Here is a 72,089-nt window from a genome sequence, read left to right as displayed (position 1 = left end):
TCGTTTCACTGAAGTTTTCGCTCGATGGCCATTTGAAAACTACGAAGACTTCAAAATAGAAAATTGACTCTAAAAATCAAATGAAATGTTCGATAACCGAACGTCAATTCCAGAAAGTCATAAAGAACTTAGGGCAGCTATGAAGAAGCTCAAATGACGAAAATAAGTATAAATATGAAAAATGACCTGAAGGGTCATTACAGTATGTAGGTAAAATGAATGGGGTGCTTTTTGTATAAAATAAAAATTAGGTAATGCTAAAATTAAAATAGTAGTAAAGAAAAATTTTACTATGGTTGAAGTCCAACCAACACAAGTTGTGAGAGGAACCATTCATTTATTGACACCTGAAAAATGGGATCCACCATAATTTTTTAAAGCTAATAAAGAGAGAGAGTGAATATGTGTCCAAAACACAAATATTAAATCAAATAAAATAAAATTGAAAAGATAGTGGATTGAGGGGTCCATATTTATTTATTGTTATCTCTTGAAAGAAAATTTCTAGAGAAATCAATGAAGCCAAGAACTCTCTAAAAACTCACGCCTCCTTCCTTTTTGTTTTACTCAAAAGCATCATTAAAATTAAAATTATAGATCAAGTAACAAAATTTTTAAAAATATATTAATAGTTAATTGAGTTTTTGATGATTCAAAGGAAAAAAAGCTGACATTTGAAGGTGAAGAGAATCAAAATAATATGGGAGAAAATCTCCCTCAATCTAATGCTAAAAAGGATAAAAAAAATTGGGTGAAAATCTCTCTGAATCTTTTTTGCTTATTTAATTACCTATGATTCCAGGTATAAATTTTTTTCATCTTTTTATGTGATTTTTATGTTATCCACAAAATTAAACAAAAAAATATAAATATCTGATAATTTAAATTTTCATAGATTTTCTTTGCATGTTAATTATAATATCAAAATATAAAAATAGTATTTGTTTGCACTGATTTTGCTACTAATTAAGAGTATACTATACGAAAAATCAAGTTCATACTATAATCTCCTTAAAAAATTAAAATGAATTTCTTTCAAAATTTATTTGTTTGATCCTTGGCTCTGCATACAAGCTTCATATTGCAGATTCATGTTTTGAGTTAAAAATTGAGTGAAAATACTAGGTGAATCTCCATGTAATTGCATATTTGATTTTTAAAAAATAAATTAATAGTCTTAAAAAATATATTAAAGTAACTATAGTTATTTTTAAAAACAGATTCGAAGAGAAATCAAACCTCAGAAATCAACTCCACGGACTGATGTTATATTTGCTGCATTAGGATTGAGTGTCAAAAGTTAGTGTTTTGTACAAAGATGGATGGTTCTGTGCTAGTATTGCTCTATTTTTGAATGTCATCTATGTTGTTTTTTTCTTTTTTTCTTTCCTAATCTTTTGATTTCATTCTTCCATATTCATTTTTTTTAATTGAATTCAAAATTCGATCAGTACACCCTGTTAAAGGATCAACAGAACTGAATTTGTGTTTAGCTTTACCACAATCTCCATTGTATATTTCACTTTGATGTTTACTAATCTCAATTCTTTCTTGATACAAATATTTTTTTTTAGCAAATTTTTCAAAATCCACATTATTTGCGGTTAAAGTCATACCATCAAACGACTCTTTGATTAACCCATTCAAATGAATTGTCATAGAAGATTTCACTGATTTCTTCTTTATGGTGTGTTCCTCAAATCCATTTCCATGCGTAGCATTCTTAGACCATCTTTTCAAAATGTATTTCTCTAAGGAAAATTCAAGTCAAAGAACAAAACTTTTAGTGCGTGACAACATAGCCAATTCATGGACTCAAACATATGACAACTACAAATAATTGAATTTTTAAGGGAATTAAACTGGACAACTTCAGTTTGTCCATTTTCACCCTTTAAAATTGTGTATTTGGTAGTATCGCCATTAGTTTCAGTACTGAGTGTTCTTTTGGTTGTCCCTTGCAAAAATTCATATTGAAATTTTTTTTAAATTCCTCTTGTGTATATACTAGTAGCATTTTTAACATCCCACATTCTTCTATGTATAGTTTAAGTATTCCTCGAGAATTATAATTCTCGGTTGCTTTAATATCTTACATTTCAGTTGTTCCCTGCTCATAATGCTTTATAAACTCAGTTATACTTATTGCCCTGCATGTTATTTTTATGAAGACCTTGTTTGTTCTCTCACTTCTTTGAGTTGATTTGATGTTTATTGAGAAAATTAAACGGTTAATGCATCACACCATTTTCTCTTAACATATACTTTTGAAGCCAAGTATTACTCACACAATTCTATTCACTAATCATTTTTTTGTCATACTAACTCAAATTCTTATTTCAAATTGCACCTCCACAAGTGTGTGTCAAAACAATATCGAAATCCTGACTTAAAGTGAAGATGAGATATTTTTTTGAGTATTTCTATCGATATGCCATTCTCATAGTTGCTGACACATGTCAGAAAAGACTTCTTTAATGTCCAAGGCTATGACAGGAGCTTGATCGATAAAAATTATTTTGGGTGTTTTTCTCCTCACTGCCTTCAAAAAATTTGAAATAGCCAAACAAATGAACCACTGATTTCATTTAATAAGAATGCACAATCAAAAAAATATATTTTTCTAGTGGTTATTTACATCAACAAATGGAGCACAAATCATGTCGTATCTATTTGTACGATAAGTAGTATAAAAAATCATCATGTTTTTAAAACACTCATAGTGCTATTTAAATATACTATCTCTCCAAAAGAGATTGCACAACCTACCATCTTCATCAACTTGAAAAGAATAAAAGAACTTTGAGTCCTCTGATTGCAAATGCATAAAATGATTTATCAAAGTTTGAACATCTCCACTACTAATCATATTTCTCTTATGGGCTTGAACAAAGTTATGACCATCTTGTTCAATGAATCCTACATTTTTAATTTTACCAGTTTCATTCTAAAGATATCGAATAACTTTTTTTTGTATGAATACCGACATCAATAAAGAACCAAGAATATTTTTAGTGGGATTTTTAAGCCTACGATCAGAATGTATGAAATGTATCAAATTATCTTCTATCATGGGATGACTATGCACCTCATTGAGTTCACATGCTTTTCATATTTCATTTGAAATTTTGAATTTTATACGAGCTATACAACCACATCTATATTCTAATCTTTGCCCATTCCTTTCTTGAAAAGGAGTAAATTTATCCAATTGTCCTTCACAAGAACGAAGAAATAAACTTCTTGTTGTCTCTCCTTTTATGTTATTAGTGTTTCCTCCCTTTCGAACACCAAAATCTCTTGCCATGGCATATGAATTATATGCCTTGTATGATTCCTTTTCAAAATTAAATTTTTTATTCATCTCAAAGATAAAGTTCTTGCTAGTATTACAAATATTATGCTTGTTAACGTTGAAATCTACATCAATAATTTTTAATTGTAAGTATCAAAATTCAATAGGTAAATAAACTACAGTTAGTATTTATTTAATAGAGATCTCTACATTTAGATTACCTTTTTGGGCAGAAAAGCCTTTGCCTTTGTCAACATGTGCATCTTTCATTTTTTTTTATTTCAAGCACAATATGCATAAGACAAAATTTACTTCATTAAAAATTCAATCTTTTCAAAAAATTATCTTAATATTTAAAAATATTTTTTGATGTTATATAGTGTCTAATTAAAATATAATATTGATTATGTGACCAAACATTTTGAATATAGTGATGAACTTATTATTTAGAACAAAATACGTATTATCAAAATTTTATAATATTTTTATTTTTATATTTAATAACAAAAATTATTTTTTATATTGATAGGATCAATTGGCCATGAAGATCATTCATGAAAATAATAACAATGAATGATACACAAGATATGGACACAGTAAAAATATTGAGAAGTGGACTATATATGTTATATATAATAAGGTGATTGTACAAGTATACATAACAATGAAAAAAAGAAATGAAAGAAATAAGGTCATAGATGTATACATCTAAAATATTTCTTGAGTAAATTTTGAATCTTCTCCAGAGAATGCCGTGAGAGCAATAAATGTAAAACAACTTTAAAAATTTTTCTTTAGTTGGTTTGGATGTCATGTACAAAGAAACTAATTAAGGAGAAAAAAAGGTACTCTTTTTTCCTCCATTTTTATTGTACTATATATGTAGTTTTATTATTTTTATGTTTAATGTTTTATTTGATTTCTTTTGCAAAGTATATGGTTGGGGCCCATTTTCAAGTGTCAATAAATGAATGAATCCTCTTACAACTTGTGTTGGTTGGACCTCAACCATAATAAAATTTTTCTAGTAGTGAAAACTGAAATGAGCAAAGTGAAAACACCTGTTCAGGTGTACTTTTATGGTTAACCAAGAATTTTAGAATAAAGTGAATAATAGTCATGGTCAACAAGTTCCTCTATCTTAGTTACTTAAATTGCTATTTGCTTCATCCAACAATACTTGTTCAATATTAACTTGATACACATGTTAAGAAATAATAAATTATAAGGATAATTTTACTATATCACACTTTTAATATAGTAAATTTAATGCTTTAAGAAATCTATTGAGTAGTGAATAATATTTAATTGCAAGGGTAAAATAATTAAATACTAATTAAATTTTCAAACTAAATTAGTATTATTGGACATCTGTTTTTAGTAATATGAACAAATATTGTTGGACAGAGGAAGTAATTTTCCTATGAAATATTTACATAAATAAATTCTTTTAGATCACTTATTACCTTTTATGGGGTACTTTCATTTTTATTTCAATTCATTGCATATTTTTACCTTTAGTAACTAAAATTGAGGAATAAGGAATTTCCTGAAAAGATTAATTAAGGCTGAAAAAAAGGTTTCAAAACTTAAAAAGAGTGACACAAGTCTTAATTATTGAGTAGATGTAACAATTTTAAAATCAGCTTTAATGACTCTAATTTTAAAATCCTCAAATTTTATTATTTACACAAACACCCTATTTTTGTACCCCCACCCACCCCCTCTACAACCCTCTTATCGCCGCCACCACCGCCACCAATTTCTCTCCGCTACCATCAACACTTCCTCCTCTTCCTCCATAACCATCAATTTCTCCTCTTACAAACCACCTATTCCTCTTCCTCCACCAACACCATTATTTTCCCCTCTTACACTAACAACACTATCACCTATTCCTTCGCCATAACTATTATCTTCTTCTTCGCCGACTTCTCCATCACACCTTTTTTCAGAAAAGCAAGCAACTATTCAAGTTATTGCAATAATTATCGTAATTATTATAGCAACTATCATTGTTCTTATAGCAACTACAATAATTATTGCAACAATTGTTGTAGATTTCACAATAACTAAATAATTCCTGCAACACAATAATTATAGTAATTGTTGCAACAACTACTGAGTTGATGCCCGCAGTTACTGAAGGAACTGGACCGGTTGTTTTAGCAACTCCCCTAAATGTTGTAGCAATTATCGTGGTGGCTGAAGCAACTAACGCATGTAGTTGCTTGATTTTCAACATAATTTCTTTAATTATTTTAAAAAGTTATTCTTTTGAAGTACAAAATTAGAAGAAAAAAATTCATAAAAATAAAAATAAAAAATAAAAAAAGAATATCAAGAAGAGTAACGCAATAAAAAGGGTGAATGTCTAAGACACTACGATTGTGAAAAAAATGGGGAAGAGAAAGAAGAAAAAAGATGAAGGAAGAGGAAAATCTGGAGAGATAAAAAGGAGGAAAGAAAAAGAAAGGAACATGATAAGATAGGGTAGGGGAAAACTTTTAAATTTTAAAAATTGAAGCGGGAGATAATTCTTTTTAAAGAGAAAAAAAATTTATAATTACACTTCACATCTAAATTAACTTAACCAAAAATTAATTAAAGTTTTGACCTTAGCTGATGAAAGTTGTCACCTTTTTAAATTTTAAGACATATTTGTCACCTACCACTCAACTCTCTCAAATTTCCTTTCATTTCTCTCTTTCCATGTTCTCTCTCTTCTCTGCCATTTTCCCTCCTCTTCCTCTTCATCTTCTTCTTAATTTTCATTCAAAGAACTTCATCAACTGCGTCTCAAGTTGGTGCTGTATTCTTCAACTATATTTTTAAATTCTCAATTGAGAAAAATTTCCCTACTAAGAGATTTTTGTTTCTCTTATTTCCATTTAAATCAATGGCCTCATAAATATTTCAATTGAAAAAATAAAAGGGAGAGATGGATTGGAGAAGAGGAGGATGGTGATAGTGTGGTTGTTGTGGTGTTGTTAGTTTTGCTGGAGCAATAATTGATTTAGTTGCTCTGGTAATTAACTTCACCGAAGGTGGTGTAGTTCTCATCTTCTTATTTCTTCTCAAGATCCCTAATTTCTTATCCTCTATTGCGAATTCATGAAAATTTTTCTAATTGCGTAGTTGATTTGGTTGCTCCATTACGTCCGAGTTTGGTGGCGTTGGATAATTTCGATCGGTTCTATCCATTTCATTACGTTACAATAAATAGGTAGAAATGAGGATAAGGTAGTTTAGTTGGTTTTTGTTGGAGGAAGATGTTTTATAAGTTACACTGGAAAAGGGGTCTGTTTGGATAGAGAAGAGAAATAGGTGTTGTGGTTTGGTTTGGTTAGAGCTACTGGTATTCAAGTGGTGGTGATTCATCGGGGAGAAAGTGATGAAGTTTTTAAAAGCAATACATGTATTAAATGTAAAGGATCGTTCTAATACAGTTCAAATTCAATATTATATATTTTTATGAATTTTATAGTCGTTATTTTATAAGAAATATAATATATTTCTAACAATGTAAATTAATTTAAATTGTAACAGAATGTTTGAAATTCACATATAATACTTATAAAATATTTGTATTAAGAATATTTTAGTTATATATATTCACTACGTATAATTAAATAAGTTTCTTTTTTCTTATTATTTAGAGTGTATTCTCATGTATCAATACTGATACAAGCATAAAGAGCACAAGGAGTACAAGGGCTTGTAGAAACTTCAAGTTTAAGATGGTGCAAGTGATTGAAAATCTTTTGGAGTCTTTTCAAAGCCTTGTCCAAGTGAATAAAGGAGGAGGGATCTTACACTCCACAGGTGCCTCTCATTAAGGGCATGATAGTGCCTCTCATTAAGGGCATGATAGACTTTTTACACTACAAAATAACACTTAAGAGGCGCCTTTCTTAAATCCCTCATTAAGGGCATTTTAGTCATTGTCTTGTAATATTATAAATAGACACTTTACCTTTTATTTTCCTTAGACTTTGATGAATTATTGAGAGATACTCTTTTATAGCTATTGTTCTTCCTCCTTAAGAGGTGAACCCGAAATTAGGACCAACATTAGTATGGATTTCACTTTTGTTGACTCTTTGGCAAGAAAGGTTAGTGCTTGGGGAAGGTGACTCCCTTTGTGTCTACCTAAGAGTGGAGTGTTATCTTCATTGGTGGTGTTGTCTAGGTGTTTGAAACACACCTTTGTACTATCTATTGTTGAAGGTCTATGTATCATTACTATCCTTTTACTTTCATGTATTGTTCTTCCTTTTAGTGTGAAATCCAAATGTGTGTTAGTGTTCTATACTTTATCTCATCTTCTTCTCTTTAGATTGTGTTGCTGTGTTTGGATTTTAGTGTTTGTTGTTCCTTTTAGTAGCTGGTTTTTGCATTCCTAGGTTAGATCCTTATCATTTGGTATCAAGAGCCTTGCTTAAGGTTGTTCCCACAACTCTAATCCTTGGTTTTAGTGCCTTATTAAGAAAATCTCAACAAAAAAGAGTCATATCCAAAGAAAAATCACAAAAAAATATAGATCTCAGAGTGTTTGTTGTAGATCCAAAAATTCTAAGCTAGATCTATATGTTTTTGTTTTGTTTTGAAGGTTTCTAGTGCAATATCCTTGCTCACTAGCACCTAGGGAGTCTAATCTAAGTTTGAAGCAAGGTTTGGTTGATTTTGAGCTAGATCCACCATGGCTATGGCATTTTGAAGCTTAGTGAAGCTAGATCCAAATTGGCTTTGTGTTTGAAACGTGATTTGTAGTTGGTTTGTTATTATTTGAGCTTCCCTTGGCCTAAGGAACTTAGATCCAAAAGAAAAACTAAAATTAAGGTTCATTTGCTTGTTGGTCAAACTTGGTCAACTCTTGAAATATTCATCTTTTTCTTCCATCATCTCAAATCTTGGTGAAGAAGAATATTGAAAGAGCTTGTTTGATCTTGAAAAGAAGGAAAGAGAGTGTACTTGTTGTTTGTACAAGAATGTTTCTAAGCATATTCTTATTCATCTAAAAGAAAGAGGGGACCAAAGGAATAATCAAGTACAAGGGGCGAGAGGGGGGGACCATTTTATTTCAAATTCAATTTGAAGCTTGAAAGGGCTCCAAATTGCATTCTTTCCCCCTCAAAACCGATACTCTCCTTCCCTAAGGTGGTAATTGTCCGAGACAACAATTTGGAAGTTGAAAAAATTTGAAAAGTAATATCCAACCATATTGTGCCACGTCATCACTAGTTGATCAACCTAATTAAGCTCTAAACTAGATTTATTAGTTTCTAATTTTTTATTCTAGTTTCTTGTGTGTTAACTTCTATTACTAATTAGCAAACTAGTAAGTACCTACTAGATTGATAATTAGTCTTGAGTCCTTTTGTTCGTGTCTTCTCTTTTTGTGTGCCTTTTTCATTTATAATTCATAGTAACTTGTTGGTTCAAGTCTGTACTTCATTTTTATTTGAGTCATATCAAATAAAAATCAATTCTGGGCCAAAGTAGAATCATCCCCCATTCACTTGCCAAATACATGCTAAATAATCAACACTTGTGAAACCAAGTGTGAGGTGAGAATCAAGTGAGAGAGTTGGTGAGGATATTTGAACTAAATTGTTTGTTCGTTTTGTAGGTTTTTTTCTTGAGTTTGATAGGTACATTGATCATGGAACTCGATGTTTCAAGTGCTGAGCCATTTGGTAATGATGTTAGTAGGATCATGATGGCTCGGCTTGAGGCCATATCTCGTGATTTGGCAAGGGTGGGTACGGACTTGGGTGATTTGAAAGGTGATGTCGGATCTTTGAAGGGTGATGTTGGATCCATTAAGGGAGAATTGGGATCATTGAAAGGTTAGGTGTCCACTATTAGTGGGAGGCTTGATTGTGTTAAAAGTAGGAGGAACTCACGACCTTCTACACCTAATCCCTACCATGTGTCTTCAAGTGTTCAAGCCAACAACTCCTCCATGACCATGACACCCGAAACCCTTCACCAAATGCTATATCCTTCGTAACCTCCACAAAACTCATCCCAAACTCCTCCAAACCGAAACTTACCAAGATCCCTACATCCCCAAATGAGCCAAGTCCAACAAGAAGGACTTGGAACACAAACTTCACCACCAAAATTTGAATCTTCAAATGGGAAATCCTTTTAAACAAAGACCTCATTCTCCACAAAGACCAATCCCTCAAGTCCAAGTACCAAATAATCAAAGACTGTATCCATCTTTACAAAGACCCCAAAACTGAAACCAACCCCTTTCTATTGAAGACTATGGTAGAGGGAAGCAAGAAGGTTATGATGTTACTAATAATGACTATTGGTTTGAGGAAGAAATAAGGGCAAGACATGATCATAGAGGGCATTATGAAAGAAATCGAGGGCAAGAAAGAAGACAAGAAAACCAAGAGGTGGGCATCAATTCAATCAAGGTTGGCATTCTAATTTTCAAAGGTAAGAGTGATCCGGAAGTGTACTTAGATTGGGAATCTTCTTCTGAAAAGTTTTTTCAAGTGAATGGCCTTTTCAAAGAGAAGAAAATTTGCTATGATATTGCTCACTTTGAAGGATATACAAACATTTGGTGGGATTAAACCAAGAGATTTGGTGATGTGTTGATTGGTGGCCAACCACCTCCTTGGGAGATGTTGAAGAGACTAATAAGAGAGAGATATGTACCAAAGCATTATAGACATGAGCTTCTTACCAAGATTTACAATCTAAGGCAATGAAATAAGAGGGTCATGGCATATTATGATAAATTACAACAACTTGTTTTGAAGCTTGACCATAGAGGTGAACAAGTGCATCATGATGTTATTCGCTTCAAGGTTGGATTGAACAAGGATATGCCTTCCCGTTTGAATTTTCATAAGTTTAAGACCATTGATGGTATCTTCCAAGTGGCCATGGAGATTGAAAAAGAGAACAAAGAGAAGTCGGCCTACAAGCTCAAAATCCAACAAGCTTCGGGTTTGTCAAAGAACAAAGAGTTAATTCAATCTTCTTCTAGTTGGAACAAGGAAAAATTCTCTTCATCTCAAGCTCCACAAACCTTTACCAAGGCTTCCGAAATCAATCCTCTAAGAAATAAAGGTAAGCCTACTTCCACTTCTTATTCTAAAGGTTTACAATGCATTAAATGTCAAGGTTGGCGTCATAGGGAAAGTGAGTGCCCTAATCAACATAATATGATTCTAAAGGAGGGAAAGTTATACTATATTGGGGAGGAAGTAGAGTTGGAAACCAAGGGGAATGATGACAACTCTCAAGATAGAGAGTGTGTAGAATCCAAAACTAAAGAGAAAAATAGTGAAGAAGATGTTTTGCCTTGTGAGGGTGAATGTGATATTCCTAATTATATGGTGATAAGGACCATGTTTAGTAAGGCCTTGGATGATTCAAATCAAAGAGAAAATCTTTTTCACACCAGTGCCTTATTAAATGAAGTGTATGTTCCATGATTATAAATAGTGGGAGTTGTGTTAACATTTCTGGTGTTACCACGGTTGACTACTTGAAACTACCCACTACTCCTCACCCAGATCCGTATAAGCTTTAATGGTTGAATCCTTATGGTGAATTGAAGGTCAATCAATAATGTGTGATTAGATGCAAGGTGAGGAACTATATAGATGAGGTGTTGTGTGATATAATACCCATGCAAGCATGTCATATATTATTAGGAAGACCTTGGCAATTTGAAAGATCTACTAAGTATGATGAAAGGTCGAATAGATACACTCTTGAGCATGGTGGCCTAAAGTTCACTCTTGTCTCTCTTCCACCATCAATTGTGAAAGAAATCCATGATAAATCCAAGAATTTGAAGAAGAAAGGAAAAAGAGAAAAGGAAATAGAGGTTTTAGGTTGTGAAGATGAAAAGGGAACAAAACACTTGATTGTGGGTCTTGACCACAAAGGACCCTTATTTCTTACTAACCCAAATACTAGCATTTTGCCTAGTATTTTCTCTTCTTATGTGTAGGTTCAAGACCTTAGAAGTCCCAAGGATAAGCCCAAGAAAGTTTCCTCCAAACCCTTGGCTGAAAGTCCCAATTTTGGGGTAAGTGATGAAAAAGTGAGCCCAAAGGGAAAACTTGACCTATTCCCTTGTAATGTGGAGAGTGGAGGCTGCCCAAATGCAACAAAATATGAAAAACACACTTCATATGATATACAAGGTGACATTACTACACTCTACATCTTCTTGTGAAGTGGTCTCAGAATTGCTTAATGTAGAAGAACATGCTTCTTGTCTTGGTAGTTCTCTTGTTGTGTATAATGGTTAATGTGCTCCTAAGAGTAGTTCACTACTTGAACATGCGAATGGTATGATTGAAAACTTCAAGTTAGTGTTGATGCTTGTATTTTTGATCTTGATAATGAATATGATCCTTTGAAGTAGTTTGATGAAGGCCATGATATTAGTTTTGTTCATAGTGACCATGTATGTGTCCAAGTTGTTCATACTTATCTATCTCTTCCATTTAATACCGGTGCACTATTGGGATGAGAAAGGAATAATTTTGGGTTGTACTCTTCTTTCTTTGATGTATATCTTGGTCATGTCCTTTGTGATACTTGTAGCACGTGTTTGATGATTATAACAAAGGATTATTAGCTATATTCCAAGAGTGCACCCCCTTGGTGTGTTCATATAATTGTGGTACTAATGCTAACCCTCCTATTATGAGTATTGTGTGCTTGTTGTTCCTCTCTTTGGTTTTTGCAAGGTATGAATTTAAGGACAAATTTCTTTCAAAATTGAGAGAATGATACAAGCATAAAGAGCACAAGGAGTACAAGGGCTTGTACAAGGTTTAAGTTTCGGATGGTGCAAGTAATTGAAAACCTTTTGGAGCCTTTTCAAAGCCTTGTCCAAGTAAATAAAGGAGGAGGGATCTTACACTCCATAGGCGCCTCTCATTAAGGGCATGATGGACTTTAAATAACACTCAAGAGGAGCCTTTCTTAAAGCCCCTATTAAGGGCATTTTAGTTACTGTCTTATAATAGTATAAATAGACCCTTTACCTTCTATTTTCCTTGGACTTTGATAAATTATTGAGAGATACTCTTTTATAGATATTTTTCTTCCTCGTTAAGAGGTGAACCCGAAATTAGGACCAACATTAGTATAGATTTCACTTTTGTTGACTCTTTGGCAAGAAAGGTTGGTGCTTGGGGAAGGTGACTCTCTTTGTGTCTTCCTAAGAGTGGGGTGTTGTTTTCATTGGTGGTGTGTGTCTAGGTGTTTGAAATTGTAACACCCCAATTTTTTGAACCGGAATACTACATGATGCTCATGACCCCGAAGGATCACAAGCTAACCCATGACTGATATCTGTACCTGTATATTGCATAGTATATCATAAAATATGAAAACATGAACATGAAAGGCCATAAGGTTCGAACTGAATAAACGTCTGATAACAAAATATTTGAAAAAGGTATAACAATAACAAAATAAAACTATAATAACTGTTGGTATGCTGTAGTCTGAAAGCCTCTAAATTGTCTGAATAAGGAGTTGAAGGAATATGTCTCCAACTAACTCCATCTATAAATTGAATAGTAAATGTGGCAATAATCATATTGTCCTCGAATGAGAAGAACTCACTGCAAACTCTGAACACTAAAATGCTACTGCTAATCTGGAGCTCGAGCCTTTGAACCTAGGGTGTAACATAAGAGAAAGCACCATAACAATACTGAATGATATGAACGTGAGAATACATACTGAATGATATGAACGTGAACAATACTGAATGATATGAACATGAGAATACATACATGCATACATAACTGTAACTAAACTTATGGAGATACTGACTACTGAGTCTGAATACTGACAACATGAGTGTACAGATACTGAGATACTGAATAGATGAATGACTATTTCTGATAGTTCGAATTATGAAGAACTGGTCTGGTTGACTGTATATGACAGTCCTGAAGTTGAATACTGATATCATAAATTCTGATAACTGATATGACTGATACATGAGTTTAGAAAATTGATATAACTGATATAATTGTGATGATTGGCCTAACTGATGTAACTTATACTGAGCGACTGTATCTGATAGTCTAAGTTCTGATGGAACTATCTGAGTTCTATTTTTATGGAGTAACTGAATTTGAGATTAGTCCTATCTAGCGGGTGATCTTTAAATCTGATGATTCTGATACTGTTTAACTATAGTTGAGATCAATCCTGTCTAATGGGTGATCTTGAAGTCTATTTATAATGATAAGGATTGATTGTCTCTAACAGTACTGAATTTGTACTACTGAACTAAGTTGACTGTATCTGACAATCCTGAATCTGTAATTGAAACTGTGGGATGTATTCATCTAACCGACGTACCCCAAGCTAAGCTGACTGGGGTCCAATCTCTGCCCTGACTGGAAGGGAGTCAATACTGTGCCACTAGTAAGGACAATATATGAGCAACCCTCATATAACAGTTAACTCTAGTAAGAACAGTGGGAACCCTCATATAATGGGTTAATCCACCCCATCTACCCTCATATAACAGTTTGCGATGTCTCAACCTATGCTGTCTACATAATTCTGGAATGCAAGGATGACTGCTAAGAATCACACCCTCATATATAGGTGAGTTCCCATCCTTGAGATCACTCGGTGCTGAATACTACTCCCATCTGAAAACACTAAACTAAATAATTGGGTTGAACTGAATAATTGAACTAAACTGATTAGCTGAACTGATACTGATTAACTAGATTGATACTAGTGGTATTGTTTAGCGGAGCTAAACTAAGTTTACTGAATTTCGATGACTGACAGAATGTACTGAGTTTTGAGGACTGGTTGGGAGTACTTAAGTTACTGAGATTGACTTTGAATACTGAGGTTACAAATATTACTGAGTACTGAGATCACTAAGATTACTAAACTACTGATATTACTGAGGTTATTGAGCACTGAGATTACTGAGAATACTGAACTACTGAGATTACTGAGTTTTCCTGAGTCACATGACCGACTGAATTCTATTGAATCATGGCTTGATTTTGTATATCATGAAACATGACATGGCTCTTGGCACTCAACTATAGTTTTTGGGTACGAATACCTCCAGGACTCGATGGGAGAAAATTGACACAACATGACTGACTTGATCATAAGATTGGAGTCCACAATTCACATTATCATAAATAGAGGATATTATACATCATGTAGTTCCTCAACATATTAAACATGGTAGGGAGTGCATAGCTATATTTTGTGTGCATATTGTATATCTCCATTATCATACATGCTTCATACCACTACAATAGCAACACATGAAAAGCATGGAATTCATATTAGAGTATATAGCTAACATGGACTTGTCATTTGGACATCATGGAACCATATAAACATGAATTTCTAGCATCCTAAGCATTTTATCGAACACCTTGCATGCATTCTTTAAAGCATAGGTGTGTTTCATAACTTGTACCATTTTACACCATCTAAGGTTCATAGTTTTCAACTAACATGCATATGTATTCCATGAAAACACCTCTAGATATCATCTTGAAACTTAAACAACAATCATCAATATGTACATGCTCATATCACCACAAAAATTTCACAAAATAGTATTTAAAATCATGATTCTTAAGCTCTATGAATGAATTGAATCCATAGATGAACACTACGCATACCTTAGAAAAGAAACCTTAATGATTTGCTGGAGAGTTCTTGGATTTGGGAAACTTAATTCTCAATTATCTTGGAAAAAGGCTTGAATCTTGCTTTTGAGAGATGAGTTTGATAGAAACCCTAATATTATGGTTGAGAGCATAAGAGAGGGTTTTTGAGATGCTTAACTGAAGAGAAATGGGAAAAATTATGCCTCTTTAGGATTATAAGTCATGGAAGGTGAAGGAATGACCAAAATACCCTTATGAAATAAATTCCCAGTTGCTGAAAATCATAGCTGACGACATTTGTGGCAAGGCATCAAAAAATGTGACAAGCCATCAAAAATGTCATCACACAGGAGCTGGAATTGATGGTTTTTGCCTAAGCCTGACGATATTTATGACAAGGCATCAAAAATATGACAGACCATAAAAAATATCGTCACACAGAAGCTGGATTCTGCCTAAGGCTGACGACTTTCATGATAGGGCATCACAAATATGGTAAGATACCACAAATATCATCACTTAGGAGCTGGTTTCAACCTAAGCCTGAAGACTTTCATGATAGGGCATCACAAATATGGTAAGCTACCATGAATGTCGTCACTTAGGAGCTGGTTTCTGCCTAAGGCTGACGACCTTCGTGATAGGGCGTCACAAATAAGGTAAACTACCACGAATGTCATAACTTAGGATCTGGTTTCTTCCTAAGGTTGATGACCTTCATGATAGGGCATCACAAATGTGGTAAGCTACCACGAATATTGTCACACTGTTTCCAGCCTGACATGCTGGAGTAAAATATGAATAACTCTTTGCTCCGATATTGGATTTAGGAGAAATTGGTATTGTTGGAAAGATAATTCAATTATATATCTTTTTATAGGTCATGAGATCAAAAATTCCCAGTATAATAAGAGATATGCTCATTTGAAGTTAACTATACCAATATCCTTCTCAAGAATTCAATCGGTAAGGAATATTTTGATTCGTCTGATAGCTGGGAGTTATTTGAAGCCTTAATATACATATAAATTACTCATAAAACTATAAAATAACCATGATGTACTATGCATGAGCTTGGTACATGGCTCTAATATTGGTTCAGACTTTTCAGGGTATTACAGAAACACACCTTGGTCCTATCAATTGTTGAAGATCTATATCTCATTGCTATCATTTTACTTTCATGTATTCTTCTTCCTTTTAGTGTGAAATCCGAATGTGTGTTAGTGTTCTCTACTTCATCTCATCTTCTTCTCTTTAGATTGTGTTGTTGTGTTTTGATTTTAGTATTTGTTGTTCCTTTTAGTGTCTGGTTTTTACATTTATAGGTTAGATCCTTATCAAATACCAACAGAGTTAAATAAGTTTCTTTTATCTTATTATTTAGAATGTGTTCTAATGTATCAATACTAACATAATTTTGACTTTTGGTATCAATGGTATGTAATGTTCTTTTAAAAATAATTTTTCTTTGATTTGAACCTCGTTTTAAACTCATTTTCGAGTGACTTTTCAATTGTAGATTTTTTAATCTTTAAAAATGTATTTCTAAATAAAATTTTGGTTTTACCCCTTTCATTTTCAAACTCAATTTTTGGATCCATTTGGATCTGACTCAAATATGGGTAATATGGATATCGTTAGCTTTATTTTAATGCGCATATGCTATTTTTGAATGTTTTAGTTGATTCTAAGGCCGCTCGTAAGGAGGATGCTCCATGTTGAAGGACTTTAGGCTTGAATTTCATTATTTTGAGGTAAATTATGGCTTAACTTTCTTTACACTGGACTAGGTAGTTAATGAATAAGTAAAGCATGCTATGGGTTGGGAAAACTAACTATGAGATGTGACTTTTGAGTTAATATATATTGTATGATGTCCACGGTGGGGGCTTATTTTTTTTGTTGGCCTATGGTATTATAGACAACGTGTTGTCCATACAAAGACTTTATTTGATATCATTGACTTTATGTGTATATTTGACTACCTTATTTTCTAATTTGTTGCTCGTGCGGGGGCTTGAATAGATATTATTGGCCTTATTGAGAATTGTTTTCCTTTATCATGATAGAAATGCCTAAGTTATGGATTGATTTGATATTAATGATGTCTTACATGCATGTTTATTCCAATGGTGCCCAATTAGAATTGATATTATGATTATTGACCTATTGAGTTGATTTCTAAGCTCACTTGTATACATATTAAATGGATTGGATATATTTATACTAATTTAGTTGTAAGAATTATATACTCATTGCATACATACACATTCATGAAATATTAGTACCATTGAGGAACATTAAATTTTTTTAAAATGTGATATTTTTAAAATTCCTAGATCGAGGGATGTCCCAATTGGGTCGATTGGGACATGATATTAAGGTTGCTGGAAATTTAAGATAGTATAGGAGTTTTGATGGGTCCTATTTTGGAAGCATTGAGGTTTGATGGGTGTATACAAAAAGTCATGCGATGACTCAACCATTTCACTTCATCATACACATATTGTATTGCATTTGCATTTTTCATTAGGTGTTTATGTGACGTATATTTAGCTTCTATTTATACCTTCATGTATGATTTTCCCTATATTCTCTCTCTCTCTCTCTCTCTCTCTATATATATATATATATATATATATATATATATATATATATATATATATTAGAACTATTGGTGGAGACTGTGTGAGCTACAATTTGAGAACTTTTCTACTTATAGATCGTGTGCTCATAGTATTTTTTCACTTGTTTTATTTTTTACTTTGCTCAATTGGCATATGATACCTACTAAGTACAAGTGGATCGTACTCTACTCCTACTGTGTTCTTTTAGTATTTATCCTAGTTCGAGTACCACATGTGGCGACTGATGTGTGCAGAGATTCTAAGGTTTTCGAGGTACTGATGCACTCCAGAGTTCGGGGTTGATTCAGAACTCACCTATATTTATTTGTCTTTACTCATGACTCAAATAAAAATTTTTATTTATTCAATATTTGGTTGATTATTTAGATGTTCTACACTTATGTCATTAGATTTTGGAATTTATGATATTTCTTTCGGACTTCTGCTATAATTGTACTTTATTTGCTTGACTTTACTCTAGAAGTCGCGCTTAACATGTCTTTACTTAATTTTTGTTTTCTTTCCTATTTTAGGATTTTGATGTATTTATCAAGGTTGGATCACGATAAATACCATCATGTAATGCCCTGGAAGTACCCCTGAACATCACACAGTGCTTAAGACTATGAATAGCCCTAAGCTAACCCATGATATCTATTTAGCTTGAAATTCACATGTGAAGTGAACTCACATATATAGTATCTTGAAGGTAAACGATCTCATATCTTAATAAAAGTCTGACTTGGAAATCTTTAAACAAATTCTTTGAACTAAAAACATAATCAGTGTGACAAGCCTCTACTAATGTCTATAGAGTCACTGGGACAGACCCCAGTTGACCCGAACATAAACAAAAATCAAATAACTAAAACTCTATCATCAATGAGAATAAGTTTGATAAATTCGGTCCTTAGACTATGAGGACTCACCAAAAGTTAGGATATAGGTGATAATGCCCACAGTCAATCGTGCTGCTGGAAACAAGCACCCGAACTTACATTCTAAGATAATATAGCACATATACATATATGTGGTTTAGTAACTTTGGAATGTACTGAGTATGTGGGGGTGAATGCATAAGTAAAACAATAACTGAATATATAAGCATACTTTCAATGATGCATGCTAAGCGTAAATGACTCATCCTGAATCTGAATAAGACAAAAGACTGCAAGATCATAAACACGAATGATGAAGCATAAGGATAAACTTTGTGAGCCATGATACTTATTTTCTAAAATTTTTACTTTTCATTCTTTCTTATGCGGGATTATTCTAACCGACAAAAACCATGTGAGATACCATGGAGTCCAACGTCTAACCCACATTGAGGAGAGCTGTTCTATCCTTACAATCAGAATTGAACCTTAACTTAAGTGATCACTAAACTTCATCCATATTGAGAAAAATCTTACCTAAAATAGCTCATAGTTTTTATGAATTCAGGATACACTCATTATGAATTCAGGATACACTCATCTGCATTCCCTTCTCGGTGCTAAATACTATCCCCAGAATACTTATATGTTCATACTTTAAGAAATCCAACTTAAAATAGAAAAGGATTTATAGAATTTAAACCAATTATTCTTCTCTTTTCCTTAAATCATAATCAAGATGAATAGTTATGGATTTCATATCTTATCTTTAGATCAAAAGATCAATCTTTCTTGAATCATGCTATAATGTATGTGAATGAAGTTTCAAGGCCTAAATTTTCTTGTAAACTTAATGCTTGTATTTGAAACTTGTAATTCATGCTTTATTTCATAGGATTTCATAATAAAATATCATGCTCAATAATCAACTTGAAATCTTTAAACAATATCCAGTCAAGATAATGAAATTCTAATCATAATACAAATCTTGCAAGTCAAAACATGAATATATGTAAACCTTGATGCACTTAAAGCTTTCAATCACATGGTATTATCAACCTTTAAGAATATGGCTATTTGAGTATGAAACCTAATTAAAAATAAGCAAATTAAATATCAATACCATGTACTTTGGGCACAAAAATGAAATAATAACCTTGTTCATAATCCCCACATACTTAAAGTTTCGTGACTTGTGAAGAGAGATTGAACCTTGAAACTTGAAAGATGAATTTAAAGAGAGGAACCCTAATCTTGATCTTTTTTTAAGATGGGAGGAGGAAAGTGTTATTATTTGATTGGTTAATAGAGAGAAATAACACCTCTTGAAGGGTTATAGGTCATGGTTTGGGAGTTAAATAGGGGAAAAGACCAAAAAACCCTTTAACTGAACGTTATAGAAATTGCTCGCCAGTCTTTACGATTCAAACATATAACTCGTATGGTGAGGGTACGACTAATTCTATCAACTCGTAAGCTTTGCATAATCAAGTATGGTATACACTGATCATCATACAAGTGGTAACATACGACTAGTATCATCTCCATATGACTTGTAGCCCTTTACTCGTATCTTAGATAAATCTTAAAGAGCCTTCACTGATAAACTTATGACTTCCCTTCATACTACTCCTATAGTGATCTTATGACTCTAAGACTCAAGTCATACCTATAACAGAATATCCACTATACCATACTATCTTAGATATGACTATAATATACTTCTCGTATATTATATGTACGACTCAAGTGAGTGAGTCGTATGATGCACAGAGACTTCCAACCATGGGATATTACACATCATAACAAGGATTTTTGGGTCATGACAAATTGGTATCGATAAATTAGGTTCACCAGTCTCGTAAGTATAAGTGCAGAATGTATAGTAAAGTCTTGTTAATCAGTACGTAGAGATCTGTCTCTATATTCAAGAGGCTATAAGATATTTTTAGAAAAAATTTCTTTAAATTGATTTATTGTTATGCGGGTTTTTCATACCCAATGCACTAAACTTGTATTTCATTATTTCTGCACAAATGGTGAGGACTAAGTCCAGATATTTTGGGATGCTGAGCAACCACCAGATATGATATCTTGATTCGAGGATGAGGCATAGTCGACTCAGAGGTATAGGACGGGCATGAGGAGCTACCCCAGCCAGAGGAGGTGCTAGGGAAGCCTTTCTTGATCCTGATGTTATGTATTTAATAGATGATTATTAGACAAGGGTGTAAGGCCATCTCAAGTTCCATAAAGTTTAGTTGATACTCAGTGCTTCAGGAGTTGTTGATTCGCCTTTTGAGTCCCTTGAAGGGTATCCCTTTAAGTGTACCTATTATTCTTCAGACTTTAAAGGTGTTCCACCATCTGCACCATTATTACTTATAATATTCCTACTTCATGGGTACAACCATTATCTATGGTACCTCAACATGTGGATTCAGTGCCTACTAGATTTACTATTCCTTATTTTACTTCAAATACAGTGATGTCTTTGATGATCAACAGAGGTTTTAGAGGTTTATCCATTTGGTGACCCCAAGTTTAGTGGAGTGATTAGCGAGGAAGTCTATGAGTTTTTGATTGACTTCAAGAGAAGTTATAGAATCTTTGATCCCTTGAGTCTTATGGAGTTTCATACACTGCCCATCAGTTGACAGAAGTAGTTAGGGATTGGTGGGGATCTTTATCCATTTGTAGACCGTTGGGTTCGCCTACTATGACTTAGGCCTAATTTTTTATGCTTTCTTGGAGATGTTTATATCATATAGCTTGAATTATATGCATGAAGAGTTTGATCATTTGGATTACGGATCCCTGGCTATTGTTGAGTATGAGGCATGTTTCCATTCTATATCCAGGTATTTAGCCAGCAGTATTTTTACTGAGTAAAAAAGGATTCATAATTTTGAGAAGGGGTTAGAGGGTTTTTATCACTTGTCTATTGTCCAGATAGTTCTTTCAAGTTCTTATTTTTAGAGTATTATAGAGCATGCCAATTTGACCGAGTCTATCACTCAGGATACTCAGAGAGGGACCAAGAAGGCATCGTCAGGGCGAGTTTAGTGGTTGTGCCTTCCATAGCAGAGATTTCTCAAGTAGAGGTTCTCATGGTTATCTTGGTAGACATATTCAATCCTGATTTTAACGATTAAGTGGCTGAGCTTCAGATTAAGCTGCTCTAGGTAGCCAGACATCAATTTATGCTAGTAGAGGTTTCACTTTCAATTCTTTCAGCCATGGCAGCCATCCTAGTTCTTCTGTTCCTGCTCAGATTAAGTCAGTTCATAAAGGGTGTTTCATATATGATGAGGTTGGATATTTGTCCTAGGATTATCCCTGACGTGCATATGGACCCACTCGGTAGGGTTCTCAATTTTATCTTTGCCTTACTTTGATATATGGAGTGAGAGGTGGTTCATAAAGTGGTAAAATAACAATAGAGGTGCTAGAGGTAGAGGTAGCGAAGCTCATGGTGGTGGTTGTAGGATTACTCAATCTGAGAGAGGACATGGTCTATGTTATGCTATACTTAGGAGACCAGAGGTAGAGGCTTCAGATGCAGCTATTACAAGTATCGTCCCTGTTTTTTACAAATCTTTTTTTATGTTATTTGACCCAGGGTGTTCATTCTCCTATGTGTCTACATATTTTATTTCTAGTTTTGATGTTGCATGCGACCCTCTTGATTTGTCTCTTCATGTTTCTACCCTTGTAAGAGATTCTTTAGTGGTGGATTGGGTGTACCGATCTTGTATGGCTACCTTTGCGGGTTGTAAGACTTGATTATTCTAGTCATGGTTAATTTTCATGTAATTTTGGGTATGGATTGGTTAGCTCCCTATTATGCTATTTTGGACTGTTGTGTCAAGACCGTGGCATTAGCTACTATACCCCGGATATGTCGAGGTTAACTTAGAAGGGTATGCTTAATTAGGATCAGAAGGGAGTTATATCTTTTCTATATGTTCATTGCATAGTAGAGAAAAAATGTTTGTTCTATTTAGCTCATGTCCATTATACTTATGTTGCCTCACCACCTCTTATGGATTTTATTCGAGTTGTTTGGGAGTTCATGGATATGTTTCCTACAGATTTTCCTGGCATGCCTCTAGATCATGATATTAATTTTTCTATTGATGTGAAGCCGGGTACCAAGCCTATTTCCATTCCTCCCTATAAAATAGCCTCAGCTGAGTTCAATGAGTTGAAAAATCTTTCTAGTATGTTTTGGGTTAAGGTTTTATTACACCTATTGTACTCCTTGGGGTGATCTAGTACTGTTCGTGAAGAAGAAGGTTAGTTCTATGCATATGTGTATTGATTATAGGCAGGTTAATAAAGTGACGGTTAAGAACAAGTATCCTCTTCCTTGCATTGATGATCCTTTTGACCAGCTTTAGGGTGTTTTGATATATCTAAAGATATTTTTGATATCCTGGTATCACTAGTTAAATATTAAAGATTCAAAAATTCTTCAAAAATTCTAAAGACGATATTTCAGACTGGACCCAATAATTATGAGTTCTTGGTCATGTCTTTTGAGTTGAACAATGTAACACCCTAAAAATCTAAAATAAGGTTAGAATCCTTCTTCAAGCATATATAGAACCAAACTTAGTGAATTGACGGTGAGAAGTGATTTAGACATGAATTAAGGCCACAACTAACTCCTAAATATTCCTTACTGATTGATTTCTTGGGAAGGATCTTTCTATGGTCAACTTCAAACGAGCAAAAATCCTAGATTATAAAGTATTTTTGAACTTTAAACCCACCAAATGATAGATATTTGAATTATCTTTCCAACTCATCTAGTTTTGCCTTAATTCAATATCAGAGTAAAAGGTTATGACTGATTTACTAAAGCATTGTCAAAGTTATCCGTAGCGATGACTCAGACACGACGAGTCGTCAGGAGACCTGATGAGTCATCAGGTGACTCGTGGTCAACGAAGTGGAAAGCCAAAATTAATTCCCAGATGATGACTTAGACCACGACTCATCCCCATACCCGATGAGTCATCACCGAAAGTCAATAACACTAATCCAGGAATTGTTCAGAAGGTTTTAGAAGGATTGTTTGGTCTTTTCCCACTCTTTAAACTCATAAATTATGTCATTTAAGCTTTTCTAAAGCTGAATATAAAGTCGAAGGTACTCCTAATCCCTTATTCACTCTAATACACAAAATTACTCAGAGAAACATGGGACTTTTCTCTACCAAACAAGAAATTAGGGTTCTTTATCTTTAAGCTTAAATCCTCCAAACTTTAGTTCAAAAATCAAAAGTGATCTGGTACATGGGTATTCAATGTTATCCTCATGCCCAAATTATGATTTTTCATTCATGAATTCGACGATTCTCATGAATTATGGGCTTTACCCAATTAGGGTTCCAAGCTTAAATTTTATTTTTCATGATATTATTTTCATTCATGAGCATGTTTTCATGATTATTTATGATTTATTATGGCTTTGTTATAGCATTCACACTATTCTCATGGCCATGTATGATTCACATGACATTACTTAAGATTCCAAGAATATAACCAAGCTATGCATGATATATTAGCTTTTAAGACTATTAAGCATTATTTATCATGATTTGATGGTTTTCAGTCTATATTAGTTTGACATGACATTTTCCCATAAAATTCATTTTCTTTAAAGACTTGTCATTTCATGGCTTTCCAATATATTGATATTCAATAATTTGGACTTGTGCTATGAAATTTTCTTTTTTCTTTCAATTAATAAATTGGCATTATTAGTCGTACTCTTCATAGATATAGGGTTATGAACATTCAATGACCTAGGATATCATGTATTATCAGTCAAACACTCAGTCCTCCAGCTTTTATGATTTAAAATATTTTAGATAAAGCACTTATATTTCAGTTTTAGAATAATAGTATTATTGAGAATTTCAGTATATCAGTTAAATTTTAGTTGGGAGTAGTACTTAGAAGTGAGAGGAGACGAGTTCAGATAATCCAAGTTTCAAACTACATGCACCATAGGTTAAAGGAGTTCTTACAAGTTGAGAGTGTCTCCTTTACCCTAAATGGGCTATGAGTGAATTCACACTAATTATGGTTCATACTCTTGGAATGATATTGAAAACCCTCCCAACTTGGGTTATAGATTGGATTCCATGTTGCTCATATGGTCTATGTCAGTTATAGAAACTCTCATAGTTTCAGACTCAGTATTTGTACATGACCCTTAGTTTAGTTTTACTTTCTTTTAAACTATGACTTTCCAGATTATCATTGCATATTAGTATTTGTACATTTCATATAGGGTCATTGTACTTCAGTTCAGCTCTTTTGCATTTAGTTAGCAATCAGTGTAGTTTTACAACATGTTCGGCACCAGCTTTAAATCATATAAAATATTTATGCTTCTGTAGCTTTTCAATTTTCAGAAATAGTTTAGCTTATTATTCATATATTTCTCTATGCCTCATAAATTTTATATATAGACGTGTTTCAAATTCATATTTCAGTAAATAGTTTATATCCTCAACTTCACAAAATGTTTTAAGTATTTTCATGACAAGTGCATATCTCATATACTCAGTATATTCAAAAGTACTGATTGAATATATCTTCTACCTATATTTTTCATATGATTTAGATTCAAGTTCTCGCTATTAACATCATAGTTAAGATCACAACATCCACCCAGCAAGTGATGAATTCTATTATTTTGAGGACTCAAGTCAGTTGTAGTTTTAGTATTTTATTTTCTTATTCGTATGTGTTGATTTGTAATAGTTAGGGTCATGTTTCATGTTTCATCTACCTATAGTCAGTATAAGTGGAAATTTCATAGATAGTCAGTTAAATTATTATATATAGTTTTAGTTCCCGTTTCTTACATATTACAATTTTGTAAACTTTTAACAATAACGTACTGAAACATCTAATCTCATGATTATGCTTCCACTCAGTCAGTTTAGCTTTTATATATGTTTTAATTAGTTTCTCATGCATTATGCCAGTACCATGGGTTAGCTTGGGATCATTTGTGGTTCTAAGCATCGTGTTATGACTAGGGGTAGTCTCGGGTCATGACAACCAATGCCCTTACAATGCTAATGGAGTGGATAAACTAGGTATTTTAATCGTATCTCAACTCCTTTGTGGTTATATTTATAGAAGGCATCTTGATTTATTCCAAGAATGAGGTAGAGCATGTGAAGCATTTGAGGATTGTACTTTAGAGTTTATGGAATGAGAAGTTGTATGTCAAGTTCTCCAAGTATGAGTTTTGGTTGGATTCTATATCTTTTTTAGTTCATGTGGTGACTAAATATGGTATTATGGTTGATCCGATCAAGATATCAGTGACTCGTGATTAGGTTAGACCTACTTTTCCTATCGAGATTTAAAGTTTTGATGGTTTGGTGGGTTATTATTGGCATTTTGTACAAGATTTCTGATCTATTGCAACTTTTTTAACCAAGTTGACTCTGAAAAAGGTGGTATTATTGTGGTTGGATGCTTGTGAGAAGAGCTTCCAAAATCTCAAGGAATTGTTGACTTCGACCCCTATTTTGACTTTGTCCAAGAAGGGTGTGGGTTTTACTTTATTTTGTGATACTTCTGGTATTGGGTTGGGTTTGTTGTTGATGCAAGAGGGTAAATTGATTGTTTATGCCTCTTGTTAGTTAAATATTATGAGATAAATTATCCTACCCATTTTTTGGAGCTCGTATCCATGGTTTGTGTTGATGTTATCGCAACATTAATTGTGTGGAGTTCCTTCTGAGATTTTTTTGAATCATCTTGTATTCAATACTTCTTCAATAAGAGGGATTTTAATATGAGATAGCGATAGTTGCTTAATGATTATGATCTCACTATTCTTTATCATCTATGCAAGTCTTATGTAGTTGCAGATGCTTTGAGCCAAAAATCGACTAGTATGGAAAGTTTAGCTAACCAGATGATTAGGCTCGATATTTCAATATTCGAGTATGTTTTAGCCTTTGTTGATGCTAGATATTTTTTGATGGAGTAGATTCAGGCTCACCAGCTTGATGATGATAGTTTGAGGGTGATTCAAGATAAGGTGTTGAGTGGTAAGGCTAAAGAAGAATCTCTTGATTCCAATGGTATTTCAAAGATTTTATATATGTCGAGAGTTGGTGGATGAGTTAGATTGATTTTGGAGGAGGCACATTGTTCTATATATTCATTCATCTAGGGTGACCAAGACATATTGTGATTCAAAGAAACATTATTGATGGGGTGGTATGAAGAAGGATAGGGCAGACTTTGTAGCTCATTGCTTGTGGTGCCAATGGTGAAGGTCGAGCATCTAAGTCCAGGTGGTTTTCTTTAGAGATAATACATTCCTAAGTGGAAGTGGGAACGAATCTCTATGGACTTGGTGAGTGGATTGCCTCATACTTCTCATGGTTTTACCAAAATTTGGGTCATCATGGGTAGGTTGACCAAATCAGTCCATTTCATACCTTTGCAAATGTCACATCTCAAATTACTCCTTTGACGTAATTGGTATCCGCTAACACTACCTATTTGGAGAACCAATCTTCAATACACTCACAATTTCTATAAGCACTGTGATAACACATGAGCAACTCCAAATGCATAGTCATTAAAGTAAAGTAATTATCCAACCAAATATCCTGTATCGATTTATGAAAATAAACAATTGCTTAAATAATACATCTCTAGCTCAAATCCCATACTAAAATCATGGAACATCTAAACAGAGTTACATGATTTTAACTTTCGAGCATACAAACTCAATACAAAGAAATATAATCTAGAAATAGTTAGAGTTGAAATGGCAGCTTCCACGAACAATGTAAAGGCTCACCTTAGCAATAAATACCTCACAAATGGATCGTCAACCATTAGTCTCACCTTTCACAATAGTATCTACAGACATGCAAGTAAGGAATGGGCTATAAATAACTATAACCCAATAAGATCCTCGACCCTATACTTTAATACTCTTGGAATAAGTGTTATAATATAAAAGGCACAACAAATAAATAAATAATATACACACAATATCTCTTATAATATAATGTTCAATAAGATTTTTAAATGAAGGTTAAAAAAGCCACTATGTATATCAACTCAAACATCTCTCATAACTTGTCATAAATGGCAGTGAAGGTGATTAGTCAATCACCTTGACAAGTCCACCACAACTCACAATGCCCTAAAAGTGTACTACAACAGCATGTACAAGGCCCCTAACATATTACGACAACATAATTATGCCCTTAACATATTATGGAAGCTATGTATGCCCCTATTAACTAAATCACGACAAGGAATAAAATATATTTAATGCCCCAATGTCTCCTTACAAATTATCATTAAATAATTCTTAATATAATTCACAAAATACATAGCCGCAGTTGATCAAAGACCACAATTCTGCCCAGCATACGCTTGTCCTAACACATGGACTAGACATAAAAGTATATTTTTAATAAGAAAGTTTAAAAATCAAACACCAAATATTAAAGTCTCACTTACCTCACTAATGATAAGTTCCCGAATCGTGCAATATGTAGAATGCCAACCAAATAGCCTCCTATGACTTCAATTTATACAAAATATTAATTAACAATATTAATTATGCTAATTAGGATCAAGTTTCAATGCCCCTAATATCAAGCCTAAAAATAAACCTTATAAGGTGAAATCCAAGAAATTAGCAGAAAGTGCCATGCCAACATGTGTCTATAAAGATACATTAAACAATGGCTGACAAAACCTTACAATTCACTAACACGCTCCTTCGTAATAATAACTACCTAATCATTAGACTTTCCACTAATCATTAATTAATCATCATTATAAAATGATTAAGTGATTTAAATAAAAGTAATGGAAATTAAAAGTAAATAAATTGCACCAGTATCGCAAGAAACAACGGCTTTGAGCTAAAAGTGACAAAAGAGTTTGAAAAGGAGGTGTAGGTGACTCAAGTCTTAATAATTGAGTGGAGATGACAACTACTTTATTATGGATTAAGAAAATTGAGAAAATTTGAAAATAACCCATAAATTTTTAAATTTGCACTTTGATCCAAATGTTAGTTAATATAGCAGGAAATGGAGGGGAAACAGGCGTGTTTCTCTCTCTTCTCATCTGTTGTTGTTTTATCTCTCTTCGTGAGTTTTGTTGTTCATTATTGCTTCTACTTTATTCATTATATTCTACTTTATTATCATCTTCATCTTCTTCTTGTCGGCCATTATTGTTGTTTTTACTGCTACTGCTGCTACTTTACTTGACCAATTTTTAGGTGACATTTTGTTTCGTACATCACTTTGCACTTTGACATTACTTCATAGGTGACTTTGGTAAATAAAATTATGATTTCTAATTGAATTTGTCATCTGGGTACACTGCTACTGCTATTTTTTCAACAATGGATAGAACCCATTCATGAATACAACATAAGAGTCCACAATTTAAACAGATCACTCAGTCTGTTGCAACAGATACATATTTTGTTACAACAAAAGACTTATATGTTGGATTCATGTTTATGGTTCTTTAGTTCCCGTAACATGAATCAAACATATGTTTAATTTGTTGCAACAGACATGTTATCTGTTGTAACAGATAATTATTTTGTTGCAACAGATGTGCAATCTAGTTGGAACAACATAATACAACACTGCCACAAACCCAATAGATAACCCATATGTTTCAACTTTTGCTATTGATACTGGATTCAAATTGTTTTTTAATCGTCGACATAAATGTTAAGAAGAAGAAATAGACAGAATGAAAATTAAATACGAATTAGAATATCAAAGTCGATCAAACATAAATTTTTTAGTAAACAAAAACAAATAAAAATACATAGGCTAAAAGAAAAAAAATAACTTGCCATCACGAGGTAGGGGTTAAGGTCTGGGGATACCACCCTCCCCAGATGCCACTTGTGGGATTATACTGGGTATGTTGTAGTTCTTATTTTCATATTTTTGTTTGATCAACTTTTAATTATTTACTAAGTGCTTTATTAATATGATCTAATAGAGGTCTATACTTGAGTATTAATGTATGCATTGAGTCAAGTTTTAAGTTTCAACTCTTGCTATTACTACCGGATTCAAATTATTTCTTAATCATCAACAGGTTTATTAAGAAGAAGAAATAGATAGAATGAAAATTAAATAAGAATTGAAACGTCAAAGTCGATCAAAAATAGTTTTTTTTATCAAACAAAAACAAATAAAAATACATAGGCTAAAAGAAAAAATAATCCAATTATTATTATCATCATTATTGCCAGTCGATCAATCTTCAACCGGCATCAGTAGTGCCCTCCTTAGGCTCTAAATCTCCCGGAGCTTCCTGTCTCTCATTTCATAGAACTCCCATTGAAGGTCATGACCTGAGTTTGAAGTTCCCGCACGCTGTCTTGTAAAATATCAACGTCCCATACTGGATCAGCCATATCTAGAACACGAATGACAACAGCAACAACAACAACAAACCTAGTATATTCCCACATAGTGGGGTCTAGGGAGGGTAGAATGTATGCAGTCCATACCACTATCTCTAGGGAGGTAGAGAGGCTGTTTCCGATACAAATAAAATAGGTACGACACTCGCAATTAAAGAAGAGAAAAAAGAAATGCATACGAAAATCAATAACTAAAGCCGTAAATAAATAGATAACTACATAAATTTTCCAACAAACGACAGCAAGTCCTCCTACTTACTGACTACTCCTCCTCCACACCCTTATCTCTCTACTCTAATGCTTTTCCTCCATGACTTTCTATCTAGGGTCATGTCCTCAGTCAGCTGTAACTGCTCCATGTCACGTTTAATCACTTCTCTCCAGTGTTTTTTCGGTCTACCCCTACCCCGCTTGAAACCTTCCAAGTCCAACCTCTCACACTTGCAAACTGGGGCATCCGTGCCCCTCCTCATCACATGACCAAACCATCTCAACCCCACTTTTCGAATTTTATCCTCCACCGACACCACTCCCATCTTCTCTCAAATAATTTCATTCCTAACCTTATTAACCCTAGTGAATCCACACATCCAACGTAACATTCTCATTTCTGCCACCTTCAACTTTTAGATATGAGAACGTTTAACCAAACAACACTCTGCTCCATACAACATAGCAGGCCAGACTGCAACACTATGGAATTTGCCTTTCAATTTGAGGGGCACCTTCTTATAGCATAAAATTCCCGAAGCAAGCCTCCATTTTATCCAACCTTCCCGCATGTGGTGAGATACATCCTCATCTATATCTCCATTCCCCTAAATCATAGACCCGAGATACTTAAAACTATCCCTCTTACAAATCACCTGAGAATCTAACTTTATTACCAATTCCTCCTCTTGCCTCGAGTCACTGAACTTGCACTCCAAGTACTCCGTCTTGGTTTTACTCAACCAAAAACCCTTAGACTCCAGGGTCTCTCTCCAAATCTCCAGCTTATCATTAACTCCTTATCGTGATTCATCAATCAGAACTATATCATCCGTAAAAATCATACACCAAGGCACCTCGTCTTGTATATTCCGCGTCAGCACATCCATCATCAAAGCAAATAAAAATAGACTAAGAGTTGATCCCTGGTGCAACCCTATCAAGAATGGAAAATTCTCAGAATCTCCTCCCACTGTCCTTACCTGAGTTTTTGCTCCCTTATACATGTCCTTAATCGCTCTAATATATGCCACCGGAAGCCCCTCGCCTCCAAGCACCTCTAAGAAATCTCCCTAGGGACCTTGTCATACGCCTTTTCCAGGTCTATAAACACCATGTGAAGATCCCTCTTCCTATCTCTATACTGCTCTACCATTCTCCGCACAAGGTGAATTGCCTCAGTCGTGGAGCGACCAGGCATAAAACCAAATTGGTTCTCCAAAATAGACACAATCTTCCTCAACCTCTGCTCCACCACCCTTTCCCAAATCTTCATCGTGTGACTCAACAACTTAATACCATGGTAGTTGTTGCAACTTTGAACGTCACCCTTGTTTTTATATAGAGGAATCATCTTGCTCCATCTCTACGCCTTGGGCATCTTTATTGACTTGAAAATATTGTTAAACAAGTTGGTCAGCCACCACAAGCCTGATCCGCCATAGAACTTCAAAAGATCCACCAAAATCTCGTCGGGCCCTGTCACTCTACTCCTTCGCATCTTGCGAATAGCCTCACTGACATCCTCTACCCTAAAATGCTAACAAAAGCCAAAATTGCTACTCCTCAGAGTGCTCCAACTCTCCTAACACAACACCTCTGTCCCCCTCATCATTCAAGAGCCTATAAAAATAAGACTGCCATCTATCCTTAATGAGGGCGTCGTCCACCAAAACTCTGCCATCCTCCCCCTTAATGCACTTTACCTGATCCAGATCCCGACCCTTGCGTTCTCTAACCTTGGTAAGCCTAAACAACCTCTTCTCCCCTCCTTTCTCCTCTAACCCCTTATACAAACTTTCAAAAGCTGCTGTCTTAGCCTCCATAACAGATAACTTAGCCTCCTTTTTAGCTACCTTGTACTCCCCCCTGATCACCCGCTTCTCTTCTTTATTCTTACTCTCCACCAACTTAGTGTAAGCCGCCTTCTTCATCTCCATCTTTTTCTTAACATCTTCATTCCACCACTAATCCCCCCAATATCGGCTAGACCATCCCTTAAAAACCCTTAACACTTCTCTAGCTGACTACCTGATGCAACCAGTGGCCCTATCCTATATACTGTCCACGTCCCCTCTACACTTCCATATCCCCAACCCCTGCAACTTTCACTCTATCTCAAAAGCACTAGCCCGAGTTAGACTGACCCACCTAACATTAGGTCTACCCTTCCTATCCCGACACATCTTACCCTTCTTGATAAATAAGTCCATCATCAGGAGTCTATGCTGAGTCCCAAGAGTCTCACTCGGAATTACCTTACAATCCTTACACAAAGCTCTATCCCCCTTCCTAAGCAACAAAACGTCAATCTGAGTGTTGGCTATCCTACTACAGAAAGTAACCAAGTGCTTTTCCTTCTTCAGAAAGCTAGAGTTCATTACCACCAACCCAAAGCCCCCCACAAAATCCAAAAGTGCAGCTCCCTCATTATTTCTAACCTCGAACCCAAAGCCCCCATGCACGTCGTCGTACCCTAACGAAAAAGACATAATGTGCCCGTTGAAATCCCCTCAAATGAAAAGCTTCTCCAATCTAGGCATACCTCTAACCACCTCATCCAAAACTTCCCAAAATCTCTTCTTCTCCTCCTCGTCCCGACCCACATGTGGTGCATACGCACTATAGAAGTTTAAAGTAGACCCCCCCAAGACCAACTTGATAGTCATAACCCTATCACTAACCCTTTTAACCTCTACTACCTGTTCCCTAAACTCCTCGTACACTAAGATACCTACGCCATTCCTACACCTATCGCTACCTAAATACCATAACTTGTACCTATCTACATCCCTCGCCTTGGAACCTACCCATTTGGTTTCTTGGACACATGAAATATTAATCTTTCTCTTCCTAAGAATCTTAACCAGTTCTATCGACCTACCCTGCAGGGTCCCAATGTTCCATGATCCCACCCTCAATTTATCAACTCTCTTATTCCTTCCCTTAACACCTCGCACTCCATAAGTTGGGCCTAACCCACCCCCATCCCCTAAACTCCACCCCCACCCCCAAAACCCCTAGGACATGACCCTAATCCACTATTATCCAGCCAGGCCACTACTCAAACACGGTACTACCAAGGATAAAAACAATGGTAACAATAAAGGCACACGTAAAGCTCAAATTGCAACAAAAATTCAAACACAACTGGTGGACTAGAACACGAATTAGTTGAGAAAAAAAGATAAAACAAAATTAAGGAAAAGAGTCCAAATGTAATACAACATACACTACCAATTGGGTATATTTACGCAAAAAGCAAGAAAAAAAACTTACCTGAGTCAGGGGAGAAAGTAGCTGAAGGTGTAATATGAAATACAAGATGCAAGAAATAAATTTAGAAGAACGAATGAGTAAGGACAAACCTATTTATAGAAGATTGAATTTGAATGAGTTATGCAAAAAGGCATGAATTTTCACCTCTATTTATTAAATACATACATACTGGTGACTTTTTTATTACTTTAAAAAGGTATAACTTAATTAAATAAAGTTGCTGACTGAATTTTTGATTGTCGTGATAAGTTATGACTTTTCAATTTATTATTATTAATTAGTTATTTTCAATAACCATTTTTATTGAGTTCTGGTAACAGATTTTATATCTGTTGCATTAGATAACACATCTGTGACAACAAATATATCATTTTTTGCATCAGATAACCCATCTGCGACAATAGATTACAATCTGTTACAACAAATTGACAACTTATTACATCAGATAATCTATTTGTTCCAACATATAATCTATCTTTTTTAATAATCATCATATAATTGATCCAAATTTTTTATTATATAAATTTAAAAAATAGATTTGAAAACAAAAATGGCGAAAAGTGACTACTTGTCGCCTATTTTATATTAACATCAATTATTCAAATTAAATAATTATTTTTTATGGTTATAAATTGTGTTTATCATTTATTTCTGTATTGTTTTCTATGAAAAGAAATGACTTAATTAAATCAAGCTGGTGAGTTTTTACAAAAAGTCATGACTGTTCACCTTTTTTTTAACAATCATCATATACCTTTTAATCCAATATAGTGAATTTTATATTGTGAATTTTTATTATATAATAAATAAATAATTTAAAAACAAAAATGGTGAAAATTCACAATCAGTTATTAAAACTAAATAACCGTTCTTTTATGGTTATAAATTGTGTTTATCATTTACTTCCTTATTATTTATTTACGAGGCATTCTTCATATTAAATAATTGAAAAGTCATGACTTTCACCCTCAATAACCACGAAAACCCTTTTTTTTTATTAATAACCACTTGTTGCAACATATGATCCATCTGTGACAAGAGATTAACCATCTGTTGCAACATATGGTTCATTCATTGCCACAAACACTCAATCCCTACCTCCAACTGTTGACATATTGAGAATAAGGAATAAACATAATAAAAATTAAATATTAAATAAGAATTATAAATCCAAAGTCAACCAAACCAAACATAGAGTTTTGAATCCATTATATACAAATATATATATATATATATATATATATATATATATATATGTAATGCCCCGAAAATGGGTCTCGAGGCATCACACGGTGCTCAAGACTACGAGTAGTCTCAATCTAACACTGTAAGCCTTCTACTAAATATGAAACTCATAATGGAGAAATATGAACATAAAATAAATGCTGAATTCTGTTTGATCTAAGCTAAATTTAACTGAACATAATAGCTGAAAATAATTGATTTAAAAGTTTGGACAATCAACACTGGAAGTCTGAATTATAACTAGCAGTCTGACAAGCCTCTACTACTAACAACTGGAGAGCCACTGGGACAAACCCTCAGCTGACTTGAACTGAATGAAAATACTGAATCATCGACTTTAATAAGCTGGAAAACAGAATAACTGGGTCCCCAAACTATAAGGACTCACTAACTATTGGGATATAGATGGAGATTCTCAAAATCACTCACACTGCTGAAACTAAACACCTGAACCTACATTATTAAACAATGTAGCACATAGACATATAAGTGAATCAGTACTTTTGGAATGTATTGAGCATGTGGGGGTGAATGCATGAATAAAACAATATCTCAATGCTTATATAAACTTGTAAAAGAATGCATGCAAAGTGTAGATGACTCACATAGGCTTGAATACCTAAAATCTAAAAATCATAAATCATGTGTAATAAAGCATACTGTATAAATCTTGTGAGTCATGACACTTAGTTTATTAAGTTGTACTTGTATTCTGTCTTTAAATCATAGGGTCTAAGTGTGAAAAACACTCACTTTTATATCTCTAAACTGAAAGCTGAAATCTCATGACTAATATCTTATATGAAATTATATCTGAATTGAATTGTGAGCCTTACACTTAGTTTTCTAAAATCTTTTCTGTTAGGATTACTCATTTCTGTTGGCTTTAGGGTTAAGCTTTAGAGATGTTCTTCTAACCGACATAAACCATGTGAGCTAACATGGAGTCCAACGCCTAATTCCCCTAAAGGGAAAACCTCATGTTGGGGAGAGGTGCATACTCTTACCAGGGAGTATAACCTGAGCTAAGTGATCACAATTTGTATCTATCATCCATATAAATGGGAATAATCTGAATTTATACCTATGTTGGCTTGTAGTTCTGGGAAAGTAGGATGAGCTAAACCCGCACTTCCCGTTTGGTGCTAAATACTACTCCCTTTAAATCTGTATGCTCATTCTGTAGGAAATCCATTTTTAAAACTAGCATAAGGATTTATACTGAAAACTAATTATGCATCTGTCTATGTTAAACTATAATTAAAACTAATCTGTAGTCAAAACTGAAATCAATACTGTAAATTGGATTTCATATCTTAGCTGCGGATCAAAAGATCAAATCTTGATTGAAAGCTGATAGGAAACAAATCATAGGATACTTAGAAGCATAATCATTCTTGAAATATCACTACTCAAAATAGGGCTTAATAACCCATGCTTCAAATTATCACAAATCATGCTCAATAGTCAAAATCATGAAGTTCTTGCACAATTCTAGTCAAAATAATGAAATTCAACCTCCAATATATCTAAAACCACTTCACACGCATAAATGTGCAAAATAGCCATATAATTCATCATCTAAAATGCCTGTAATATCATAATCTTCAAATAGTGATAATTAGGTATGAACGCTAAATTTAAATTTATGTAAATTCATGTGAAATCATCTTTAAAACAAGTTTTGAGCACAAGGATGAAAGAATTATCCTTGTTCATAACCCCACATACCTTAATTTATGAAATAAATGAAGACACTTGACTTTGAATCCTTATTTGTGCTATTGAAGATTATTTCCTGAAGTTCTTCAATTGAGAGCCTTGAATTTTGGATTATCTTGGAAAAAGAATGGTGAAATACTGGATTATCTTAAAGTTGAATGTTGAAGCCTAGGGTTTTCTTGGAGAGAAATTTGATGAATAATGGGTATAAGATGCTTACAATAGGTTTAATATTTTGTTTTTCATGATTTGGGGGCTTGAAAAAAGACTAAGTTGCCCTTGGAAGTTTAAGTTTAGAACTGGAGTGTCGTTTAAGGCCTAACCACGATGCGGTGAGTTGGTCATCATGATACCCACCATGATGCGGTGGAATTGTGGTAACTCACTGTTTTTTAACAAATACTGATTTAGGCATCACCGCAATACAGTGAGCCCCTCATCGTAAAATCTACCACGTTGTGGTACAATTGCGGTGGATCTCTGGAAACTGACCATTGCTGATTTAACCTCCACCACGATGCGGTGGCCTCCTCACCGCTATACTCACCGCGACATGGTCTAATCGCGCTGAGCTGCTGCCTTTTCAATCCGAATGGGATCCAAACCTAGTCCAAAACATCTGAAACTTACCCGAGACTTACTACTTACACCCCTGAGTGTAATTCAACTCAAAAATCATCAACTCGGAGCTCGGAAGGCAACATAAAAATCTTTGAAGTTTAAAGAGAGTAAAAAATGACTAAATCCCTCAACTCTTAGCTTTATTTCTAGGTTCTAAGTTCTATAGGCACATTACTAACTGCTGGGCTAAACTAAGAACGTATGGGGTATTACAATATCTCCCCCTTTCGAATATTCATCCTCGAATGAGAGTAATTAAGCTGAGTATATGGAGGAATTGAGACTATAAATGGCATACATAACTGAAAGCATGACTAAACTGATTTGCAAAAGCAAGAATTATCAAGAGAACGACTATATGAAGCTGAAACTTAGAATGGAAAGAGATAATCTGAGAAAAATTATTACCTCAAAATGAGTTTGAATTTTTGGCGAAAAGATGAGGGTACTTGGTTCGCATATCTGCTTCTGCCTCCCAAGTTGCGCTCTCAACGAATTGATTCCACCAAAGAACTTTGACCAAGGGAACTTTTTTGTTCCTTAGTCTACGAATTTGGTGATCAAGAATCTCAACTGGAATCTCATCATAAGAGAGGCTATCGTGAATATCTATGCTTTCTAAGGGTACTACAATAACTGGGTCACCAATACACTTCCTTAATAAGGATACATGGAACACAGGGTGAACGGATGACAAATCTACAGGCAACTCAAGCTCGTATTCTACTTTTCCAACATGACTTAATATCCTGTAGGGGCCAACATATCAGGGACTAAGCTTCCCCTTTTTTCCAAATCTCTTCACCCCCTTCATGGGTGAAACCTTCAAGTAAACTAAGTCATCAACTTCAAACTCATGATCCCTTTTCATCAACTTCAAACTCTAGATCCCTTCTCCTTACATTTGCATTATATTTTTGAGGACTCTGAGCTGTCTTCAACCTCTCTGAAATCAGCTGGACTTTCTCCATAGCTTCAAAAACCACATCTAGACCAATCAAAGTGGCCTCACCCACTTCAAACTAACCAATAGGTGACCTACATCTCTTTTCATAAAGATCCTCAAATAGGGTCATCTGAATACTAGCATGGCAACTGTTATTGTAGGCGAATTCAATCAACAATAAGTGATCATCCCAATTATCCTTGAAGTCAAGAACACATGCCCTCAACATATTCTCTAGAGTCTAAATGGTTTTTTCTGACTGACTATCTGTCTGGGGATAAAAAGCTAAACTGAGGTGAACTTGGGTACCAAGACCCTTCTAAAAGGTTTTACAAAAGTGAGAGGTAAATTGAGAACCCTTGTCCAAAATTATGGGCAAAGAAACTCCGTGCAATCTGACCAACTCTCTAATATACAACTTAGCATAATCTTTGGCTGTGTAGGACGTATGAATTGGTAAGAAATGGGCTGATTTGGTCAACCTATCTATAATAACCCAAATTGAATCATTTTGATGACGCGAATGGGGTAACCCTATTATAAAATCCATGTTCACCTCTTGCCACTTCTAGGTGGGGATACTAAACTCCTGCGAGGTACCACTAGGCCTTTGGCACTCCACCTTAACCTATTGACAAATAGAACACTTAGCCATAAGCTCTGCGATATCTTTCCTTATACCACTCCACCAATAGACTTCCCGCAAATCCCCGTACATCTTAGTAGCACTAGGGCGAATGTAGTAATGCACACCATATGCTTCAGTCATAATTTGCTGCCTCAAACCATCAATGCATGGCACACATAATCTACTCTGATATCTCAACACACCATCTCTCCCTTGGGACAACACCTTTACCTTTTACTCTCTGAATGATCCCCTCAACTTAACTAGATTGGGATCCTTATCTTGTTTCTTCTTTACTTTCGAAACAAATAAGGATTCTGCACTACTCTAGACCCAAATAATTCCCTTATCCAAATCAACTAACCCCACTCCTAGGCTCTTCAACTGATGAACTTCTTGAACTAACTCTTTTTTATAACCCTCTACATGAGCGACACTACCCATGGATAGTTTACTAAGCGCGTCTTCCACTACATTGGTCTTACCCGGATGATACCAAAAACTCATGTCATAATCTTTCAATAATTCTAGCCATCTTATGTGATGAAGATTTAACTCCCTCTGCGTAAATACATACTACAAACTTTTGTGGTCCGTAAACATATCAACATGCACCCTATAAAGATAGTGCCTCAAGATTTTTAAAGCAAACACAACAGTAGCTAATTCAAGATCATGAGTCGGATAGTTTTTTTCGTGGGGCTTAAGCTGTCTAGAGGAAAAGGCTATGACTCTACTTCTCTGCATCAAAACACAACCCGAACTAGCTCTAGAAGCATCACAATATACAATGAATCCATCTATACCATCAGGTAATGCTAAGACTGGGCTATACCCACACTTTCTGCTCAGTGCTAAATACTACTCCCATTAAATCTGTATGCTCATTCTGTAGGAAATCCACTTTTAAATATGTATGTACTACTCCCATTCCATAAACACATCAATATGCACCCTATAAAGATAATGCCTCCTAATTTTCAAAGCAAACACAATAGAAGCTAATTCAAGATCATGAGTCGGGTAGTTCTTTTCATAAAGCTTAAGCTATCTAAAGGCATAGCCTATTATTCTACCTCTCTCCATAAAAACACAACCCAGACCAACTCTAGAAGTATCATAATATACAACAAATCTATCTGTACCATCAGGTAATGCTAAGACTGGGACTATACCTACACTTCCTGCTCGGTGCTAAATACTACTTTCTTTAAATATGTATGCTCATTCTGTAGGAAATCCACTTTTAAAACTAGTATAATGGTTTATACTGAAAGCTAATTATGCATCTATCTATTTTAAACTTTAATCAAAATGAATCTGTAGTCAAAACTAAAATCAATACTGTAAAGTGGACTCCATATCTTAGCTGAGGATCAAAAGATCAAATCTTGATTCAAAGCTGATAGTAAACAAATCATAGGATGCTTAGAAGCATAATCATTCTTGAAATATCAGTATTCAAAATAGGGTTTAATAACCCATGCTTCAAATTTTCACAAATAATGCTCAATAGTCAAAATCATGCAGTTCTTGCACAAGTATAGTCAAAATAATGGAATTCAATCTTCAATATATCTAAAACCACTTCACACACATAAATGTGCAAAATAGGCATACAATTCATCATCTAAAACACCTATAATATCATAATCTTCAAATAATGATAATTATATATGAACCCTAAATTGAAATTCATGTAATTTCATGTGAAACCATCTTTAAAACAAGTTTTGGGCACAAAGATAGAAGAATTATCCTTGTTCATAACCCCACATACCTTAATTTATGAAATATATGAAGACACATGACTTTGAATCCCTATTTGTTCTCTTGAAGATTGTTTCCTAAAGTTCTTGAATTGAGAACCTTGAATTTTTTATTATCTTAGAAAAAAAATGGTGAAATCTTGGATTATCTTTAAGTTGAATGTTGAATCCTAGGGTTTTATTGGAGAGAAATTTGATGAATAATGGGTATATGATGCTTATAATAGGTTTAATCTTTTGTTTTTCATGATTTGGGAGCTTGGAAAAAGGCTAAGTTGCCCTTTGTAAGCTTAAGTTCAAAACTAGAGTGCTGTTTAAGGTCTCACAACGATGCAGTAAGTGGGTCATCGCGATACTGTAACACCCTAATTCGCTGAACCGGAATGCTACACGGAGCTTATGACCCTGCGGGACCACAAACTAACCCATGATTGATATTTGTACCTGTATACTTCAAATCATGATATAATAATGCAGAATACATAGAACTGTAAGGCCATTAGGTTCCACTGAATAAAATCATGTGGGTAAAAATACCCAAAACAACTCAATCTGAAAGCTAAGTCTGAACGTAAATTTGAAAGCCTCTAAACTATCTGAATAAGGATTTGAAGGAACATGTCTCCAACTAACTCTGTAAAACTAAACTGAATAAATAAATAAATATATCAAATCATATTATCCTCGAATCAATGAGGACTCACTGTGTCTCTGCGACTGGAATGCTACCGCTACTGCTGGGCTGGAGTTCGTGTCTCGGAACCTATGGTGTAACATAAAAAGAAAGCACCATAGCGCAAATGCGTCTGTACAACTGGAGTACTGAGTATACGAGGAAGGTAGGCTGAACATAAAAGGTTTCATGCATAAACAACACTGACTGACTAATATGAACGTGGGAGTGCAAACACACATATATAGAAACTGGGACCATGAATACATGATAGCATGACCTGTAAGCTAATACATGGTTTACTGATAACTGTCATGACTAATACTGAAACTGATAACATGGACAACTATATCTGATGGTCTTGTATATACTAAAATCTAAAGAATGCCCTGAGTTCTTTTATTGAGACTGATACTAAAATTGTGGGAAGTAGTGTTTAACCGACATGCCCCATGTATGTTGTTATGGCTAATCTAGGGTCCAATCTCTACCCTAACTGGAGGGGTGTCAATACCATACCACGGGTAAGGACAGTCTTGGCGGGTACTCAATGAGAACGGTGGGAACCCTAAACTAATGGGTTAAGCCACCTCGTCAACCCTAATTTGACGGGTTGAGATGTCTTAACCTATGTTGGCTACGTAGTTATAGAACATAAGGATGACTACTAAGAATCACACCCTGAACTGGCGGGTGAGTTCCCATCCTTGGGTTCACTCGGTGCTAACCTCTACTCCTATCTGGAGGGACTGGACATGAATAACTGACTGTGCATGACTTAATCTTACTGAATTCCATTGACTGGCGGAATGTTACTGATATCTAATAGCTGACTAAGATCATGAGGTTTTCCTGAGTCACATGACTGACTGAAGTCTATGGAATCATATCTTGAGTTCAGATATCGTGAAACATGACATGGCTCTAGGCACATAGTTATAGTTTTTGGGTACAAGTACCTCCAGGACTCGATAGGAGGAAACTGACAGACATGACATGACTTGATCATAAGATTTGAGTCCATAATTCATAATACCATAAGTAATGCTTTCATAATAAGAATGATTCTCAACAAACTATCACATGATCGGGAATGCACACAACATGTATATACTTACATGGTTTCAATAACATGGTCATTCCATATTGCAACAATATCATGAGCATCTCGTACAACTTCTTCAATTCAAGACAATAGCACAGGGATCACATTGAACTTAAACTTAGAACATAGAATAGTCATTTAGGACTTATTATGTCATAAAAGCATGATTTCTATTCCCTTAGGTATTTTCAAAAATACCTTACATGCACATCTTAGGCAAAGGTGGATTCATCAAGATTACAAATATTCAACCACCAATTTCACATATTTATACGTTAAATACCACCATATCCTCACAATAAACATACAAAGATCCCATCTTAGGCATCATCAAACTCCAACCATATTAACATCAACCACCAACAACATAAACATCATAATAAAAAATTTAAAAGATGGTTCTTGAGCTTCATGGATGAAAGGAGTCCACAAATCAACTCACGCATACCTTAGAAGAAAGATTCTTGATGATTGACGGACGAATTTCCTTGAAATCGGATCTTCAAGCTTAGTTACGCAACCCTATTTGTTTTTCTCTTATAGTGCTCTTGTATGATGAGCTTTGAGATGATAATAGGGTTGTAATATGTTTAGAAGCTATATATTTTGCTGGGTTAAGTTTAGGGACGTGTAAGGAGTGTTAAAAGACTTAATTACCTTTAAAATAACTCAAAACGGAGTGTTTTTGGCACCTGGAACTGACTAAGGCAGCGCCCAAGTGATTGCCTAAGCTAGATTGGGCTGTGCCTTACCAATCTCCTATGTTTGGTTGGGCGGCGCCTAACCAATCGCCTATCCTTACTGTCTCTCACGAAAATGAGCATAACTTTTCGCTCGGGTATTGGATTAAGGCAAAATTGGTATTGTTGGAAAGATAATTTGATTCTCTATAATTTGGTAGGTATAAATCAGCCAAAATACTAACTTAACATTGAGTTATACTTGTTCAAAGATGACCCTTACAAAATTGAACACTAAAATTTGATGGATTCAAAAACTCTTAGCTTGTATTACCTTAAGTGACTCATATGAACATGCTTAATGCATCATAAGCTATCCTATCACTAGGATATTCATTGTAAGTCATGTACTCAAGTATGAATCACAGGTAGGAGATTTTATACGTAGGAATACTTATTCACCTCCTAGCTTAGAAACATGCGGGGTATTATAGATACCCACCTTGATGCGGTAGAATCCCCGTGACACTGGTTTTTGAAAAATGCTGATTTGGAAATTACCATGATGTGGTAAGCCCCTCATCATGAAACCACAATGCGGTGCAATTGCGGTGGCTCTCTAGAAACTGACCATAACTGATTCGACCTCCACCATGATGCGGTGTCCTCCTCACTGCTATACACACCACGATGTTGCCTAATCATAGTGAGCTGCTGCCTTTTCAATCCTAATGGGATCCAAACTAGTTTAAAAAATCCAAAACTTACTTGAGACTTACTACTTACACCCCTGAATCTAATTCAACTCAAAAATCATCAACTCAGACCCCGGAAGGTCAACTTAAAAATCCTCGAAGTTTAAAGGGAGTAAAAAATGATTAAATCCCTCAACTCTTAGCTTTATTTTTAAGTTCTAAGTGCTATCGGCACATTACTAAGGGCTGAGCTGAACTAAGAACGTATGGGGTATTACAATATAATAAAAACAACATACCCTTGGGTATATCTGATATAATAAAAGAAAAAATACAACATAATTATTATTATTACTATTATTATTATTATTGTCATTATTGTCAACCAACCCATCGTCATCCGGCAGCAGCAGGGCCTTCCTCAATCTTGCTCTAATGTCGCCCAACTCCCACTGGAGTTCATGAATCTGCCTTTGAAGTTCCAGCAAGGAGTTTCATAAAATCACCTTGTCCAAATCCAGATCGGCCATATCTTGAGTGGAGTTATGTATAAATACATCTCTTAATTAAATAAAATTGGAGACTTTTTAAATATGTAAATTAAAAAAACTGATCTAAATACAATATTTTATCTTTTATTATATTTTGAAAAGAAAAGAAAATTACTTTAAAATAAATCTAACAGATGGGTAATCTGTTGCAAAATATATGTAACACCCTTCATTTTTGAGATAGAAGAAAACCATCATTCCTACATGTGTAAGATCTAATTCCATGGTTTATATTTAAATTCATGTGTCATGATCCTTCTCCTAGTGTATGAAGTGATTAGGAGGTGAAAAGTGTTCATAAAAATTACTTGGAGCAAAGTTGAGTTAAGAGTCATTCATTCATCAAAAGTTTGATACTTGATTCTTCAAGGGTCTACTTTGAACGTTTATAACTTTCTATACACATAAAATTTTTCATTTCAAGACACACCAATTTGTAGATAATTGAATTATTTTTCCAATGGTACCAATTTTGCCTAAATTCGATAATTGAGCAAAAAGTTATGGAATTTTCTGTGTGAGGCAATAAGCCGATGCGATCTTGATGCGTCGTATCGACTGTGCCCTGATATATAACCTGACGCGAGTTGAAAGTTGTTTTACATATTATTTCAGTTCCTAATGGGTATAAGGCATTTTGGTCACTTCCCCTCACCCAAAATCCATCCATACCATATCAATTCAGCCCCAAGAGGCATCAATTGCATCCTTACTCTAATCCTCTCAAATCAAAGCCCTAACTCCTCCCCCAAAGATTAAGAACTCATCCCTGAGATCAAGAATTTCAAGAAACGGAATAAGATCTGAGTTTTATCCTTTCAAATCTTATAATCTAAGATATGTGGGACTACTCTAAAAACCTTGGGCATAAGTTTAAATATTCTGTCAAGATTAAAGATCTCCAATTTTGATTTATAATGTATATGATATGATTTTGAAGATTATGCATCATGGGTCTATTTTTACGGAAATATATGTTGATTTGAATTATATTTTGTGAAAATTGAATTATAACTATATATATGATTTTGTGCATGTTTTTAAGATTAATCGAGAGCATGAGTATGAATTCCCTCTCTTGTTGTGAACTAAAGTTAACATTTTTCCTTATGAATAGTTTGGAATGCATGTTTTGGAATTTGAACGCGATCTTCTAAAAATCATGGTGTATGATATGGTTTTTACGTGATGAGAGGGAGTTACTTAATACAACTGCATTATTATTTCAAATGGAAAGAACTGCCTGTGTTTAACTAAATTGACTTGACCACCACAAGTTTTGAATCGGGCAAGTAGATGAAAAATGTCTAAGGTTTCTTGAGACTTCAAAGTAATAACTCTATTGTGATGTTATGAAATTTTGGTGGTCATGTGCATGTTTTGAATATGATGAGCTGTGAATTTGATATAATGTTGACTTCCAAGTCAGGGTATGACGATACTCGGTGAGGATATGCCCTTAATAGAAAAGTGTTGATCATATTGAAAGCATGATTCATGAGTTTGACTGATTAAAATTTGGGCTTAAGAGAGAAAATTGGTTACCTGAAAAAGACGTTTAAGTGTAAGGACTCATCATTGGAAACCGTAGTTGCTGATACGGGTATTATACTATAAGGGGGATTATATGGACGCCATGTAAGGATTATGCCATGGTATACTTGTAAGGGAGTATACCATGTTACTAAAACTCTAATTCTTGCGACACACTTGGATTGGAGGCTTGGCCACTGAGTCAATGTCGGATTTCATATAGCCCATGGAATTACAAAATGTAGGGTGTACCAATCAGCTCAGAAGAATAATAATGAGTGAGTAAAGGTTGTTAAGAACTGCATTGAAATTATTAGGTATGCCTATGTATTTTACTTACATAATGTTTACTGTTAATATGCTCTCATTTATTTTTTTATAAAAACATGTTATTTTGAGTTATTTCTCATACCAGTACATCTGTATTGACCCCTCTATATTTTAGGATTTTGAGACACAGTTTTGGGGTCCCATTAAGTAGTAGATTGACATGTCAGAAGTTTGCAGCTAGTGAGTCTCCCTTACTTCAGAAGGCCTGTATTAGAACTTATTATTGTTATTTCATTTTGATTCATGGTCTGATTAGGGGCCTTGTCCCAGATATTAGACATATGTCATTTCAATTGTTAGAGATTTTGCAAACTAGTGTTAGGTGTTGTTGATCTTCATGAACTCATTTCAATGTTGAGTAGTTTGAAATAAAAGTGACCATGATTTATTTTTGTTTGTATTTCCATATTTTCTCTTTATATATGAATGGTGTATGTGATTGCAAGTTAGAAAGGCTACCGGGCCTTCATGGTTTGGGATGTCCATCATGACCAGAGCTCCGATTTGGGTTATGACAAACTTGGTATCAGAGCACGGTTCATGGTCCCAGGGTGTCTGCAAAATTGCATCAAGTAGAGTCTTGTTTATGGGTATGTAGTGTGCCTCACTTATAAGTAGGAGGCTACAAGGCATTTAGTAATGATTCACTTTTATTCATGTTCTAGTTCATGCTATGGAGTCAGAATGTTCGTCTTTCATACTCTAGTTCATGCTATGGTTTTGTCCGTAGGAAAGTAAAATTATCCTAATTCTCTCCCTATGTTGATGTTCTTAGATAAGTATCATTGTAGAGGTGACTCAAGTGTAGACGCTTAGAATCTAAATGATGTGCTCCTTTCTGATTTAGTCATGAATAATTATGAAATGCACAAGGACTTGAGAGAAGTCCATAAGTTCTTTAAAGAGTATTGATATGAGCTTATACCCCTATCTACATCAATCGTGCGTTTGACCCTGATGTATGTAGTATATTCAATCTATTTCAAAATTCTTGTTGCAGATGTTATGCTTAAGGGTAATGATATATATGAGAATGTTGGAACAATATTTCCACCGAGTAGTAGTATGTGTTAAGGTTTTATACCCTATTGGTAGTGAGATAGTCTAGAATTTGGTGACATAAAGTCACAAAGTTAGTACTCAGAGTGAGGGTGATCTTTACGTAAATAAATAGTTTTAGTTATATAATCATGGATTGAGGAGTGGGGTACCATTGTATAGTGATAGACTTATATGCTGGTAATATTTGTATATTGTATGGTAGTCTATGAAGGAAGTGGATGGCTATGATTATTATCTTTTTGAATTAGGAAAAGAGCCTAAAATGGATAGTTATGGTGGTTATAGAAATCTGTTATAGGTTGTAAATGGAAAGGACTAGATTAGTTAATAAGTTGTAAGTAGAGAATCATTAGTGTTTATTGAATTTTGAAAGATCATTGTGATGTACGATTGGGTAAGTAAGTAAGATGTGAGGAATTAGAACGTAAGATGTGAGGAATTAGAACATGTTGATAAGATTAAAATAGGTTATATTATAAGATTAAGATCGACTAATCCTATCATGTGACTTTACCCCTTTGATGATCCTTTCTTTAGTAGTAGTGAACTAGAACTTCAGGTGAGAATATATGTAGTAGATTTCGAGTAGTGATAATGAGGTTATGATGGGGTTATGATTGTAGGTAGTCGCTAAGTGAAGTGAAGTATTTGGGTTGATTTCCCAATTTGATAGACCAGTATTGTATGTGGCATACTTTATCGGTGGTATAAAATTGAGGATAGATAACACGCTTGGACTTTAGATGTAAAGTTTAGGTGTGGAGTGTAGTGGTGAGAATAATAGCTTAAGACAAAGGATGCATGTTTTTTGTGGAGCAATTAGCAGGCCTGATGTGATATGCGAAATTGCCTAGGTTGATGATTATGAAAAGTTTAAGTGGTAATCGTGTAATACCCCAAAGTTTCCTAACTAATTTTGTCTCAAGAATATCAAGTATTAGCTTTTAAATTGAATGATGTTTATTCAATGGGGAATTTTCAAGAATTTTACTTTTTGTCATGTGGGAAATTCAATAAGTTTTTCATCGATATAAAATTCACCTAAATCCGATAATCGGGTAAGAAGTTATGACTATTTCAAGTCCCCATCATAAAATAACCCCATATTGGTCAGTGGTGCACCACGCCACAAGATAAAATGACAATTTTCCTTTTTACAGTATCCCAGTGCAATTTCTCCACGTCGTGCCAAACTTCAAGATCGCAAATGAAGAGGCAACGTGATGGCTCCGCGTTGCGTTATTTCCCTATTTCCCAATTGTTAAATTCTAGTGACATGGCGTGATAGCACAGTGTCGCACCAGGGGTCCAGGTTGGGAGATTTTCACCAATTTAAAAGACGCGTCCAGGGTTAAAAGAGTCAATTTCCCACCCCTATTTAAGCCCTTTAACACGAGATTCAGCTATTTGGAACCCAAAATATACTAGTTTCCCTTAATTTTCTCTCAAGAACAAGCAAGGGTTTTAATTGGGGATTCAATTTCAAGAAAGTCTCTCCGTCAATCTTCGCTAAATAAGGAACTAAGATATGTCATGCGTTGCTTCATAGGTCTCTTTCACCCATGAAGCTTAAGAATCTCTTTTCAAAATCAAAGATTTGTATATTTATGAATGTTCATGATTTGATTGAATTGAAAAGTAATGTTCATGTTGTTATTTAGTTTCATTCCATGATATAAACTATTAATTACAAAAATTGATTCTAGTAAGTGAGGAATTACGCGGTGTTCATGATAAGCCCTTCAATTCACAAGTTGATTGATGTATCCTTGATTATTAGATGTGTTGATGATTGTATAACCATAGCATGCTCCCCCTCCCCCCCCATGTTTGATTAAATGCCTATGTGAAGGAAAAGTGCCATACTAGTATGATAATATGAAATCTCCATTCATGTACAAGTTATGTATGTCAAGTGTTTGATGAAATGTCTTAGCCAATGAATTATGTATTGTTGATGTTGGTCCTGTACTCAAGAAAGTTATGCTTTGTCAGTTTCCTTCTATCGAGTCCTGGGGGTACTTGTACCCGAAAAATATTGCTGTGTGCCTAGAGTCCGTGTCATGTTTTCATGATATCCTCAGTCAAGCCATGATCCGTAGAACTCATTCAGTCATGTGACTCAGGAAAGCTCAGTAATACAGTAATCTCAGTACTATTTCGTCAGTCAACGAAACTCAGTTACTACAGTCTAGTTCAGTTCAGTAATCCATGATCAGTGTCTATTCAGATGGGAGTAGGAATTAGCACTGAGTGAACCCAAGGATGGGAACACACACTGTTAGATGAGGGTATGATTCTTAGAAGTCATCCTTGCATTACAGAACTATGTAGCCAGCATAGGTTGAGATATCAACAATGTCAGATGAGGGTTGATGAGGTGGATAAGCACTGTCAAATAAGGGACCCACCATTCTCTTTTGGGGACACTGTCAGATGAGGGTCACTTACAACTTATCCTTACCAGTGGCACGGTAATGACACCCTTCCAATTGGGGTTACAGAGTGGACTCCAACTCAGCCATAATGGCATATTAGGGGCATGGCGGTTTGATAACTACTTCCCAAAGTTTCAGTTATAGAATTAGGACTGTTAGATACAATCATTCAGTCCCAGTAATAGAATTCAGATAGTATACTGAATTTAGGACTGTCAGATACAGTCAACTTAGAATAGTACAAAACTCAGCTAGTTTTATCAGATTCAGGACTATCAGATACAGTCACTCATGTTATTAGTTATATTAGTTATCAGAATTCAGTTATCAGTCATGTTAGTTATCTATAAATTCATGTTATCATGACCTTATATATAGTTACAACGTATTCATTTATGTATTCTCACATTCATATTAGTCAGTTAGCCAGTATTGTGCATGCATATGAACCCCATGCATTCAGCCTACCTTCCTGCATCCCAGTATATTCAAAGTACTGGCGTATTTACGCTATAGCGTCATATATCATAGGTTTAGAATCACAAGCTCCAGAGCATCAGTAGCATTCCAGTCTCAACATTCAGAGTTAGCAGTGAGTTCTCATCTTTCGAGGACATGATCATTTACTTTATTTCTTCATTTCTTAGTTTATTTTAATAGTTGGAGTTAGTTGGAGACATGTCCTATCAACTCTTTATTCAGATAGTTTAGAGGCTTTCAGACTACAGTGTTTTTAAAATAGATGTTTTTAGACATTGCTTCAGTTTTGGTATTATCGTACCATATTATTCAGATATGGTTTTATCAGATGTTTATTAGTTTTGAACCTTATGGGCTTTCATCCCTTATTTCTGCATTATACAGTATATTTTATAGTGTTCAGGTACAAATATCAGTCATGGGTTAGCTTGTGGTCCTTTGGGGTCATGGGAACCGTGTAGCATTCCAAGTACCAAATTTGGGGCGTTACAAACTTGGTATCAGAGCCTGAGGTTCAATATATCCTAGGAAGTCTGAAAGTTGTATCTAGTAGTCTTGTGCATGGGTGTGTTGTACGCCACATTTATGTACAGAAATAAGAGGCTATAAGATATTTTAGGAATAGTTTCCCTTCTTTCAGTATTTATGTTGTGCCAGTAAGTATAATCTCAAGTCAATCTCTCAGTCTAATCCATTTCTCCCTTTCTTTTATAGAACATGCCTCTTAAAACCAGAAACAAAAATTAGTCAGCCCCTCAGCCCGAAGAACCTTTGGGCGAACATGTTTCTCATTTAGAGTTTAGAGATGTATTCACTACTCTTACTCAGTTAATTACTGCTCAGAATGAATGACCAACCGTCATTTCACCCAACCCAATGGCCAATTCAATTGCAGCCAGGATTCAGGAGTTCACCCGAATAAATCATCTATTTTTTCTCGATTCTAAGTTAGATGAGGACCCTTAGGAATTCATCGATCAGGTTCAAAAGGTTACAGACATCATGGGGGTTACTCCTATTGAGAGTGCTGAGCTAGCTGCATACCAGTTACAGGATATTGCCAACACTTGGTTTAAATAGTGGAATTCAGAAAGGCTAGATGATGTAGGGCCTATTGAGTGAGAGGAGTTTGTCACTGCATTCTTAGATAGATTATTTCCCTAAGAGATGAGAAATGCTAAGGTGTTAGAATTCATCAACCTCAGGCAGGGAAATATTACCGTGAAAGAGTATTCTCTTAAGTTTACTCAATTAGCTATCTATGCTCCTCATGTGGTTGCAGATAGCAGGGCCAAGATGAGTAAGTTTGTTTTTGGGGTTAACAATAGTGTGGTCAATGAGTGTAGGTCTGAAATGTTAAATAGTGATAGACTTTAGCCAGGCTTATTAATTATGCTCAGTAGATAGACGATCAAAAGGTTAAGATGAGGGAGAAACAAAATAAGAGAGCGAAGACAGGTAGTTTCAACTTTGCTTAGCCCAAATCAGAAGGAGAAAACTGCTCTCAGTTCCATCCTAAGTCATCAGTTCCAGCTCCTTCTTCAGCTAGTGCTCCAGCTCCTAAGTTCAGGGATAGAAATAGAGATAGGGCGCCAGGCTCTAAGTCTCAGGGCAGTGTCAGCAATGCCCGAACTAATCTCCTTTGTCAGACTTGTGGTAAGAATGACAAGGGTGCTTGCAGAGCTGGTAGAGATGTCTTTTTTGGATGTGGCAATCCAGGACACAGAGTCAGAGATTTTCCCCAGTCAGGTTATCACGGTCAGCAAAACTGTTCCTCAGCTCAGTCCGGTCCCCTAAATTAGCAGGGTGCCACTTCTAGTGCTACTAGTGGATAACGCCCAAATAGAATCTATGCTCTCTTTTCCCAGCACGATTAGAAAAATTCTCCTGATATGGTTACTGGTACATAACAGATCTTTTATGTGCATGTTTATGCTTTGCTAGATCCAAAAACTTCCTTGTCTTTTGTCACTCCGTATATAGCAGTAGATTTCGAAATCAGTCCCAAAATTCTAACATAGACCTTTTAAGTCTCCACTCCTGTAGGTAAAACCATCATAGCCCGACGGGTGTACAGATACTGTTCGATTATGATATTTCAGAAAGTCACTTCAGTAGATTTAGTCAAATTAGAGATGACTAATTTTGATGTCATCTCAGCATGGATTGGCTTCATTCCTGCTATGCTACAGTCAACTGAAGAAATAGAATAGTCTAGTTTAAGTTTTCAAATGAACCCATCCTAGAGTGGAGGGGTAGTACTTCAGATTTCAAAGGTCAGCTTGTTTCCTACCTTCGGGCACGGAAAATGATATCTAAAGAATGTGTCTATCATCTTGTTTATGTTAAGGACCCTAGTTTTAAAACTCCCAGTCTTGAATCAATCCCAATAGTGAGTGAATATTCAGATGTATTTCCCAAAGATCTTACAGGAATTCCTCCCGAAAGGGAAATAGACTTCAACAATGACCTTCTTTCAGATACTCAACCTATATCTATTCCGCCATACAGAGTGGATCCAGCAGAACTCAAAGAACTAAAATAGCAGTTGAAGGATCTCTTAGATAAGGGATTCATCAGACCCAGTGTATCCCCATGGGGTGCACCAGTCTTATTCATGCACAAGAAATATGGTTCTCTCAGAATGTGCATTGATTACTATTAGCTCAATAAAGTCACAGTCAATAACAAGTATTCTCTCCCCATACTTGATGAATTATTTGATGAACTTTAGGGTGCCAGTTATTTCTCTCAGATAGACCTCAGATCCGGCTATCATCTGCTCAAATTCAGAGAATGTGACATTTGGAAAATAGCCTTCTGTACTCGGTATGGTCACTTCGAATTCCTAGTCATGTCCTTTGGTCTTACCAATGCCCCAGTAGATTTTATGGATTCGATAAACTGTGTGTTCAAGAAGTACTTGGACATTTTTGTCATAGTCTTTATAGATGATATTCTGGTCTATTTCTATAGTGAACATAATCATGCAGACCATCTCAGAATTATACTTCAGACTCTCAGCAATCATCAGTTGTTCGCCAAATTAAGTAAGTGTGAATTTTGGCTAAGGTCAGTAGCATTCCTTGGCCACATCATTTCTGATGATGGCATTAGAGTAGATCGTTAAAAGACTGAAATGGTAAGAAACTGGCCCAGACCTGTCTCTCCATCATACATCAGGAGTTTCTTGGGTTTGGATGGTTATAACAGACAGTTTGTTGAAGGATTTTCATCTATTGCATCCCCTATGTCCAGATTTACTCATAAGAAAGTCAAGTTTTAGTGGTCAGATCCTTCGAAGAAGAGCTTTCAAGAGTTGAAGACTCGACTCACCTCAGCCCCAGTCTTAGCTCTTTCAGAAGGTCAAGTTGGGTTTGTAGTGTACTGTGATGCATCCATAGTAGGTTTGGGTTGTATCCTCATGCAGCATGGTAAGGTCATAGCCTACATCTCTAGACAGCTTAAACCCTATGAGAAGAATTATCCTACTCATGATCTTGAGTTAGCAGTTGTGGTTTTTGCCTTAAAGATTTGGAGGCATTACTTGTACAGAGTTCATGTAGATGTATTCACTGATCATAAGAGCCTTCAGTATGTCTTTTCTGAGAAAGATCTCAATCTTCATCAGAGAAGATGGCTAGAGATATTAAAATATTATGACATGAGTGTCCTTTATCATCCGAGCAAGGCCAACGTAGTGTTCGATGCTCTTAGTAGACTGTCTATGGGTATTGTTACTTATGTCAAGGATATTAAGAAGAAGTTAGATTAGGAATTCCTTCAGCTTGCCAGACTAGGCGTTCGCTTAGTTGATTCAGACGAGGGTGACATGTAATGCCCTGCACTTTCCTAAGCTAGAAAGTGAACCATTGTTCGTACATGTGAAACCCCCAATTCTGTAAGCCATATTTGGGCACATGAATTTACCAAGAGTACCTTAGTTATAAGAGAGCTTATAATGTGTTAAGTGTGGTTATATGAGTCACTTAAGGTAGTACAAGCTAAGAGTTTCAAAATCCATCAAGTTTTAGTGTTTGAATTCTCAAGGGTCATCTTTGAATGAGTATAACTTGATAAATATGTGGTATTTCTGCATATTTCTACCTACCAAATTATAGATAATCAAATTATCTTTCCAACGATACCTATTTTATCAAAATCCGACGCCCAAGCAAGGAGTTATGGCTTTGCGAAGTAGAGTGCGTCGCTTAACCAATCACACATGGCTACTGGAATAGGTGTGCAATAAGAAATGCGGCGCATAGTACGATAAGCAATGCGGCACATACTTAAATGTGTGCGATAAGCAATGCGGCGCATACTTAAATCTGTGAGATAAGCAATGCGGTGCATACTTAGTGTTTTAGGTAGTAAAAACACTCCGTTTTGAGTTATTTTGAGGGAAATTAAGTTTTTTGGCACTCCTTACACACCCCTAAACTTAACCTTATGAATTTAATAGATTCTAAACACATCATAACCCAATTATCAGTCTAAGTTCATCATTCAAGAGAACTAAAGGAGAAAAATAGTTAGGGTTGCACAATCAACATTGAGGGTCCAATCTTTCAATGAATCCGTTACCATAAAGGTATGTGGGGTTTTCAATAGGAACATCCTTTTGTTCTTGTGACCAAAATTTGTATTATTTTACAAAGATATATGATTTTACATGCTTTGATATGAATTTGAGATAGAAACTATTATCCTATGTTCTTGTTCAAAGGACTATTAGATTTTTATGATGTCTTGAAGATAAATTCCTTGAGTTTTGATGTTAATATCATGTTTGGAGTTGAATCTCCAGATTTTCATATGAATTATACATATTTGCTACACAAAGTGTGAATCTTGAAATATTTTGCTCAAGTATTGATATATGGGTTTTGAACCCTATTTCAGAATTATGATTTTTGTGAAAGTAATGTGTTATGCAAACCTTGAGATTTGAATGATTTGAACTTTTGGTCTTGAAAGAGTTATTTTTGAACTTGGATGAGAAAATAAATCCACATTTTGATTTATTATGAAAAAGGCATAGCATAATGGCTCCCGTTATGAATTACTGAATTATTTTATGGTGGATTTTCATTGAAAAGATCTGAGCTAAGTTCGGGAGTAGTCTTTAGCACCAAGTGTGAGGTATAGCTGTGTTGGTACTTTCGTAGAACTACATGCCACCGTAGGAGCCGGAATTGAGGTTGATTATATATAGTGATCACTAGTTTTTTGGATTTGACACTTATAGTCCTACTCCGATGGCAAGGATAGGATTTCTCTCCCCAACGTGGGTTGTACGGTGGACTCCATATGGCTCACATGGTTTATATCGTTTATGAGATCTCTCACTGTGTGTGTGTCTTTTTTCTATCTAAGATAATGATATAAGTTTGAAAGAATGGTTTTCCTAAATTTATTGTTTCCGAAATGATTGCAATACTATATTCTAAAGAGAACTGTTTTGAGATTTAGTTACCTTGATGGCTTGAAACCGTGATGAAATGAATTGAGAACTTACTATGATGACTCACATGTTTCACTTGAGATATCTTATTTTATCATGATTATGCTAATTTTATTCGAGCTAGATGAATCTTTTATTATATCATGCATGTTTCCTATAAATGCTTATGATATTGATCATTTAAATTGCATACATTCCCATATGCTTGGTACATTTCCATAGTACTGACCCACATCTTTTGATGTGGGCTACATTTTCTTGGAATATAGGTTCAGGTGCTCAGTCCCAGGCTCAACAGTGATTTTCTGGGCATGCTGATCTATATCCTCTGCCGTGGTGAGTCCTTATGATCCGAGGACGTGATATTCAGACTCTTGTTTCATTTAAGTTATTTATTTTTGGCATTGAGTATGAGTCAGTTGGGTCATGTCCCAATGGATCTCTGATTTTATTAATTTTTAGAGGCTTGTCAGACTAGACTAGATGGTTGGAGTTGTCATGAGATATCGTATTTTGTTACTTTCTGTATTTATCTATTCTAGTGTTTTTGAGACTTGAATGATGACTCTTAGATATTTTGACTATGTTGAACATGAAATAAGCTTGTGATAGTGTTAGATGGCTCAAAGGGTTAGCTTAGGACTACTTGTGGTCTCAAGCATCGTGTGACACCCCGGGACCTATTTTCGTGGCTTTACAAACTTGGTATCAGAGCCTAAGGTTATTGGAGTCCTAGGGAGTCTGACAAGCCACGTTAAGTAGAGTCTTGATCATCGGTGTGTAGCGCACCACATCTTTGAGCAAGAGGCTACAAGATGTTTTAGAAAAATGTTATCCCTTTTTTCAGTACTCATATCGTGCCAGTGAGTAGAAGCTCAAGTTCAAATCTTGACCTGATCTGTATCCTCCTTTTGTTTTCAGAACATGTCATCCAGTGAAGCTAGTGAGCGAAGTAATGAAAATCAATCAGCCCCTCAGCCCATTCAAGAAAATCCCTTTGGCGGATATGCCTCTCATGCAGAGTTTAGAACTGCTTTTACTACCTTAGCTAATGCAATAACTACTCAGGTCAACTTGCAGAATGTTATCCTGTCTAGGTTTTTAGCTCACACCTAGTAGGATGAGGGAAAAGAGCGTAGGATGAATCAGGAAGCTAGAATCAATCACTCTACATTAAGATCAAGGGGTAAAATAACATTTCCTAGATCCATCAGATACCTTCAACACCTGTTCCACTATCAAATCAGGCCCCAATAGCTAAGTATAAAAATGTCAGTCGAGGTAGAGCGTTAAGCTCTAAGTCAAAAAATTGTAAGAAGGGTGTTCTCACTTATCCGCATTATGGAGAATATGGCAAGAGCCATAAGAGAGTGTGTAGACCAGGTAGTGATGTATGTTTTGTATGTGGTAATCCAGGCCACCGATTGCAGGATTGTAGAATCATATCTTGGAAGGGTAAGGATCTGCGCTGGCAGGGTGTCACATTCGGTGCCAATAGTGATCAGCGTCAGGACAAGCTTCATGCACCTCAGATTACTAGTGCCCTGGCTTCCACAGACCATCCAACCCCTACTCAGGGTGCTTCTTCTAGAACTACTGGCGGTCAGCGCCAGGATAGGTTCCATGCTTTGCCATCTCGCCAGGAGCAAGGGGACTCTCCTGATGTTGTTATTGGTATGCTCCATATATTTCAGTTTGATGTTTATGCATTGTTGGACCCTAGATCCAGATTTTTTTCATATGTTACACCTCTGGTTGCGGTTAATTTTGAAAAAAGTCCTAAAAATATTCTTGAGCCTGTCTTAGTTTCTACCCCAGTGGGCAAATCAATTGTTACCAAGAAAGTGCATGAAAAGTATCCTGTTATGGTCCCTCATAGAGTAAAATGCGTATTCTCAGATCATCGATTATTGAGTGTAAGTGTCTATCTTTGGAAAAATATTTTTTTCATCGTGTTGATGAAAACTTAAAGCCTAGTGAAGCCGTGTGGGGCTCTTTCGATTCACTAGCATAATTGCCTTGTTATTTGTATCAATTCCTTTTTCAAGACACAAACTCAAAGTCTAGTGAAGCCGAGTGAGGCCTATTTCAATTCACTAGTGACTTATTATTTATCTTATTGATTTGTCTTATTTTCTTGTGATGGTAGAAAGTTTAGGTTTAGAGGTATAGTGTCAATAAAGGTTGTAAGAGTGATTTATGGAATGTATGTATAGTTGAGTCTTCATTGGTGTGACTGAGCTAGTAATGGGGTAATGTGGCCTTGTGTGTTGGTATGGTGGAGGGTCAAGAAATAGAGTTGTTAGTTAAGGTAAATTGTTGTTTTCTTGAAATGTGAAAAAAGGGTATTTAGAGATGAAATATAGAGGAAAGAGGTGCTAGCGAGTCGTAATAAGATAGACCATAGGATTTTGATGGATCATTGTCGTTATGAGATTTTGGCGGACTAGTGGTTTTGGATGTTTGGCATGTATAAACATAGTGTGAAGTTGTGGTTAACTATAGCTAGAACTAGACACTAAGTTTGGAAGAGTAAAGGATAGACAAGATGGACATAATGAATGACTTGTTGGTGATGCTTGTTGTATGAAAGTGATCTAGTAGGCTTGAGCCATTTATGTAGGAGCATGGATTTATTTGACTCATAATAAGTTATAATGCTGTAATTATGATGGGGAAGTTGCTCGAGGTGTTATAGGGTTGCACTAATTTCAAGTTAATAAGTGTTCGCGTATTATATAATGACTACTGGGGCTACAGAAAGATAGGGCGTAACTCAGCAGGTAGCATTGAGAGTTAGTTTTATGCCTTTAAGTATAGTCATTCGGGATAAGTTCTATATGCATAAGTGTCATTATATCCAGGACTCTAGAGCAAGTGGTTGTAGTTCGACTAATAGTTTAGATATTAGCTCATGGCCTTAGAGTGATGGCTTGAACCTAAGGGGAAGATGATAGAACGAATAACCAAGTCAAGCTCTTAGAATCTAATAAATGTACCAGTAAGTTGTAGAATAGTTGTAAGAATTAGTGATGTTCGACCTATCCTTATTTCAGTATTGTCAGTAATCCCAATACCTACTCATGCCCTATGTTTCAGATCCGTGATCATAATTTATGTTTGTGCATATCGTAAAGAATCATGTACTCTCCTAGTTCTCAAGATATGGAATTCTAGTTCATTCTACAGTTAAGTTTTGTGGTATGTTAATTCCAAGTACTCAAGCAATACCTTTATAATTAAGGGGATTTGGATTTGCATCGTGCGTGTCCCCAGACTAGACCTCTTTGATGAGACTATGATATTAAATACTCAATTCCTGAAGCCTCAGTTGAGTGTAAAGTCGTACATAGTATTTATTTATTTTCAGGTCCTCATGTCCTAATCTTTTAGCTACCTTTCCTTAGTCAAGATAGTAGGGATGAACAATTGTGATGGGAAGAGAGTAAGCAGTCCTTATTGATAAAGATTATTGTATGGTCATTTTAGCTAAGACTGTAAGTGAGAAGTTAGGATGGAAGCCAAGCCATTGGTATATGTCATGGTTGGTTGATGTTTTATATGTTATGTTTGGGAGTTTTTGTAGTGCCTTGTTTCATGTGGGTCTACAAATACAGGAATAATGAGAAGGAGTTTTGTTTATGATGGGGTAGGTAGAGTATGCTTCATGTGTTTTCTAAAGAATTGAGTAGTATGTGTGCTAGTGTCATTGGTGAGATAATTTGAAAATATGAGAAAGATGCTTTAAGAGTGATTGCTTAGAAGTGCATATGTGGCTATAAATATAGGCTTGAATGTTATGTTTATGTATCTGAATGAATGCACTACGAGTTATTAGATGTCTAGTATGAGGTTGAATGTGGTTGTTAGAGTGGTAATGAGAATTATGCATGAGATGAGGAGTTGTGAAATGTGGAGTGTGATGGATTCATGATTCAGACTAGTATTACAATGTTGTGTGGCGTGTCTTATGAATGCCTTGAGTTAGGCTTGAACATGGTAAGAGAATTTAGTTCAGTTCAGACATTAGTAGAGGTATTTGTGACACCATGTGAGATTAATGAGTTAAACCAGATACTATGGTATTTAAGGAAAATAGTATAGTTGAAGAAGTATTTGAGCAGTGTTGCTAAGTTTGAAGTAAGGAGTCCTATTTCCTGAGGTCTAGTAATTCTATCCTAACTTATGCCATCTGGGTCTTTGTTTTAAACGATAGGGTTGTATCGATGTTATAATGTATTTTATCACTAGTATTATTAGAATTTCTTAGGAGGAGTATTGAAAGAATACTTCATTTGAGTGTGACTGGTTTCTTCTTTGATGAGACCCCTGTCGAGATCCTTGATTTCCAAGTTCAAAGACTAAGGAACAAAGATGTTCCCTTGGTCAAGGTGTTGTGGCAAAACCAATCTGTTGAAGGTGCAACTTGGGAAATTGAGATGGATATGCGATCCAAGTATCCACACCTATTTTTCTCAAGCCCCGATCAAGCCGAAGGTACCATTCTGCTCTGAATCATTCCTTTGCTATGCAGAATTGCAGTAGTTCAGCAGTTATTTTATACTATTCAGCTGCGATTTCATGAGTTATGCACTCCTTGTTGTGTCCAAAATGTAGAATGAGGTAGAGGTAAGATTAGTAAGTTGCTTCAGTTGTGTACCCTTCAGTTTCCCTTTACTCTTAGTATACCCAACATCATTCGAGGACGAATGTCCCCAAGGGGGAGATATTGTAATGCCCTAGACTTTCCTAAGCTAGAAAGAGAACCATTGTTCATACATGTGAAACCCCTAATTCTGTAAGCCATATTTGGGCACATGAATTACCAAGAGTAGCATAGTTATAAGAGATCTTATGATGTGTTAAGAGTGGTTATATGAGTCACTTAAGGTAGTACAAGCTAAGAGTTTCGAAATCCATCAAGTTTTAGTGTTTGAATTCGCAAGGGTCATCTTTGAATGAGCATAACTTGATAAATATGTGGTATTTCTGCATATTTCTACCTACCAAATTATAAAGAATTGAATTAACTTTCCAACGATACCAATTTTATCAAAATCCGATGCCCAAGCAAGGATTTATGGATTTGCGAAGTAGAGTGTATCACCTAACCAATCGCACATGGCTACTGGAATAGGTGTGCGATAAGCAATGCGGCTTATACTTAAATGTGTGCGATAAGCAATGCGGCACATACTTAAATGTGTGCGATAAGCAATGCGGTGCATACTTAGTGTTTTAGGTAGTAAAAACACTCTGTTTTGAGTTATTTTGAGGGAAATTAAGTTTTTTGGCACTCCTTACACACCCCTAAACTTAACCTTATGAATTTAATAGATTCTAAACACATCATAACCCAATTATCAGTCTAAGTTCATCATCCAAGAGAACTAAAGGAGAAAAATAGTTAGGGTTGCACGATCAACATTGAGGGTCCAATCTTTCAACGAATCCGTTACCATAAAGGTATGTGGGGTTTTCAACAAGAACATCCTTTCGTTCTTGTGCCCAAAATTTGTATTATCTTACAAAGATATATGATTTTACATGCTTTGATATGAATTTGAGATAGAAACTATTATCCTACGTTCTTGTTCAAAAGACTATTATATTTTTATGATGTCTTGAAGATAAATTCCTTGAGTTTTATGTTAATATTATGTTTGAAGTTGAATCTCCAGATTTTCATATGAATTATACATATTTGCTACACAAAGTGTGAATCTTGAAGTATTTTGCTCAAGTGTTGATATATGGATTTTGAACCCTATTTGAGAATTATGATTTTTCTGAAAGTAATGTGTTATGCACACCTTGAGATTTGAATGATTTGACCTTTTGGTCTTGAAAGAGTTATTTTTGAACTTGAATGAGAAAAGAAATCCACATTTTGATTTATTATGAAAAAGGGGTAGCATGATGGCTCCCATTGTGAATTGCTGAATTATTTTGTAGTGGATTTTCTTTGAAAAGATTTGAGCTAAGTCTAGGAGTAGTCTTTAGCACCGAGTGGGAGGTATAGCTTTGTTGGTACTTTCCTAGAACTACGTGCCTTCGTAGGATCCAAAATTGAGGCTGACTATATATAGTGATCACCAGTTTTTTGGAATTGATACTTATAGTCCTACTCCGATAGAAAGGATAGGACGGCTCTCCCCAACGTGGGTTGTACGTTGGACTCCATGTGGCTCATATGGTTTATGTCAGTTATGAGATCTCCCACTGTGTGTGGGTGTCTTTTTTCTATCTAATATAATGATATAGGTTTGAAAGGATGGTTTTCCTAAATTTATTGTTTCCGAAATGATTGAAATACTATATTCTAAAGAGAACTGTTATGAGATTTGGTTACCTTGATGGCTTGAAACCATGATGAAATTAATTGAGAACTTACTATGATGACTCACATGTTTCACTTGACATATCTTATTCTGTCATGATTATGATGATTTTATTCGAGCTAGGTGAGTCTTTTATCATATCATGTATGTTTCCTATAAATGCTTATGATATTGATCATTTAAATTACATACACCCCCATATGCTCGGTATATTTCCATGGTACTGACCCATATCTTCGGATGTGGGCTACATTTTCTCAGAATGTAGGTTCAGGTGCTCAGTCCCAGGCTCAACAGTGATTTTTCGAGCACGCTGATCTACATCCTCTGCTGTGGTGATTCCTCATGATCCGAGGATGTGATATTTAGACTTCTGTTTCATTCGAGTTATTTATTTTTGGCACTAAGTATGAATCAGTTGGGGCATGTCCCAATGGCTCTCTAATTTTGTTGATTTTTAGAGTCTTGTTAGACTAGACTAGATGGCTGGAGTTGTCATGAGATATCGTGTTTTGTTACTTTCTACATTTATCTATTCTAGTGTTTTTGAGACTTGAATGATGACTCTTAGATGTTTTGACTATGTTGAACATGAAATAAGCTTGTGATAGTGTTAGATGGCTCAAAGGGTTAGCTTGGGGCTACTTATGGTCTCAAGCATCGTGTGACGCCTTGGAACCCATTTTTGAGGTGTTACATGACATATGGGTTCAGAGTAGTTCAGAATCATCTCTAGTTTCCAAGGTGAAAGAAAAGCAAGACAGAGACCTCAGTTTAGTCAAGTTAAAAGAGTCAGTTAAGGACCAGAAAGTAGAGGTTTTCTCCCAAGGAGGAGATGGTGTATTGCGTTGTCAGGGTCATCTTTGTGTTCCAGGTGTAGATGACTTAAGGCAGTGAATTCTTGCAGAAGCGCATGGTGCGTGATACTCTATTCAACCAGGGGCCACAAAGATGTACCGCGACTTATGGGAGATCTATTGGTGGATTGGGATGAAGAGAGATGTTGCAGAGTTTGTGGCTAAGTTCTCTAGATGTTATCAGGTTAAGATAGAGCATCAAAATCCTAGTGGGTTCATGCAGGAGTTCAATAATCCTACTTGGAAGTAAGAAGAAGTGAACATGGACTTTGTGACGGGTTTTCCTTGTACTCGTCGCCAGCATGATTCAGTTCGGATCATTATACACAGAATGACCAAATCAGCCCATTTTCTTCCAGTTCATACCTCTTATTCAGCCAAGGATTACATCAAACTCTACATCAAGGAGTTATTTAGATTACTCGATATTCCATTATCCATTATCCATTATTTCAGACAGAGGTACCCAGTTCACCTCTCATTTCTGGAAAGCATTCTAAAAGGGTCTTGGTACCCAAGTTCATCTCAGTACAACCTTTCATCCTTAGAAAGATAGTCAAGCAGAAAGGACCATTCAAACCCTAGAATATATGCTAAGGGTGTGTGCAATTGATTTCAAGGTTAGTTAGGATGACCACTTGCCTTTGATTGAGTTTGCATACAATAATAACTATCATTCTAGTATTTAGATGGCTCCATTTGAAGCTCTCTACTGTAGGAGATGCAGATCTCCAGTCGGTTGGTTCGAAGTTAGTAAGGCCTCGATGATAGGACCTGACTTGGTATTCGATGCCTTAGAGAAAGTCCAGTTGATCAGAGAAAGACTCCGAGCTGATCAGAGCCGATAGAAGTCTTATGCAGATGTGAGTAGAAAGGATCTCGAGTTCTAGGTTGGTTACTATGTCTATATAAAGATCTCTTCTATGAAAGGAGTAAAGAGGTTCGGCAAGAAGGGAAAGCTCAGTCCCTATTATTTCGGCCCCTTCAAAATTCTCAGTCACTTCGGCAAAGTAGCTTATGAGCTCGAATTGCCTTCAGATTTAGCCTCAGTTCATCCAGTCTTCCATGTCTCTTTGCTCAAGAAGTGTACAGGTGACCCAACAGTTGTAGTCCCTATTCAGAGCATAGATGTTCAGAACAGCCTCTCTTATGAGGAGATTCCAGTCGAAATTCTAGACTACCAGGCTCGTAGAATGAGGAACAAAGAAGTCCCTTTAGTCAAAGTTCTTTGGCAAAATCAGTCCATTGAGGGAGCTACTTGGGAGGCAAAAGAATACATGCGTACCAATTTTAGTTCAAATTTTAGTTACAACTTGGTATCAACCTCATGTTCAGGATTCCATTTTTAAACTTGGTACTAAGTACCATTACATATCAAATTATGTGTTCATGCATCAGACATGCATTCTCCTTGTCAGAAAACTCAATTATTCACGTATCAGATATGTGTGATCAGCTTATCAGTACTCTCAGTCATGCATTCATGTATCAGCTCAGTCATTAAATCATGCATCAGATATGCTAGCTCTGTATGAATCTCATAAATGTCAGTTATGTAGTCATGTTTTAGAGTTCATATTCAGTATGTACTTTAGCTTATCGTTTCTCCCCTCTCAGTCAGTCTCAATCAAGGATGAATATTCCCAAGGGGGAGATATTATAATACCCCAAAGTTTCCTAACTAATTTTTTCTCAAGAATGTAAAGTATTAAATTCTAAATTGAATTATGTTTATTCCATGTGGGGAATTCAATAAGCTTTCCATCGATATAAAATTTGCTTAAATCCGATAATCGGGTAAGAAGTTATGACTATTTCAAGTCCCCGTCATAAAACAGTGCCATATTGGTCAGTGGCACGTCGCGTCACAACATAAAATGGCAATTGTCCTTTTTCCAGTGTCCCAACACAATTTCTCCGCGTAGCGCCAAACTTCCAGGCCGTAAATGAAGTGGCAACGTGATGGCTCCGCATCGCTCCATTTCCCTATTTCCCAATTGTTAAATTCCAGTGACACAATGCAATAGCGCCGCGTCGCGCTGGGGGTCCAGGTTAGGAAATTTTCATCAATTTAAAAGACACGTCTAGAGTTAAAAGGGTCAATTCCCACCCTTATTTAAACCCTTTAACACGAGATTCAGCTATTTGGAATCCAAAATATACTAGTTTCTCTCAATTTTCTCTCAAGAAAAAGCTAGGGTTTCAATTAGGGATTCAATTTCAAGAAAGTCTCTCCATTAATCTTCGCTAAATCAAGAACTAAGGTATGTCATGTATTTATTCATGGGTCTCTTTCACCCATGAAACTTAAGAATCTCTCTTCAAAATCAAAGATTTGTATATTTACAAATGTTCATGATTTGATTGAATTGAAAAGTGATGTTCATATTGTTGTTTGGTTTGATTCCATGTTATACACTATTAATTACAAGACTTGATTCTAGTATGTGGGGAATTATGCAGTATTCATGATAAACCCTTCAATTCACAAGTTGATTGATGTATCCTTGATTAATATATGTGTTGATGATTGTATAACCATAGCATGCCCCCCCCCCCTTCCATGTTTAATTAAATGCCTATGTGAAGGAAAAGTGTCATACTAGTATGATAATATGAAATCTCCATTCATGTATAAGTTATGTATGTCAAGTGTTTGATGAAATGTCTTAGCCAATGAATTATGTATTGTTTATGTTAGTCCTGTACTCAAGAAAGTCATGCTTTGTCAGTTTCCTTTTATCGAGTCCTGGGGGTACTTGTACCCAAAAAATATAGTTGTGTGCCTAGAGTCCGTGTCATATTTTCATGATATCCTCAGTCAAGCCATGATCCATAAAACTCAGTCAGTCATGTGACTCAAGAAATCTTAATAATACAGTAATCTCAGTACTATTCCATCAGTCAACAGAACCAGTTAATACAGTCCAATTTAGTTCAGTAATCCATGATTAATGTCTATTCAGATAGGAGTAGGAATTAGCACTGAGTGAACCTAAGGATAGGAAAACACACTGTCAGATGAGGGTATGATTCTTAGAAGTCATACTTGCATTCTAGAACTATATAGCCAGCATAGGTTGAGACATCAACACTGTCAGATGAGGGTTGATTAGGTAGATAAGCACTGTCAGATGAGGACCCCACCATTCTCTTTTGGGGACATTGTTAGATGAGGGTCACTTACAGCTTGTCCTTATCAGTGGCGTGGTATTGACATCTTTCTAATTGGGGTTATAGATTGGACCCCAACTCAGCCATAATGGCATATTAGGGGCATGTCGATTATATAACTACTTCCCATAATTTCAGTTATAGAATCAGGACTGTCAGATACAGTTATTCAGTCTTAGTAATCGAACTCAGATAGTTCTACAAAATTCAGAACTGTCAGATACAACCAACTCAAAATAGTATGGAACTCAGCTAGTTCCATCAGATTCAGAACTGTCAGATATAGTCACTAATTTCATCAGTTATATCAGTCATTAGAATTCAGTTATCAGTAAATTTATGTTATCACGACCTTCGATATAGTTACAATGTATTCATGCTTGTATTCTCACATTTATATTAGTCAGTTAGTCAGTATTATTCATGCATATAAACCCTATGCATTCAGCCTACCTTTCATGCATACCAGTACATTCAAAGTACTGATGCCTTTGCGCTTTGGTGTCTTATACCATAGGTTCAGAAGCACGAGCTCAGAGCATCAGTATTATTCCAGTCTAAGCAATCAGAGTTAGCAATGGTCCTCATCTTTTGAGGACATAATTATTTACTTTATTTCTTTATTTCTTAGTTTATTTTAGTAGTTGGAGTTAGTTGGGGACATGTCCCATCAACTCTTTATTCAGACTATTTAGAGGCTTTTAGACTACAATGTTTTCAGACTAGATATTTTCAGACATTGTTTTAGTTTTGGTATTGTCGTACCATATATTCAGATATGATTTTATCAAATGTTTATCTGTTTTAAACCTTATGATCTTTCTTCCCTTATTTCTACATTATATAGTATATTTTGCTGTGTTCAAGTACAGATATCAGTCATGGGTTAGCTTGTGGTCCTTCAGGGTCATGAGCATCGTGTAGCATTCTAGGTACCAAATTTGGGGCGTTACAAATCATGAGGTATATGGTTACATGAGGACTAGTGTTAAAATGATGAATTATGGTTGAATCATTAAGTGGATAAGAACGTGAGTATATACGAATAAGTTGAACCCCTTGTAGTAGGTTGATAAATAAAGTTTTATGTATTGAAGTATTTTTTATACCTAGATTTAATTCTTGAATCTTGTAGTATGGAAAAGTATGGGAAGTTGTTGTAAGGTACTCTTTAGAGTTAAATTGAGAAAAATAAGTAAGCAATATGCACCTTTGGTATAGTCTTATAGATTTTGTGCAGTTGTAGGTTATGTGATTAGTGGTGTAATAATAGTATTCTAAGGATGTGAAGATGGAGCGTTAAGTATTTAGAAGCGTGGGTGTCTATGCTCATGAAAACATTAGTCATAAGTTGATGACTTTGGGAGTTAGAAGAAATCACGATTAGTGTCCCTAAAAGGGGAAGTACTAGAAGGTAATCTAGTGTCTTTGTAATAGAAACTAATAAGAGAAGTTTGTGCTCATATATATACTGATACCCCTCTTTTTGTGATAAGAAGTGTGGATGCATGCGCTCATGAGAGTGGGAGTTATAGAGTGATGGCTATAGAGGCTAGCGAAAGTTAAGAGTAGCATTTACAGAAAAGTAAGGCCTTCAGAGTATAGTTCCTCAGGGAGTGTTTAGAGTTTAAGTGTGTGGTGATGTCTCTTTTATATTGAGAGTTTTGGCTATAGATTTTGATGTGGGGATATGTCTATAAGTTTAGGACTGTGACTTTGATGTAAGAGGGAGATGGTGAATGAAGGTAGTTCCTGATGTTCTCAGTGTGGCAAGTTGTGGGGAAAAACCATGATAAACCTATTTCTACTCAAGATTAATCCTCCTACTTTGATTTAGGAGAGTATCTTACTAATGTATTACGTAGTTTGATCAACTCATGCCTGTGCCTATGGTTCAGTTCGCTATGGACTTATGTTTATGATATGACATCCAAACTAGAAACAATTATGTCTCTCAGTATCCCTGTCTTACTTGTATTCAAGCCATATGTTGTGTTGTTCATGATCCAAGAAAATCTATGTCTCTCAACATTCTTGGTCCTAAGGAATTATGTTTCTATATATCATTGATTGTAAGACCCCACAAAATTCCAACCTTTACACAGTCCGTTAAAGCTTAAAAAAAGGTCCCAGACTTAGAAACTTCAGCCAAGTGTTTACACTTAGAATATTTTTTTAGCCTTCATAAGTTGGAAATTTTATTTCACGACCCATATGATCCTTAAATGTCGATCTTTAAGTTGATTCATGATCAGCTATGTCAGTAGGTGGTCCTGGACAAGTTTTGGATTTTTCGGACCGCGTTTAGACCATATTTGAGGTCTCAAAATAGTAGACCAATGTGATTTGGGCGTGCCGCATCACCTATCGCGTTGGTTAACATTGTTTCAGGTTGTCAGAGTCAAAAGTACTGAGGCTTAATGCAATCATGACGCAACACGTCTGGTATCACATCGATACCATCAACGTACTGCGTCGACCAGCTCGTCAGCACCCAGTTTTTCAGTCATTAAAATTGTTGCCACCCCAGGGTTATTTCAATCTTTTTTCCACTCTTATATAACCCTAAAACACGTGATTCAGCCATATTTTCACCTAAACTATAGTGGTTTGTCCAATTTCTCTCGAGAACAAGTTTAGGATTTTCAATTGAAGATCCAAATTCAAGAAAATTCCTCCATCAATCTTCGTAAAATCAAGAACTAAGGTATGTTAGATGTTGATTCTTGGGTTCGTTCCATCTAAGAAGTTCAAGAATCCTTTTCTAAATTCAAAGATTATATATTTATGAGTTTTCAAGATTCATGTGAATTGAAATTGAAGTTCATGTTGTTATTGAGTTTTAATTCATGTTTTGTTTACAACGTTCCAAGCTTTGATCCTAGTATGTGATATTTATGTGATGTTCATGATAAATCCCTTCAAGACGCATGTTGAATGATGTAACCATGTTAATTAGGTGTATTAAATAAAGTATGCTCCCCATATATTTGATAAAATGCTTATGTGACAAAAATAGAGTCATTATAGCATGTTGACAAGAAATCCCCAATTGTGTATAAGTTAATGCATGCCAAGTGTTTGTTGAAAGGCCTTAGTGAATGAATTATGATATGTTGCATGTATTCCTACACATTTCTATTCCTTATTGGATGAATTATGAGATAATAGTATGCACTCCCTATATATTTACATGTCTATAAGACTTCTAAGTGCTTGAAGAGATGCCTTATTGATTGTGTTGTGAATGATAGCCTATTTCCATGTTATGTACGAGTTGTCCTGTATTGATTTATTTATGTTATCGAGTCCTGGGGGAATTTATACCCGAAAATTAGCTTCTTGTGTAGAGCCAGTGTCAGTTTCATGATAATCACAATCATTCCAGAATTAGTAGTACTCTCAGTCAGTTACAGAACTCAGTAGAACTCAGATAGTTATAGAACTTAGGAAATCTCAGTAATCTCACTACCAGTAGCATTCCAGCTTCAGTTCAGTAATTGATTCAGAATTCAATAATATTCCATCAGTCAACGAAACTCAGTGAATTCAGTTTAGCTCAGTTAAATAAGTATGATCAGTAATAGTTCAGTCAAGCCTAGTATGAATTAGTAATCAGTTCAATGTTTTCCAGTTGGGAGTAGGATTTAGCACCAATCGAACCTAGGGATGGGGGCTTACCCGCTAGACAGAAATGAGGTCCCTAGAAGCAATCCCTATGTTCCAGAACTACGTAGCCAGCGTAGCCATGAGATGTCACCCATTAGATAGGACTGACATACTCCGGGGTCACCCACTAGTACAGGAATGGTCTCAGGGGTCACCCACTAGATTAAAACTAACCCCATAGCAGATATCTTTACCCATGGCATGGTACTAACACTCTTCTAGCTGGGGTCATAGGTTGGACCTCACTAGTTTAGATTTGGAGTATGTCGGTTAGATGAATACCTTTCACAGTCTCATTTTCAAAATTAGTCTCAGTAAAAGAACTTTCCTTAGTTGCACAAATTTAGGACTGTTAGATACAGTCACTCATTAGTATTATCGATAGATTTAGAGACCACCCGCTAGATAAGACTAATCTCAAATTTTAGTCAAGAAGTATCAGTATCAGTACCAATAGATTCATAGATCACCCGTTAGTAGGACTGATCTCAAATACAGTCAATTACTATCAAGTATCATTAGATTCAGAGATCACCCACTAGATAGGATTGATCTCAAATTCAGTTAATCATCTTCATTATAAGTATATTCAGAGATCACCCGCTAGATAGGACTTATCTCAACCTCAGTAAATCAGATATCAATATAAGTACACTCAGTTATCAAAAATCAGTTATTAGAATTTGGTATTCAGTGTTCCTACAATTTTAGTTATAGTTTGTGCATTCATGCATGTATCCTCATTCAGTATACTCAGATTATTTAGTCAGTATTGTTCATGCATATGAACCCCTGCATTTAGCCTTACCTCACCTAGTATACCAGTAAATTCCATTGTACTGACACATACTTTTCTGCGCTATGGTGTTTTACACTATATATTCAGAAGTTCGAGCTCCAGAGCACCCTTAGCAGTACAGATTCAGTCAATAGTAGTAGATAGCAATGAGTCCTCATCATTTAAGGATAATATTTATTTTATTATTGCACTAGATTTAGTATTTTAGTAGACAGAGTTAGTTAGGGACCTATCCCATCAACTACACAGTTTAGACTGTATAGAGGCTTTTTAGATAGATGTATCAGTATTCAATTTTTAGTTGTATATTAGATATTCGAACCATATGGCAAGTTTTCTGCCAATTTTCTGCATTTTTATAGTGTATTATTTAGTGCTCAATTATAGATATCAGTCAAGGGTTAGCTTGTGTTCCTTCGGGATTATGAGCATCGTATAGCATCTGGGGTACCAAACTGGGGGCGTTACACTGGTTCATTCTATGTGGGGTTTAGCCAAAGTGATAAAGTTTATGCAAACTCATTGCAAATCTCAGTTCCTTAAATGAGAAGCAATCTCTTCAAGAGGAAGTCTTTGTCTTAGTTATAATGTAACACCCGTAGCATTCTCGACTCAATACTACTCTTGGTTGCATGAATGGAGAGCTGACAACTTGAAAATTTTTCTAATTGTCAAAAAGGACTTAGTCATATTTTAAGATCCTAAACTTTTGTGATTTCTAAATTGATTTTTTCAACCTTGAGATATGGATTTTTATGTTGATTCATGTTCGGGGAAGTAAAGGAGATGTTTGACGAAGTTTTGGATTTTTCGGACAACATTAGAGATATGTTTGGATGTTGGAAACAGTGGCCCAATGCGAAGTCGATGTGTCGCATCAATGATCGTGTTGATGAAGCAGTGGGTCGACACGATATCGATGCATCGCATTGGATGCCCAATTCGTCTTACTGACTTTAGGGTCCAAGAGGGTCATTCAGTGTCTTTCCCTCATTTTATCTTAATACATGCACTAATTTTTTCTCACTGTGCACTATCCTAAGAATTCATGCTATATTATGTTTCTTTTGAATGACTCTCTACTTATGATCCATACACTTGATATATGGAGCACTTCGTGTCTATTTTATTGTATCTTCATTTCATGTCCGTTCTTGAGTTGTACAATAAGCATAAGTTATGGTCTAATAGTGTTACTTTCATTCATTACCTTTATTCTCGGGTCCCTTAATAACCCTCTATATGATAGTATGATGGAGGTTATGAAATCGTGGTGATGTGTTAGGTAGGGGAGTAGATGTTCTTGAAGGTGAAAAAAATTAATTTGAATTCTCGAGCTAAGGTTACAGGTGAAAAGGAAAAGAAGAAGATGAACTTTGTTGTGTGAATAGCTAAAAAGGAGGAATGTGGCAAAATATTTGTGAGAGTGATTTAAATTATTGGTCTTAGTAGGGAGATCCATGTAGTGGGCGTAGTAATGATTAGGCTTGAATGTTGTGGTTGCCGAAAACACAAACCTATGTGCTATGTGGTTAGTACTATCTAATTAAATCTTGAGTGTGTTTGATGGTAGTGATAAGGTGAAGAAATTTTTTAAAGGGATATAGAGTACAGGGTCCTGTAGCTTAAGTTAGCAGCTTTTAACTCTGAGTTAGGCTTCAACATAGAAGAACTAATAGTGGGACTCAAATTTCTTATGTCTAGATGTGTGATTGGAGAACTGTAAGATTGCGAGCGTGAAGTATGTTATCTATAGTTTGGGGTGTAGATGATTAGTGCCTCTAAGTTTAAGACTATTCGTAGTACTTTGTAAAGTAGAGAATGCTCCTAATCCTATCATCCGTAAAATCTTATTT

The sequence above is a fragment of the Capsicum annuum genome, chromosome 1, assembly GCF_002878395.1.
Source record: "Capsicum annuum cultivar UCD-10X-F1 chromosome 1, UCD10Xv1.1, whole genome shotgun sequence".
Lineage (NCBI taxonomy): Eukaryota > Viridiplantae > Streptophyta > Magnoliopsida > Solanales > Solanaceae > Capsicum > Capsicum annuum.
Note: the sequence above shows the minus strand (reverse complement) of the source record.